Below are 72,089 nucleotides of genomic sequence, written 5' to 3'. Positions count from 1 at the left end.
GCAAATTTGCAGAGATGAAGATGAGATACATCACAGCTCGCCTGCATGTGAACTCTTGTGATGCCTGGAATGGTTTTATATTTGAAGTTAGGGCACCCTCTAGTGAAGTGAAGGCGTATTAGCACATCTGTGCAGCTGCAAGATGAATCTACATATCATCCACCCGTCTGTTTCAGTGGGTCAAATTTGACCTTGTGGATATAGTACATGCCTCTCAATTCAGCTATGCCTCAGAAAGGAAGTAAACCAAAGATACTGTATGCTGGGAGTACAAAAAGGACAGGATCCACTATCCCTATTGTTTGTGCAACACTTTAGTTGGAATGGTGACATTTTGTTATCACTTCACGTTAATTGCCAGTGTGCTGACACACTGTTGATAATCTGCTGCTAACATGTCAATTGATCCTCGTTAGCATTGTGTCAAGTGTTTAACAGCAGATGTTCTCTGTAGTGTCTCTTAGCTGCCAGCTGTATCTCAATAATTTACACATAACACAACCTTCCCATGCAGCTGTACAGCTGAACATAACTGTTGGTTTCTGACCAACATCCTTTGTATAAACTTCACGAGTAATATATCACCGCCTCAAGCTAACAAAGATGTAATTCTAAACAATGTTGCCTCTACTGTTCAATTAGACTGTTGTTTCTCAAATTATCTGTGACAACACATAAGTTTACTTAAGTGCTTGTTGAGTAAAATGAAGCCGGTTGAGCACAGTTGACTGTCAACAGCCTATAATTAAAGCTGTTATGTGTAGCTAGCTAGCCAGTCCTGTCATTGTAGTTGACGAGGTGGGAACGTCATGAGGAGACGGCTGAAGAGCGGAAAACGTCTGGAAGTAGGTTCAATTCCCCATTTATTTTTCCATGGGGAATTTAAATTATTAGCCATAACGTTTAAACGGTGTAAAGAAGACTTACCGTGAGCTATCAACTTGTGAAACGACTGTATATGTTCCCGTAGATGCCCTCGGTCAATCTGATGTCAAGGTTGTTGTTACGAAATCGTGTGAAATACCTTGTGAATTACTGCACTACATACAACCTCTTGCAAATTCTCGTCAGTCGCTGTTACCATAGAAACGTTACGGGCTCCAAAATTGCGCGTGGGTTAGTAGCTAGTTTATCCACGGTTAGTAGCAGCCACAGCTAAGAGTAACAGCTAACAACCTGTATCGGTGATTAACGCTGCTTTACCATGGTTTTGCTGTCAGACATGATGGCTTTGATGCGGAGAGTGTGCAGCTGCAAACTCATTTTGTATCACTGTTGAAAATGACTCGCAATGCAGTATGGGATGAGTAGATCTAGCTAGTTCATTCCCTCTTAAAAAAATGTCATGTACACAGTCTTTTACCCATGCCTTTCTTTTTGTTTGTTTTTCATACACACATAGGGTTATTCTCTCTCTCTCACACACACACACACACGCACGCACGCACACTCTCTCTCTCACACACACACACACACACACACACACACATACTCACACACACACTGGTGGCTCAGTTGGCTAAAAAGCGCCCACTATGCAAATGCAACATTTTGGGTTTGAAATCGGCCTTTATTGCTTAAATTCCCTCTCCCCCATCTTTACTGTCTATTTTCACTGTAAACTGCAATAAAAAAAAGAAATGCTATGAAAATATTTAAAAGGGTAGGTACTTCCTCAGAAAGGGGTCCGGGACATGATGCTCCCCCAGGGAGGAATTTTCGAAAGTCTGCTTTTAAAAACTAATTTCTGCTGAGTTTTGCACAGTGACAGCTACAAACCCCTTCAAGAGAGAAAATGCAATATACTTGTATTTCTGACCTCTCACTGAGATTAATATGTAATCCAGTCTAAAAAATTCAGGTAGGCTATAAAATGTATAATTAATATGAAATTGAACAACTTTGAAATATCCAACCCTAGCAAAATAGTTGTCTTTCAACAGCTCTTATATCGGGATTTTCTGAAATGTCTATAGAGAAATGAATGGGAAAAAAGGGACAGGCACGTGTCTGTTCTATATTGTCACCCTGTCATCCATAGGTCATTTGTGCATACTCTAAATACCCAGATCCTTGGCAAATTGATTTTAATATTGTGGAATATTGTTGTAAACAGTCAGGACCATTGCTTCAATAATCCATGGTACATGCAGCTTTCAGTTCACTCAGCACAGCAGAGAGAATGACAGGAGGGTAAAATTGTAATAGTTGTGCTGTTGTATGGGTGGCAAGAAAGTGACAGAGAAGTAACAGGTCAGAGGAGTTGCAGGAGATTACCAAAGAGGAGGCAGAAAGACAAGAGTTTGTACTCTGTCAATCAAAGTATCCTAAAGGTTAGAGGTGAGCTTGTGAGCAGAAGGTCTCTAAATCTGAATCTGGACCCCTAAGATCAAGCTGTCACTGAGCCAGGCACTTCATCCACCCAGTGCTCAGTGGCAAACAAGGGTGTGGACTGGGAACCTCCTGGGTATGAATGTGTGTGACTGGATGGATTTGAAGCAGCACATTTCTGAAAGGGCATGCATGCTTAATCAACTTTGTCTGAAAAAAAAAAAGCAAAAAAAAAAAAAAATGATACTAGAATAAAACATTTAAAAATAGTAATAAAACATGTTTGTAACAAATAATTTGGTTTAGGATACTGAAGAAGCCCATGGGGTTGACATGATGATGCCATTGATTGCATACCAATATGAAGCATTTGCAGGTTCTTGTCTTTGTACAAAAGCCCACTGGTGCCATGTCATAGCCACTGGCAGGCTTCTATATCTGTTTGCTGTTAGGAAGCTGATGGTCAGGGTCCTGTGGCATACTGCTGATTGTTGTTGTTTCATAACCATTACTGGATGCTGTGTTTGCACTTAGGGAAACTAGTTAGCTTATAGACATCAGAGATTGAAAATACTATGACTAAACCTTTCAGCCCATGTCAATTTAAGTTGACTAACATGAGTGCTAGCGCACAAATAAGCCTCTAAATTTAAACAAAATCACAGATTGCATTACACATAAACTGTACATATATTCCACTCAGACTTCAGTACCAAAGTGCACAGCTTGATGTTTTTCTTGAACATCTGGCTTTTGACCAACAACAAGAAGAGTCTCCCTCTCCACCGCAAGAAATAAACAAGATGACTTTTATTCTCTGTTTGTGGTGCTCAAGGAATGACACTTGTAAAAGCTTAATGCAAGCATCTCAGGAGATTTCAGATGATAGATTAATGTAGTTTATTTTTTATGTTGAGGGTAGTTTTAAATTTTACTGTTCAAAGCCCTTTTTCTAGCCCTTCTTGTTATGACATACAGGCAAAATGGGAATAAATAAATAAATAATATTCATGCAAAAAGTGAAAAGTCAAACATGGCTATAGGCTATATATTTTTTCAGTGTGTAGCCTTGTGAAATTAACAGTAGCATACATTTTCTGTAAAGCCTACCCTATTTTTGATGGCTTTTATCCACCAATGAGAATAAACGCAAAACGTGAACTAATTGTTCAGATTGTGTTGTTATTGTCCATCAGTGGCTCAGACTGGCAGGTTGTCCTCCTCAGTCACGTGGTCATCCTGAGCATCCTTTGCAGATCAAGCAAGCTGCGTTTGTGGCGTGTCTTCTCCAGGATATAGATATGGACCATCGCGACTCTACTGCTTTATTCAGTCGCAGCATCTCTCGCATCTAGTTTTTCTACCGCTGGACTGCTCTCCGAAACCGCAGGTAAGTCGGCGAATACATAGAATAAAACATGAATACAAATTGCTGCAACCTGGAGTCCGATTTGAGCCGAAGTACGCATTAATTGGCATTGAAATGATGCTGAGTCGCTGTGTGTGGGAGCGTATTTACTATGCAACAAAGAAACGCGCCTGAGTAAAGTAAATGAGTCTGTTAAATGAAGGTTTCGGCTGACTCAAACCAACCTACATGAATGTGAAAGGGTTAGCTGGTCTTTAAGCAGGTAGAGTGTGTGTGTTCATGCCTTCAGGCGCGAGGCTGCGCTGTGCAGCGGAGATGTCTTCATTGTGTGCAGGTAGAGCAGCGATACGGAGGCGGTGGCTTTGGACTGCTGTTACACTGTAGTGTGATTGTAATACACTGATAGTCGTTGTTCTGCTGCGGTGTTTTGTCTGCTGCACAGCAACAGAAAGCATGCTTCCATCTGCACTCAAAACAAACACGAGCAGAAGCCTGTAAATTCATCCTGGACAAGTGCGGGATAGTCGGACATGCAAGTTGAAGGAGAAGCTGGAGGTGGATAAGGTCACACCGCAATGACACAGCAACAATCAAGAATAGGCTGATGTTGATTTACAGCATTTTCAAAAACTGAGCAACAAGGCCTACAGAGGAAAACTGGTCACTAGGCAGTTGGCTGTTTCCTTCTAAAAGCAGATGGCAGTAATCTGAGACCTTTCAGCTTCAGTGTTTTCTAAATAAGGAATATCAGAGTAACTCGATAGGTAGGCTATTGATCATTATTGCACTACTAAATAGGAGCAGTGATGTAGTGCTCCGATGTAGAAACACCAATATTTTTATTTGAAGTATATTTTGGGAAAGCATTAATTTGTTGGTTTACCATTAAAGGACCCTATCTTCATATAACTTATATCAGTTTGATACTTTGAATGATTTATGCTATGAATATGTGTCAAAGATTTATACCAACATAAAAGATGGGTAAACTATACAGCATAATCTAGCATTCCTACCCTATAGTTTAGCAGTGCACTAATGTTACTAAGATTAGGGATTGGATCACAGTTCAGTAAGTTTAAACATGATTTGTATATAAAAACATGTACAGTACTGTTATTACATCCAATAAAACTTATAAACAATTACTAAAGAAATGACTATTCATCAGATTCAGATTCAGATATTTGGGCTTCTAGGGTTTTGTTTAAGAAAGTGTGACAGAAGTATGCACCTCTCTACTATACTGCATGGCTTGAATGTACATTCAGCAATAAGTGATTCTGATCTTCTATCATGTGACCATTCTAGCAGTACAGTGATATTTGTTAAATTTATTGTCTGGGCGTTCTGGCTTTGACCAGTGCACTTCTTACTCTTCAAGCTTATTTTACTTTTGCACTCATTCAAAGTTGCTTTGGATAGAAAGAGCACAAGTGTTATGCATCACACTGTTTGTAGGGCTGTTTTGAGGCCTTTGTAGAAGTATGAGCCACCATTTCTTTGAGTTTGCTGCGTACTTGTCTCTCTAAATATAGATCTATACATGAACAGAAAGCCCTCTGCTGCTGGATGTGGCTTGAAGTGAGGGGAGTGGTCTCTGCTGGTGGCCTTCCTCCTAACCTCAGACTGTCTGGCCACCAGCAGAATATCTTGTCCTGTGCCTCCAGAAGACAGTAATGCCCTGCACAAATTATGTTTCGGCAGCGCTGCCTATAGCTGATAAACCTCCAAGCAGTGCGAATGTGTTTGGGCTACATTAGTGTTATTAATATTTTGACACATAAACAGAGCAGCGATTAGAGGGTGCAACAAACTCTTTCTTTTCTGGCTCTGGGGCAAAGTTGTGAATTTTCACAAATACACACCAAGCTTTTCTAAGGCATAGAAATTACATATTTCTGAAATCCTGTGGTATTGGATTGGTAGGTTGACTGTAGTTTGCAGTAACTGGTTGAATATCTTGCACTCTCCCTTTGCACTGTATGTGAGGTCTTGTTGTCCTTGTTTATCAGTATGCACTGTGAAACTCTGCAAGATGTCCCTGCACCACTGCCAAGACAAAATCCTGTTCAGTTATTGTTTGACCAAAGTTAATCTGATTCTGATACCTCCATTAACTGCAATAATAATTCCCCGACAATAGGTTTACTATTAACAATTTACTATTATGAAGAACCTGAAAAGTGCTTCTAGAGGATTAATTGTCTTTTACCAACTGCATTTCCCTGAGTTGAGTAGAGTTGAGTTGAGTAGACTTGTGCAGTGTTACTGGCCAAATGAGGAAGATCAAGCCATTGTCACATAATGGATTACAGTTAACAAGTGCATAGACCGGCTATAACTCCTACTGTAACAGATCCATGTATTGTTAAATAAAACAAACAAACAAACAAACAAACAATTAAACATATAGTTTTTTAATAATTTCTGATGATAGACATTGTCCTAAGACAGTTGATTATATTTAGAAGCTGTTTCTAAATATAATCTCTTTCATTTATATTGTGGACTTTTTTTTTTTCCATGTCTGTTGTCATTCCTCAGCTGCCACTGTAAACTCATTGCGGACTGACCCTTACTCACGCATACACACTCACAGCCAAACACCCCCCCCCCCTCCCTCCCCCCTCCCTGCACACTATCAATGTCTGTCACTCACTTATATATGTCAGCGTCCCCTTCACACATTCAAAGAGCCCCAGCCTTCCAGCTCTCTCATTACCCAGCTGGTATGAAGTGGGTGGGACATTTGCCATTAGCAGTGGGTTAGTGGTGCGCGGGCCGGGCAGGAGCTCCTGTCCTTCCGGAGGTCAGATTTGGCTAAGGTGACTACACACTCCGCTGCCGGCCAATCAGGAAGACACATTGGTTCATCAGAGAGAAAGGAAGGTAGGAAGGAGTGTGTGTATGGGGTTTCAGCAAGGTGCTGTAAATGGGGGGAAAACATCTGGTCCCTCAGCGCATTTAATTTGCATACAGTAAGTGCTACTAGTTGAGAAAAGTATGTGGGAGAGAGGAGGTGTTTGACATGGATTAGCTTATGGCTAAGCAGGGCTAGCTGTGAAGGCAGTTGTTTGTTTTTTTTCGAGCTGTCAACACATAGGCCATCATATATTTCATAATTAGTATAGTCTCTAAACCAAGTATTCTAGTCTAATCTAGTCATGTTTATTTATATAGCCCTTTATCACAAGTATAATGGTACTTTTAAGGTTATTTCTGAATCTTAAGGGCATCTCAGGGTTGGGAATGGGTCGGGAACCTTTGCTCACTGCCAACTATGGAGTGTGCAGTTATAACTGATGAAGGGCATTATTCAACACAGAAAAATATGGTTAATTTTAAACTACAAACGAGGTGTGAGTCACCTTGAAAATTCACAAGGCACACTATTTTAAGAGATGGTGATTTAGCAAATGTTTCTGAAGGCATGTTGTAACTGAAGTGTTCATTGATTGCGAGGAATGTGTTTTGATCATTAATTCATTGGTCAAGGTTAAAGTGCTGCTTTCTGATCAGCCGCATTTCCTACAGTTACGCCTCAATATAAAAAAAATTAAACACTGAACTGACTTACAAAGTTCTTCCATCATTTAATCTCGCCAAAACACAGAAGCCCCAGTGGTGCATGACCAATGATCTGGCAAAAAGAGTTAATTCTGGACTCATGTGCTAAAGGTGGAGGCAAAATGTCACTTATTCTAAACTCGTTTATTGCACTGCAACTGGCCTGAGGTTCCCTGGATTTGAGATAAGATGAAGAGAGAGCAAAATGGTTTGAAAGGTTTTTCGGTGAAACCCTTGAAAAAAGAAATTTCAAGATATTCTCAGTGGGGTTAAGGCTTTAGGAACACCCCCCCATCCCCAAGTAGGTTGTTCCTGGAGATGCAGCACAGTGTAATAATGCCATTTTTCACAGAACAATGGCGCAAGTGCTCAACAGATAACCTGTAACTGTTCTTCATACTCATCTCAACGGCATAGTTGTATCTGTGCAGGGCCATGTGCATAATGTGAGCTACCAGCCAGCTGTAAATGTCTCAAAGGGAACAAGTGAGTCAGCGGAATAAAACAGAGACAGATGTAACGTGTCTCATGGTGACAGTGGGAAAACAGCAGGTCCAAATGGAGCTGGTTGGTTGAGCTGTATCAGTGACGCTAGTTGCTATTCATATAGTGTATGCTTAATTCAATCTGATAATCTTTTTGTCTTGTTGGGGCTCCTCAGAGCACATATTAGCTGTACTTTTATTAGCAATACTTTTGCAAAAAGATATGTAAAAACCCTCAAGAATGTCCCCTACCTGAAGTAGCCTAGTCAGTTATCAATAAGCCACTAGCGAAGGAATTAACTGAAGAATACAAGAGTAAGACATTTAGCTTGGCTGGACAGAGTGGTGTCTGCACTTTAGAGAGGGGTTTTAAGTGCAGCCATACATTGAACACGCCCAAATCACTGGTGTTTCCCATTCACTCTTCCCTGGAGAGTGGAGCTCAGCACTTGAAGAAGTGAATGCATGCAGTGCATATGAACAGAGGCTGCAGACACTGTAACTGTTAGTGTGCTTGTTGTTAGAACTGACCAGACTCTAATCATACTGCATGAAGAAGGTCAGAAAACCAACCGTGCTTGAATTTTGAACTGAAGAAAGGCTTGTATGTTTAGTTACATAAAAGCAGATTCCCAGACTCTTATGTTTAAAAAATGGTGAGGGGCAGGCAAGTGGAGGAGCGATGGGGTTTGGACACGGGGCTAATGACAGTTTGAAGGTGCAGGGGTTGATTTCTTCAGAGTGACTATAGGTCTTTGTGGGGTGAATGGAAATTGTTTTCGCTGCCTTGCCCTCTAGCCCACTGCCCAGAGTAATTACAGACCAACAATCCTTGGCATGTTTCCATGGATGAGAGGCACCTGTTGTCCTCCATGTCCAAGCCGAAATAATCAGCTGCGTCTATTTTGGCAACGTCAGAATAATTAAGCAATCCCAAGGTGCCTTCTATTGTTTGTCTATACCCGCACGTTACAGCAGTTTTCAATTTGGACTAATTAGTGAGGGTGAAGAAAACCTAATAAAAGTGACGCCCAACAAATTAGTATTAATTTCGTATCAGGTGAAAAAAAACTCTGGCAGTATATTTCTGGCCAATAATACTCTATTGCTTAGTATTTATTGTTTGTTTTTTTCAATACCTACTGCTTTCATTCTGTGTCAGAATAAGTTCAGGCTTGTTTACGGTTCCTTACCAATGTCCTTCAAACAGTTGCTGGAGTCACTCAGCTGTCGAAAGTTGTTTACATGATGATCCATAGAGATCTTGAGACGCAAATGTGTTGAGTACATCAAGGAAAGATGGGAGTCATAGGGTTTGGGCAAGGATGCAGCCAGTGAGGAGGGAAAGGGAAGAGTACTTTCTAGGGTTCAGGGGCCCCCGACACACAGAGGGGGCCCTTCAGAGAGGTGAGGTGATACTGTACTGAATTAGATGCACTGGGGTTTGGGGCCAAGTGTCACATCTTGTCAGAGGACCCAGAATTCCAAGCAGCACCTCTTGGGATGTTAAGTGCCAAAGGTCATGAGTTAGATTCAAATCTATGAGTACATGGTATTCACCTTTATCCCATTGAGACAGCAGGAGGTTCCAATGGGTCATTTTTTTTAATGCTGCGCTATCCGACACTATGTGATATTTATAGCCCAGTAGATTCTGTAAGCACTGTGTTTGATTTGTTGTTAAAAATACATACATTTTCCATGATTTAGTGCACTTCACGGTCACCAGTATGCAGAAGCAGAATGAGGCTGACCTTTCTACTATCTCCTCTCACATTGTCTCCGCATGTGTTTGCACATGACACTTAAAACTTATTTAAAACTATGTGTGTGTGTATGGGATGGAACTATGTGTGTGTCCCTCTCAGCATATGGTGATCATTCATGTATGTGTGCTTGGCCGCCGTCCAACAGTTGCCCATGACCATATTCTCTTTTTTATCAGTATCACACCTCTGTCTCTCCTGTCCTCTCTCCTGCAGGTTATGCCACCCCAAAGGCTTCCTGGATCCCCAGCCGTGAAAGAGAAGGGCTGATCCCCGTCCTCCCCCCCTCAAGTTCCTGCTGCTCTGCACCCCATCTTTCCCTCCTTCCCTCTCCTGCTTATTCCCCTCTCCCAGTCGCACAAGCCCCCATCTCCCTCCTCCATCTCCCTCCCCGACCACTCCTGTCCCCTCTCCCTGCCACACCAAGCCCTATCCTCCCCCTCCAGGACTTCCATATCCCCCCCCCCCCCTCCCCCCCAGTCACACCCACCCATATCCCCCATATACCCACAGACCCTTCCCCACATCCAGTCCAACCTCCTTATCCACACCTAGTTTTATTCCCCCTCTTCCAGCCACTCTAGCCCTTTTCCCCCTGTCACAGATCAGTCCCCGCCCCCTGGCTGCACCCCAGGCCCCATGGCTACAGGAGGTCATGCCCCTGAGATAGATGTGTTGATCAACCTGCATCAGGTAAGAATTCCTTTGAGCTGTTTTGGAGTTATCAGATTAACCCACTATGAGGAATAAATGATAGGTGAAACATTATTAAAACATTATTAAAGCTGTACTAGGAAAGATTTTAATGTAAAAATACACCCGTGTTATGGGACAAATACACGGTATGTGAAAAAGCGTGCGAAAAAGCAGAGGAGGGAAGTTTGCTTTCAATGAGTGGTGGTTACCTAGATACTCCCGCTGTCACTGTGTGTTGCGTGTGCCAGGTGTCCCGCTGTCATAACTACACACATGGATTGGCTGGACCATGTGCGACAACACCGCGAAGAGCACTCAAAAGTTGAGGTGATCTCAACTCTGGCGAAATTCACCGCTGGCCTGCGTGTGCATGCCTCGTGCACCAGCACGCCAGTTTCATGAGATCGAGCTTCACTCGCCGCTCCGCCTAGACAAAGCGGGAAATTCCACTCACCGCCCTCCTCTCATTGAAAATGAATGGCACACTTGCGAAGTCGCGTACCGTGTATTCGTCACATTATTAGCCTAAATCAGAAAGTGGGGCTGCAATAGAAAAGTGCGACCCATCGCCCTAATTGAGACCCCGTATATTCATCTTGTTTGCCCAGATTAAATTCTGGTGTCGGGTATGGACACTTTTCTGCCCACAGGAAGTGACAAATCAAAACTATAGGACAAAATACAAGCTGTCTGCTAAACAGCAGCAATCAAGTGCTCTGTCCAGAGAAAGGCGGACTCACCAACATCCCTTTGGTTTCCTTTGGTATAAAGCATCACAGACTAGCCTGGTTGGTAAACATGAGTGTGCTGTGTGCAGTTTACTGACGTCACGTCACATGATTTCTGGGTGTTGAAGTTCAAATTTTTCAAGCAGCTCTCGCTGCCACCAACATGCAAAGTTGCCTAACAGCTTTAATGTGAAACATTATTCACATATTCACAGAAACCTTGACTTTTAAAGAAAGGAAATGTGTTGTTGACCTCTCTTTTTTTGTTGACTGCACAAATGACATCAATACACTGTAAGTGATCGTACACACACACACCACAAACACAAGCTCCTCTTCTGTTTAACCCAGCACTTGTTTGTTATGTATTGGGGGGGATCCCATTGCCTTTTGGCCACTAGCCCTCTCAGGAGGCTTTCTGCCCGGCCCGGTGCTTTGAATGGCATGACCTTGTGACAAAGGCAACAGCTTTCAGCTTGACTTGAATAGCCCTAATCAGACCTGATTGCTGCAGCGTTTCCCAAGCAACTGACTGATTAAGAACCAGTGGCAGAGTTCCTAGGGCAAGTAAGGTAATGCACACTCCTAAAGTTGTGCTCTGTGTGTGTCTGTGTGTCTGTTTGGGTTGTGATTCTGCTGTTTATTCCAATCAGGGATTTGCTATCGAGGCTAAGCAGAGGCAGTGTCGTCCCTGTTTAGTTGTCTATTCCTCCTGTATCCACAAAGTCAGTGAACTTGTGCATATTTGAGGGAAAATGGCAAATATGAGAAAAGAATATTGTTATGCTCTCTTGGTTATAATAGCAGACACAGTATACTGTAGGGGAAATTAAGACCGGATTTATACCGACTGCAAAGTCATTCATTGCAGGAAAAATAACATAGCTTGCCCTCTTCAACTGGCAGCGCTGGTTTTCATTGTGGGATTTGAAAGTACGGGGGGTGAAGGGTAAGAGAGAGTTTACTTGGCAAAGAATTGCAACTGCGGTCTCAAGGATGGAAAGATGTAACTGCCAAAAGAGGATGGACATGTGGAGACTGGAGAAGGAAAGACACGTCTGCCCAAAGAGAAGTGGAGGAAACACATTGGACTCAGACAGAGATTCAGGCAGAATTGTACGTCGAATGAGTGGAATACAATTTGACTTTGCAGAGGAAAACTACTCTTAGAAGTGAGAGAGGAAGGGATGGGAGAAATGTGGGTAATGTGTGTGTAGCAGATGCTACTGTGACAGCTGGTACATTGAAGCCACGCTCAGAGAGACAATAAAAGAGCCCTTTGGAGATATGTGGTGTTGTTAGAGAGATAAATGCTGGCAGTGCGGCTGGAAGCTGAAGTTGAAGAGCAGAGCGAGACAAAAGGCTTTAAATGCTTGCTTACCTGGTAGCTATGAGAAAATGGTGCGGAAGAGGAATCTACACACAGCCATTTTGTGTGTTAGGTTTATTACAAACATGTCATATGTACCCAGTGATATCAAGTGTTACTCAAAAAGGGGCCATAAGTTATTCCAGTTGGCCAGGACAGTCCAGTCAATGAACATGAGCAACACTGTCCCAAATTAGACTCAAACCTACTGTTCAAGTTGTAGAATTTCACAAACTAGTGCAGTGCCTGTTCGCCCCGCTGCTGCACAGAGTGCTGTTCGCTTGTTTATTCAAAGTTTATTAATATTGAACGTGTCGCGTGTCCAAATTGCACCAAATCCGACACTGCACGTCCTTGGGTTCCCAGCAATACACCCGCCAAGTGTGAAGTAGATCGGACAAACGGTTCTTGAGATATGCAAAGGACACACACACTCACTCACTCACTCACAGACAGAGATTCCTTGCTTTATAGTATGATGGTTGGTTTTCAGTTGTAAAATAAGAAAGCTCCTGTGAAAATCTGGCTTTCTGGAGATACAAGCCATTAGCTGTAAGCATAAGTACCTCAGCTAGAGGCTCCAGCACAGCAGTGCTGTAACCTCTGACCCCTAAACCAGTGCTAATAGCTGGCAGATTATCCTGCTAACAGGTTTCACCAGTCCCAGAAATGCAGTGGATACTTACTGGAGAGAGAGAGAGTTTTAAGCTGTTTACATTGGATAGAGTATGATATTCACCAGGAAAGCCAGTATTAACACATTTCTTAACTGCTTTTTTTTTTTTTTAACTTTCATTTAAACACACAGCCAGAACACACCTTCTCTTTTTCAACAACATCCTGATTAACGCTCACTCACTTTCTTTTCTCACTTTCACACCTAGCAGCTGCCCAATGGCTCTTTCATTGTTGGCCAATGAGCAACGCCAGCGGAACAGTGAAAGGTTGCTATGCTGAAACACATAATAATATTTGTTGGTTGTGTGGTCTTCTATTCCTAACCTTGGATTTTCCCAGCTGGATCTGGTATTCGAAAAGAGAACATTCAGCTTTTTCTCTAACCCTCAGGCTGCTGCTGCCCTTTAAAACAGCCTGTGTATCATGAATGTCAAAAAAGAAAAGGGTCTGTTTCAATTTCCTCTAATGCCATTGAGTTGGCTTTTTTGCACAGTTAACATTGTTGCATTGCTGTGAAGAAAAGACAGTATGTAAGCAAGGCTACTCTCCCTACAGCTACACCATTGGCTTGACATTGACATTTATTGACAATGCACAATCCAGTTTTATTCTTACAGTGAACTGCAAACTGGGGAAGCTGAAAGAAGCCTAACACGCTATTTAACTATTAGTTGTTTCATTCCTCTGAAGATCATCCCTTCTCACAGCAGGAAGATGGTTGTCTGGAATGAAAGCGGCATTGAAATGCCTTCATGACTGAGTCGTTCCCTCCGACGGCTTAGCGCTGGGATGAGTCACAGGGTCTGTGGAAAATGCTCATGTCCTGCATGGCAGAATGCTTTAGAGCTGCTATTCCAGTGAAACAGATTAGCCTATGTGCAGTCAGGTGTCTGAGTGGGTTCTCAGGGAGAATGAGCTCTGCCAATTAAGTCGGTAATGTGTCATTATGCCAGGTGGAGACGTTGTCATCCTCTGTATGCAAAGGAGAAAGCAGGCTGAATACTTGGCTACATTAGTCGACCCTTCAATTCCCTACCCTCAATCACTTGCTTGGTGTTTACTGCATTAGATACTTTGACACACACACACACACACACACACACACACACACACACAGATAGAGAGAGAACACAGTCTCTTTGCCCGTTATCTCTTCTAGCTTATCGTGGCCCCTCTGAAGTCACAAGACTGACTTGGTGTGTGTGTGTGTGTGTGCGTGTGTGTGTGTGTGTGTGTGTGTGTGTGTGTGTGTGTGTGTGTGGAGGATATGAACATGTATTTAAACCCGATCCTCAAGGGTCCAGCTGAGACTGGGTTGCCACAGCAACATCACCAGCCAGCTGCCACCTTACGTCAGCCGCAAAGTCGAGGAGATCCCATTATGGGTTGTGTGCGTGTGTGTGTGTGTGTGTGTGTGTGTGTGTGTGTGTGTGATTGGGGGGAGCATATCACTTTCATATGCTATACACATTAGACCTTTAATCAAGGATTGAGATAGATTTCTGATTGAAAATGCTTTTCTGATGATGCGTTCCAGGTTTTATCAGAGTGCAAGGCTTCATTGAAGGCTTTTATGTTAACTCCTAAAAACTTCTGACTTGGATATTTCTTATTTAATTCCAAAGAACTGTTTAACCTTGATCCTTTGAGTGGTGCAGGATTCACTTTGAGGAATCATGCATTAAATCACATCCAGATCTAATGTGGCCAACAATATATTTTCTATCCATTTATCCAGGAAGAGTTTTTCTGTCCATGCTTGGTTTGAGCGCCGCCCTGCTTCACATTCAGTCCGTTACACACTTTCACACCTGGGAACTGCCCAGTGCAAACACAGATAGATTAGCAGTCCCACTGAAACAGCAGTTAGAGGGCGCCTCAGTGGTAGTTGTTGAGGGAGGGGAAAGTGTTACTCATTCAGTTTTTTTGTCCAGGTTTTCCCAGGATTTTGTCCTGGGATTTGAACTGCTGCCCTCCCCGTCACAACCGTTCCCTCCGGTTCACACCTGAAGCAAAACAGACACATAGCCAAAAAAATAGGAGTCGCGGTATAGGGCTGTTTATCTCTGCATGGTCCAGCAGCCTTCATGCACTACACAGAGCGGGAATGCTCTGTCAAAATACCTGCAGGCTGTACTCACATTGTACTGCAACAGCTGAATCAACAACATCCAAGCCTTATCTTTTTAATGTTAAATATGTATATTCCCTGTATTTTTCCACCTTGGTGATATGTCATCCATGTTCTTCATTCCTCACTTTCTCCTGCATCACAGCAGTCACATGTTGCCTCGTTCAGGATTTTTTTCAGCCAGTGTTACTTGTGACTTGTGATTGGGCAAAATTTGTACAAGCCTATATGTCTCTCTCTCTCTCTCGCTCTCTCTCTCTCTCTCTCTCTCTCTCCTTGACAGCTTTGGTATATCTATCTATATCAGATCAGCTATCTAAAGGATAATGCTCTGTTTAAGTAGATCAGATATTTACGTAACATCTAATCTTATTTATTTTAGTGATAATTCATGTAGCAGACCATGATGTTCACTTGGCAAGTGATGTCAAAAGCTGATAAGATGTTGATCATCCAACAGTGATGACTGTTGCTTTTAAAAATTACATCAGTGCAATAAAGACACTGGTAGGTTCAAAAAAGTGTTTCACCAAGAGTATCCAACCAACATGGGGGAATTTTAGCTGTAGGAAGTAAGGCCAGAAAGTTGTAAATAAACATAGGATGTGCACGAGACAGTGATTGGTCCATCTTACGGCTCACAGACTGACCACACTTGGCCAGCGCTGTTTCAGCCACCACCATCCTGCAGTTGGTCTAATCATTTGATAATCGTCTGTTAGGGAAGGCTAGTAAAACGAGACCTGCAGGCCTTTGGTAAATTTCCCAGCCTTTTTTGTTTACTGTTGTTGTAAATGTAATGCAATCATAGCGTTCACTGCATGTGTTTATGCCAGATGGAAAATGAGGCAATTACCATTTGTTCAATGGACAGATCAAATGGAAAACCCAGAACGGTGTTAAAATAAGGTTTATTCTCACAGCCTGCTTAATTCAATTAAATTGTTATACTAAAAAGCTGTAGCTTCAGGCGTCTGCAAAACCTGTGAGCTCCTTGGCAGCACTGCTGCTGTTTCATATCAGTGGATTATAAGAGAAGAGGTGGAAGTAATAAATGTGTATGAGTGACATATTTGAGTATATTTAATGATTGACCCAAGTTTAACCTGCTTACCTGTAAGTTATAGTTTAACTTTGGGCCAAACAAGAAAATGCACATTCATTCATGAGGCATACATTTTTAAATAAGTGCTCATAAACATCAGTTGCACAGTGAAAAGAAAATGACACAAATGATGCTGATATTTATGGTTGTTGTGATTTGTTTGTCTGGGAAGTGTGCCAGCTCCTTAAATCAAAGAGGGTGGGATGGAGAGAGGCAGAGGGAGGTGGGGGACGCTGTTTCAAACACTCATGAAAAAGACACGAAGTAGCAGGAAGCAGGGCAATCTGCGGGGCAAAACAAACTGACTGCACGTTCCTGTAAAATCGGCATTTTAATGAGTGAGAGGATCAATGACAGAAACAAACGTGTTCCAAATTACAAATCGACTCCCCTGGGCCATCAGCACAACTGGCAGATCCCCTTTCCCTGGCACTGGATCATAGAAAGTACAGTAGCTGCCTGGAGGACCAACATGCTGCAGCCTGAAGGCATCAGCGGTGAAATCTGGCACAGCACAAAGACAGTGACAACTCTATTACAATAGAGGCATCGCTGGTTCCAAGACACTGCACATCATACATTCTCTGTCATTCAGCCTGGCAGCGCTGCATTCAGCTGTCCCAATATCAAACGATGCTAGCCCACACACACTGTAAATATGTCAAAGAAATGTCCCAATTCTTCACTGCATCGTTCGGCACTCATAGGCTCCTAATGCAGCCGGAGTGATTGTATGGTTTGAAGGTTGAAAGGCAGGGAGACTGTTTGATGATTACTGACATTCATCACCAGCTATATACAATCCAACAGAGACATGAGAATGCATCCAACTTAGGTTAGACTGATATATTGGACCAATATTGGGCTTTTATTAAATATTGGATATCGGTTGCGCTCTACCGCCGTACATTTGCCTTCAACTCCAACAACCCAAGTTCAATTCCCAACACATGCAAAGAAGTTCTCCACTGTGAGTGAAGTTTTCATTTTCAGTGGAAGTTTTTCGTATTTATCCATGACCAAAACCTTAACCCTAACCTTAGCTGAAGTTGTTTTACTTGCCTAACCTTAACTGTTAGCTAACCTTTTATTTGTATTCTATATGTTGCCTATTTCTACACAGCAATAATACTTACCTTCCTCCGGGAGGGTCGGTTCTGTGATTTTGATCCTATGGATCCAAGCATGATCTCCTATTTGAGTGTGAATTGTATATATTATTGTTGCATGTAGTAGCACTTTTTGACCAGGAGGGGGGTCCTGTAGAAACTCCCCACAGCACTTAAGGAGGCCTCGGCCTCAGATATTTGAATTGCTGTCTTAGAAAGGACCAACATTAGGGTGAATAAGATTGTTTATTGATCATATTTTAGAGGTAACAGTAGGTATAAAAGTACACATGTATATAGGAGAAAAAGAAACCACATCATTAGCAGAACAGTCTTCCAGGCATCCGTGGATGAGGAGTCAGCAACATTTTGCACAACCCCAGGCCAGTGCACCAAAACCAAACTATGGGAAATCAGCCTGAATTATTTTCTAACCTAACCTTAACTGAAGTTGTTTTACTTGCCTAACCTGCACCGTTAGCTAACCTTTTAACATGACGAACACCTGAAAATTGTGTATCAAATACCTGCTGATGTCACATAATCCTTTCATGGTAGAGAAACATAATCTTCACATAATTTGTGTCCATAACACAATCTGCGTTTCAGAGACTGTACCAAACTACATTACATGTATTCCCTAAAATATTGGGTTTCCTGCACACACATACACACACACAGACACACGCGCAGACACACCCTACTCCATATTAGTCAGCAGCTGATAAATATTTTAATGCATCTCCCTGGCTCAGCATTCCACTAAATATGAAATATTGATGCAGCAGTGAAAGTTGGGCAGTTTGTAGGACAGACTCTATCTAGCTATCTTGACCACTGAGAGAGAAGGGGACCAAGGTTAGTGGCTGAACTGCTATGATTGTTATAATACTGTAAACTGCACAGGTTAGTTGTGACAAGCACATACTGTAAATGCATGTCTGCTTGATATTGGATTCAATAAATCAACTCTTATATAATGCAGAGTTATTTTTGGGCGAGCTTTAAATGAATTTTAAATGAATTTGAAATCGTTGTACTTCCATTGTCTGTTGCCCTGCTCCTGATCACGTTGTGTCTCCACCAGCTGGGTGGGGTCGCCCTCCTCCTGTGTCCCTCCACCCCTCCTGACTTCAAAGCTGACATGAAAGTCTTTGGAGTCACTTGCACCAAAGGGGCTTGGCCAAAGCAAAAACCAGGATTAGAAGGAATCCATGCACTAAAATACCTGCCTCAGCTCAGACAATATTACTCCCTTCATGTTGCAATAATACATCAATACACATTACATCAGTAAGATTCATCTCAGGGACTTTGTTTCCGCAGCAGTGCTTACAGGGCAAAGGCCCAGTCCTGATAGGAGTAATCATTTCCTTGTAAATATCAAATGAGGCAGGTTGGAAAGGAAGGTAGGGGGGAGAGGAGGGGGGTGAAATGAGAATTGGTTTGGTTTGTAGGGAAACAGAACAGCATGAATAACGAACAGGACCGGCTCTCCAATGGAAACAAGGCTCTTTTACTCTCCAATCAATTTAAAACTCTCCCTTTTAAATTCCGTCTGGCTGCGTCTGCCTAAGCCTTGCGCAGATAGGTAGCTCAGATCATTAAACGCATCCTGTCCCTTCATCCCACTGGTAATTATGAAGTAATGGAGCCCTGAAAAAAGGGAAATCTGAGACCGCAGAGTAGTAGCCGGAGCGCGTACCGTGCCAGCACCAGTCTGAGGCAGAGGGAGCGGCTCGTCCCGGCGCTCTGACCTATCAGACGCAGTGAACGCCTCTGGCAGGTCACTCCCTCCTGCTCCGGTCGTCTCCAGAGGCCGTCTGGTGCATTAGGGCTCTGCTGCTTAGCACTTTATTGTATTGATTTGATGCGCCGGGTTATGCTGCTTAATGACTGTCCCCCCTACATAAAGTGCACAATATTGATACTGTCTGCTTATTGTACCAGTACAAAATTATTCTATACTGACATGTATTTTTAACACCTGCACATATTAGTCAATACATCAAATTGATAAATATTTGAAGGAATTTGAACATGTTTCACTTGTAACAATTTATTAGAACACAATTACATCAAAAGTCCAAAGGGAGATTTAAACTATTATATCAAGCAATTAGCAAAGTCAAGATTTGAACAGAATTAATGTTAATCTTTCACTATAGTAGAGACAGAATTGGCACAGGAACTCCCATGTGTATTTTGTCTGATGTTCATCCTGGATATGCATTTTACTTGACATCATCATTTAGCATGAACCTGCTCCCTATGGGGCTGCTTTCCTGGTGTCAGAACCAAGTTGCGTTATGCGAAAGGAATTTATCAGTGATTGGATTGCCCACTTGGCTAATGGTATTTCAATCCTCAACCTAGGTTGTCTGTAACTAATCAAAGTAGCACATTTTATGTATTCAGTAAGTGCCAATTTCATGGAAACACTGATCTATTTCAATATGAACAGACGCTCACATCATACAGTGGGTGTGAGATTGTAACTTGTAAACTATATATACCATAGGATTCCTCATAGATTTCTTAACAAAATAAAGACTGCTACTTTTGTTTGAGACATTATTGCCTGGAGGTGAGGAGCTTAACTTTTTGTATCATCATTTTCTTTTTTCTTGTATTATTCCTCTTGTGCACTCTTCCTCTTGTATTTCTCTGCCTCTGTTTTCCTCCCCAATCCTCACTGTCACCCTCACCTTTCGACTGTCTGTCCCCGTTCTCTTTCAAATGGAAAGTGAGCTCAGAGCTGTCGGAGTTACCACACTGGTAATTGTCATCCTTTCCATCTTTCTCCAGGTGAAGGTGGAGGAGGAAGATGAGGAGGGATCCGTGGACGAGCAGGAGGAAGAGGAGGAGGATGAGGAGGAGGAGGAGGAGGAGAGCTGGGAGAAGGCGCTGTCTGTGGAGCGCTTCGGGGACATCATCAGCGACTCTGCTTCCACCAGTGGAGAGAGGATGGGCCGACACTACAGCGAGAAGGACTTTGAGTGTAAGCCAAGCAAAAATAACATTAGTTTATACCTACAATTATACAAGTGTAGCTCAAAATGCTTATTTATAGGCAAGGATGGGAAGGTTACAGTACATGCAAAATCAAAAATCATGTTTTGTAATCCAATACAGATTATTAACGCTTTAACATTGTTATCAGGTAACACTAGTATGGATTGTAACTTAATGCATTGGAATACTCAAAGTAAGTATGCATTACTTTCAGTTACTTTTAGGTCAATGTGGCTGTGAAAAAAATGAGAGTAGCGTTACTGCTTGTACCACTACTTAAAAGGGATGCTAGTGTGGCAGATTGGCACTGGAAAAGCTTCAAAAAAAGATGTCTGTGTACTGAAGAAGGGAGTCATGAGGCGAGATATAATGCAAAAGAGGTTGTGGTTTTATTAACCAAAAAATTATAATATGCAAAAATCAAGAAACATAAAAATGCAGCCCCGGGATGCTACAAATATCAACTTAAATCATAAACACTTCCACAGCCTCACAGCAAGCTGTTACTCTCTCTCTACCAAGGTCAGAATGACCAGCTTATACCTTCCTCAGCCCTACCTTGATTGGACTGAACTATTATCACAGGTAAACAGGGTAGGCTATACAAGAGGAGGTATTATAAATGTTCTTAAGATGTAAATGAAAAATAAGTTTTCAAACATTATATAGGTTGACTATCTAAATAAAGCAATAAACAGTCACCATTCTATTTAGACAATTTAACTTCCACATTACACTTTAGCCAGGGTAACAGTGGCTCAAAAAAAAAAGTGCAAATTTAGGTTTGTGTCTCCATTCTCACAATGGGAAATGCCTTCTTCTCTTCAAAACTGTTTCTGAGTAATCCAATGAGTAACCAACCACATTGACTACTGTATTTATTAGTGTTTGTTGCAGTAATAGTAGTTGGTTTTTTTTTATTGGCATACTTTAATCCCCATTAAATGCAATCTGTCACTCTCCAACTTTGTCTATAAATTGACACTAATTTGTTTCTGTGTTCATTTCTGTCATCACATGGGATCTAATCACATTTGCTTCCATGTTGACTTTGCATTATAGTTGTAGGGTAAAGTCATCCTGTACTGTATGTACTGTATGCACCTATGCACAAAATATGGTCCTGACCTTTAATTTCAGTAATGTCCATCACAGTTTGAGTTGAGTTGGCCATTAAAAGGGCAGATTTAGGGCAGGGCAGTGGATTCCATATGTGCAGAATGTATTGGTGGATTAGTATTAGAGGGATCAGCAGAGGGGCACCACATGCACTGGTGGGAGAGAAGGGCGTCTAAGATTAGAGCTGGATTCTTTTGATGTTTATTAAACAGTGCATTTCCCTATTATAGCAAGTTAATTGAAATCTAATGCTTTTGTTTATTTTGCCTGTTCGAGTGCTTAATAGGAGATTAGCACAGTGCCCCGTGAAGAGCACCACCTCTGTGAATAGCGCCAGTTGATGACACTCTTATTTTGTCCGCTGTTTTATTTAATGCAATCGAAACTCTGTGGTTGAGAAAATAGCATTTGTTCATATTAGGCAATTATCATGTGTGGAAAACTCAAACGTGAATGAATTTATAGATTTATACAGAGGTTACGGTTACTCTTGGTTGGTATGCATAATGACACAACTGCTTTTGCGTTGCGGCTCAGATTGCAGAGATGGAATTCCAGATTGAGCTGAAATTTTCAGAGGATCCTAGATTTGCTTTTTTTAGGTATTTGGGACTGCAATTTTGACATGATGGCAGGGGAAAATTGGTAATATGGCCAGGAACATCCCAGACAGCCTGAAATTCATGAAGGAGTTCAGGCAATAATTACTATCCCCTCTCCTGATGATGCTGATGTCGTCCTGAGAGGACCTTATGACGTATAGTACACCATTTACAGCATCAATTTTCATATCAGAATCACTGGTGCCATTGGTGCAGAGAAATATTGTAACTTAAAGTATCACGGTATGCACAGATATATAAGTAAGACAGCAAGACCTGAAATACAGTGCAAAGGGACAGAGCAAGACATGTGACAGACAGCGGACTATTTGATATCATGAACCATCTTTGACGCACTTCCTCGTTCTTTGCCGCAGATCACAGACATACATTTCACCACACGCACCATCCCCTGTCCACCCACCTGCCCCCGCCCCAGCGTTTACGCAAGAGGGTGCACAGCATGGACCGCAGGCGCAAGAAGAAACGGAAGAAAAAAAAGACCTCTGTCCCGCCCTCCGAGGTCACACCCACCATCCACGAGGTAGACGAGGAGGCGGAGTCTGAGACGGACGTGCAGGGTGTGGCTGCCACGCCCACAGAGCTACCTGATAACCAACCACAGGTAACATAAGAGTGATGAGCCAGGGTCTGTGGAGGCTTTGCAGTTGTGTCACAAATCTCCTAGCAACCACATCTGGTGCCATGGAGGTAAATTCAGAATTGGCTGTGTGCAAATAATGGCTTAATAACAACCGGGCTGGAAAAAGAGAGATACCTGAAAAAGATAGTAGTGGTATGGGTGTAGATCCATTTAATAGCGTTCTACTAAAATGAATTTTCTGATATGGTAATTTTATTTCCAAATTTAGGTTACTGTGTCACAGTAAATGGTCTTGTCTTAAACACTAGCCTCTACTCCAAAGCAGGGATGGACGATTCCACATTCTTTGGAGTTGATTCCGAGTCCCACTCTTTGTAATGGAATTGATTCTAAATCAATTCCGATTCCAAATGAAAATCAACACAAAAATTGAACTTTTACGCCAGTTGGCATTCAACCAATGAGCCTTGAATTTCTCCCTCCTCCCTCCCCACTTGTTGTGAAATGGATCAGACCAAGGCAGTCGAACACAGATTAGTATAGATAGGCCTAAATCAGAATGAATTCATTACAAATTCATTTAAATGAAACAGTTGCTACGATTCCAGAGTTTGGAATCGAGATTGCAACAGAAGTCGACTCCAATTCCGTTTATTAGTAGAATCGATTCTCAGAATCTACATGATGGAATCGAGAATCTACTCTTTTTAAGTCGACTCTCCATCCCTACAAAGCATTATGAGTTGTAGTTTGAGAAGAGTCAGTGCAGTTTACTTAAACATTTGATTTTTGGCTTCATCAGCTAGCTAACTTGTGAGCAGGCTAAATTAGAAAAGTAGCCAACGTTAACATTAAGCTGCAACTACTAGCCGCTGCTAATGCAAGCTTCTACTAGATACGTTAAGTGTGCAAATCAAAAGATAGCTGACCAGATACTATGGTTAGCTAGCTGACAATCTGACATTAAAAAAATCTGACAAAAACAGCACAGAAATTGACCATATCTATTTAATAATGACTTGTAAGTTTAGAAAGGCGATCAGCATTACAGTCAATTTTGCCCAGGAGCTGAGGACCTCCAATATGGCCGCCAGAGTGTGTGTAACACAGAACCAAGAAACACATTATTTTAAATTTGTTTTGCAACATGGAAATTTCAACACGATAACTTTAGTAGGCCAACATGGTTTGTGTTTTGCATACACATGCACCATTTGGTTCCACAGTACTACAGGCACAACATTTTGCTGTGTGGCCTATTGGCTTGGAATTACCTTGGCTGTAAGGTGACACTTCTGATAAGAAAAAAGCTGACCTAAGAAAGATGCTAAGCACTAGTTTAACAGGTATGTTCGCGCGTGTGTGTACGTTAGTGTGCATAAGTGTTCATGTGTGTATGTAAACATGCAGCCTAACGAAAGACAGAGAAAAGTACATGGAAAGAGGCAAACTTAAGCTCCAGTTCATCGTAAATTTGTATTTAACACCAAAGATGGATATGCTTAATAACAGTTTTGTGATTCTGAGGAAGGAAGACTGATAACCATCTCAACTGCATCTATAGTGTGAATCCACTCCCAGTGAAAGTGCCTATGATTAGGTTCATCATAGTTGGCAAAAATACCCTTACAGTGTTGCCTGTGCATCATGGCCTTATTGCTTGATCAGACCCAGCTGACAGGACTTGACATGTTAAGTTTTGGCCATAACCCTATCATGTGTGTGAATTAATTAGCAGCAGCTGTTAATAAGGTTTAGGTTGGTAACTACTGGGTCCTTCGCCATATACCGAGTTATGGTACAGATGAAGATTGTGCAAATGTGTAATTATTGTCATCAAAATGGGAGCGAAATCTGGAAAACAGCACTAGGAGCTCATCTGTGATGAGTCTATCCAAGATATCAACTTCATTCCACAGCACTTTCCAGATACACTTTTCACACTCTTAGTACTTTTTCATCTGTTAATGTCCTCAGTTCATTGAGTTGGTGGGTTGCCTCAGGGAGTTAATGATCAAGGTCATTTTATTTCACCAGAATGTTAACTACTGTCATCGCGAGGTCAAAGAATAGAATTAAAATTGATAGATGCATTTTCTTTGATAACCTTAGCTGCATGATCTGCTCTCCTCCCAGGGTCAAGTCCAACAGTTTTTTTTTAAAGAAACTTGAAAGTAAATCCAAAATGCTGAACTGAATTCATTGCACACAGATTAGAGGATTGTTTTAATGTTTATATCGGTTTCCATGTAATTAGTATTTCAGCAGAAAGAAAAAAAAAAATACCGTCAAAATGCCCTATAGTTTACAATGTTCTTGTTTTCATTACCGTGTATTCACCATGTTTGCTGTAGAATAAAACTGAATTGAGACCCCACTCTGTGCCTAACTGCTGTTCTTTCACTTACAGCATAGAGTGCTCTATTAAGTGAATGGTTTGTATCACAGCAAATAGTTCACATTCAAGTTATTATCTCTCTGGCAGGATGCAGCTATTGCTTTGATCCTCCTGATGTACAGTACTGAAGTCTAAAATAGTCGCATCTTTCTTACAGGTATAGCCTATTACTGGTGAATTGCCAGCTTAAAACAAAATGTGACCATGTGACTGTAGAAATCATGTTGGTCATGTCCTTTTTAAGTATGTTTTATGTTTAACAAATGATCACATTTCCGCTGTTTACTGTCTTATACTATATATATATATATACAGTATGTGTGTGTGTTTTCAAGGTTGTGTGTGAAATTGTGTGTTAGTTGCAGCCCAAACACTCAAGTGAACTCAAATACATACAGTGGTTCAGCATTCAAAATATACAAGTTTGGCACTGCTGCTGAAGCACATAAAATTAAAGTCAGCGGTATTGGTAAAGGTAATCAAAGGTATATTCCAAAAATAAAGAGTGCCCATTTTAGTGACTTTGAAGCATTGTGCTTACTCAGTGCTGCATTAATGCAAGAACACACCCAGAACAGAAGTCACATATTCATATGATCATGGACAATTCAGTCAAGTCTCTCATAAAGAAAGAAACCAACACTGACATGTCATCACATCAAGTGACTTTATTTTACACCTGCCAATGGATGGCTTATATCCATACTATGGTGTTGGACATGAACTGTAAGTAAACAGGTTATAGCTAATCACTATCCTAAGATTTGTTAAAGGGGTGATGGGCTGAGAGGTGAAACACACACACACACACACACACACACACACACACACACAGGGAAACCGTAAATACAGTGCCTTTTCATCTGGACAAGATGACCTGTCCATCTATGCCTGTGTAAGTGTGACCTTTTTTTTTTTTTACAGTCTATGGTGTGTTCACAAAGGGGAAAATAACCTTCATCACATATTGCTTTAGGGAACCTATCAACTTTCTTTTATATTGGACTAAGATACATTCAATCTTCATCTGTGCCATACATGGGTATAAGGTGACCCAGCAGTTACCAAAATACACCTTAACAGCTGCTGCTAATTAATTCACACACCTAATGAGAGGGTTATGGCCAAAACAAAAACATGTCAAGCCCAGTCTGCCGCGTCTGATGAAGCATTAAGGCCATGATGCAACACTGTAAGGGTATTTTTGCCAACTGTGATGAAATTCATTTTTCATGATACACAGATGATAAATAGGCACTTAATGGACACGCACGCACGCACGCACGCACGCACGCACGCACACACACACACAGCTAGTTAGCTAGCCAACGTTAGCTTGATGAGTTGATCCTGGCTGTCAATTAATGGCATCTAACGATAGCTAGCATGCTAACTAGCTAATTAGCCAACATAACATCACAGTAGTGTAATTGAAACCAACCAGTCAGAGGACTGCAGACATGGAAACTTCATGCACACACATCTCTAATATAGGCTATATTTGAAACTGAGTAGAAGAAAGGAAAAAGAATAATAATAACAGCTCTTATATTTTAAACTGAGGTGGACTTTACTAAGTTACTGTCTCTGCTTTTAACACCTGCATCTCTCTCAGCCCCTCCTCTCTCCTCTCCGCTCCGTCAGTCTGTTGACAGTTAAAAACGGAAACGAGCGGTTGAGTCAGTCTTCCTTCTTTAGAAGAAAAGTAATATCAGCAAAGCATACCTCTCTGTCTTTGGTGTGACACGTCAGGAGCCTATACAATGAACAGTAGATGGACCCAGACCAAGCTACACAGTGTAGGCTACACTAAACTCTACAGTTTGATAGACTGGGATCTGGAAACAGACAACAGGTGACTTGACTGGTTAAAATTTGCCATCCAGCAATTTTATATCCAACCTGAGATACGTGGGGCTGAACCTCGATTTTAAGGTTTGTATTAAAAAAACTGTATGCCTTATGATAGGCTAATAATGGAATTGTATAACAGTGAGGCAGAACTCCAATTTTAACTTTTCTGTAAGTAGGCTTTTTTATTTTCATTATCTCATTTACTAATAAAGAAAATGCTATGCTTATAAATAAAGTAGATTGTTAAAAAAAATATATAGCCTATAATTGAATGCAGAATGTTTCTTTTTATGGATTTCATTCATCAACTCAGAGAAATGAGAGGAATTCCATGCAACAATTAACCTCTAGTCTAGTAGGGCCTATAAACTGCATATTTATTGATAAGTTTATTGATAAGCTTTTTGTCATTAGACTAGTTAGCATGTTTGATGAGGTGGTCTAATAAAGTTAAACTAAAGGTTTTTTTTTGTTTTGTTTTGTTTTTTTGGAAGCTGAGGCCAGTATTTTCCCACAGCAGGGAGGATCAGGTTAGGTAACCAGGCTGGGGTCTGGTGGTCAGCTAAAGGTCAGAGAAACAGGCTTGTGACTGGAGGGTCAGCGGTTCAAACCCTGGGAAAATCTGGACAGGGAAACAAGTTCTTCCCTGCCATACCAGCTACTGTGGAGGAGCCCTTGAGCAAGGCACTTAATGCCAACATAACAACTCAGCAACTCCTGTGAAGCTGCTCAGTGGCTCACAGTGCAGGACCTTGGTTATTGTGGGCCGTCTGAGTCTGAAGAATAGGAACAAATTGAGCAATATTGTAAAGATGTGTTAACTAGACTGTAAGTTAACAAGCTAACAATTGCGTTGGATAAGATCACACATTGGCTTGATCAATCATGTCTGAGTCTAAATGTAAACAAGACAAAAGGTATGTTTTTCTCTAAAACCATGGTACAACCTCCTAACGCGGATATTCTCATCAAAGGTGAAAGGATTGACATAGTCACTGATTTTAAATATCTTGGCGTGATACTGGATCCAAATTTGAACTTTAAGAAACATGTTAAAAAAAATGGTTAAAACCATAAAGTACAACTTAGAAAATTTTAGACATATTAGAAACTGTCTCTCTCTGGACGCAGCCAAGATATTTATGCATGCTATGATTCTTTCCCATATGTCTTATTGCATTACATGTTGGGGGCAGGCTGGTGAAACAGCCATAAGACCTCTTGAGTCAAACAAACTCTAAAAACTCTGGACAAAAAGCTAATGCATTTCCATCACTGTAGGGTACTGGAGAAATACAATTTACTGAGCTTTGAGAATTTTAGATTATTTTCAAATTTGTGCCTGGTTTATACAATTTTAAATGGTTTGGCCCCTCCTCCACTACATGACTTTGTGTATACTCGCTCAGTGGATTCTATTAGATCCTCCAGAATATCCTCTATACGAGATTGCACCATACCATTTCGCCGCACTGTGTTTGGGCGATCAGCTTTCTCTGTAAAAGCCACAAATCAGTGGAACACCTTGCCTGACGATGTGAGGAGCTGCAGCTCTATCAGCACTTTCAAAACCAACTTAAAAAGTCTGTTCAAAGCTGCTCAGCTCTGTACTCACTGACTTTGATATTCTATCTTATGGTCTTCATGACTTTTTTTTTGACAAGCATACATTTGTGATGTGCTTTTGTGTGTAGTTTTGTATTTCGTGTCTTGTGTGTTCTTTTTTGTATAACTTTGTATGTTGTTTTTACTCTGTACTGTTTGTTATTGTGCTGTTTCTTTGCTTTGACCTGCCAAGGGACAGATGCGAATTAGCTTGCAGCTATAATCTGGTACGGTGCATCAAATGGTGACATTTATGTTTGAACTGTACATTGTCCCTTTTAAATAAATAAATAAATAAATAACAGGCACTAAAACAACCTCCACCAAATGTACCAAGCTAAATCTATCAAGCTATTGTGTCAGATGCTTAGCATCCACTACACAATGAATTTGATCAGCTGCCATCTGAACATTTAGGATGCCCATGTGCAAAAATAAGAGGTCAAGGAACTCTTTTATTCCAGTTGTAGTTGATTCTATTAACAAATATGGCCTTTGACTCCAAGAGGTGTTTGTAGTTATTGTTGTACACCAGTTTGTTGATTGTTGATTTTTGACTTAAGTTATTAACTGCTGATGTATCTGATGTATTTTTAGATGCTTTGCTATGTACTGTTTGTCTGTCTGTCTGTCTGTCTGTCTTGTCTATGTACTGTCTCAGTGTCCTCTGTTGAACACTGCTAGGTGCAAAACAAATTGCCCCTCAGGGATAATAAAGCTTTATTCTACTCTACTCATTCTTGGCAGTGTTCAGGCATGAGTGTGTATAACTGTGATGTAGGACGTTGCTAAAAACGAGCAAGAATGCTCACTCACCCTTTCCTATATAAATAACGGTTAACAAAAAAAACTGACCTACAACTATATATGTTCGGTTGATTTGTTTGGAGAGCTGTTGCAGCTTTGTCCCTAGCTTTCGACAACCTAGGTGTAACCAATGTTACCAACTTCCTCTCCTCTTCCTGATCTTCCTCTTCCTCTCAGTTTAGTTTGGGGAGCCAAGAGGACTTGAGGGAAGCCCTTCCTCCCGCCACCTTCCATATGGAAAACGAGGAGCGTCTGGTGTCGGGGAAAGCCACGCCCGCTCCGACAGAGGGGGAGGAGCCTGACGGGGGAGATGCTGCCGCTGGACACAATGAGGAGGAGGAGGAGGGAGAGGAAGAGGCATGCAACAGGTAGGTGCTCACAGCATCCCACAACTACCTGTTTGCACTGAGGACTGCTATCGTTTGCATGGATTTAAAATCACAGGATTGGTGCATTTAAGCATTGTTCTATGCTTTTAAATCTGTTATCCTCAGGAACAGGAGAAAGGAATTGAGACTATGATTCAATATTGGGCAAATTCCTCATAAAAATGCATAGGAAAATTAGATGAATGAGGATAATACAGCATAGCCATCTTTGTAGGCTGCAGTTTATTGATCTGCAGGCTTTTTTTGTGTGTAAAAAAGGTTGTTGTTACATTGCAATTTTTTTTTTTTCTATTTGTTTTTTTATTCCGAACGTAATCTAAATATGACTTACAAATCAGAAAAGGTCAAAAGGTAATGGGAGAATATATTGCATTGTGGTCTCTGTGTATTTAGTTAATCTTATTGGAAATAAATAACACAGATGCCAAAGCTAGATTAATATCTGGACATCTGGATAAATATTCAAAGACATATTTTGGTTTCTAAATGTGGAACTGACCCGCTGCTTCTCGCCGATGAGCTGTAAAAAATATGGTACAAATAACACAATGAACTCCAGAGACTATAGAGACACGTTTCATCTTGTTCCTCCGGATAATTACAGCAAGTCGAGACAAATTTATCTATAAAGCACTTTCAGCAAAGCAAGTGCAGCGCTTTTCTGGGCAACAAAGGACACAACCAGTGCAATTTAAAAACAGGAGAAAGTGCTGTTATCGTTTTTATTGCACACATCTGTCCTTCTGAAATATGAATGTGACCTTAAAACAGGCATAGCAACTGTCCTACACTTTTTTTTCATGTAACACTGACACTGCTGTTCTGTATTTCAAATGTTTTTTCACCTTGGGAATATGAACAACATTAAACATACATCAAAAATAACCCATAAACATATAGTTCTTAAGGCTATTATTGTAGTATTATTGATGGCTACAGCTGAATCTCAGATATTATATGACCCATCTGGCTCGCAAACATGCACAACCATCAGAATATGAATTATTCGGTAATGCTTTGAATAATGTATGGAGCTTGCTGCTGGGAGGTCAGGGACCGCATGGTGGTCCAGGTCTTCGTCACTCCTAATGCCTGGTTGGGAAACAGCACTCTTGACTCGGTGATTTAATCTGAAGCATTTGATAGCGTTTGCAGGGTTGAAGCAGCATTATGCCTGTGTCATGCAATGTCATGTTGCTGTGTTTGAGTGAACGCAGCCAGAGGATGACTCAGAGGCTCGGTGAGCAGAGCCAAGCCTGGCGCTGTGTTGTGGAGCCCTCTGTTGGTGGAGAGGCAGCAATGCAACCGACAGCCACAATTCAGACCATGTTGTCATAGCAGCATAGTCATGCTCTCTGTTTAGTAGGACAGATTTAACACTGGTGGATTATTCAACAATAACTACACAACATGCAATATACAATACAATATTGTAAGGTTTGTCCATAGGAAACAGTCCAAAGCAATAGGTGATATACTTTATGTCCCACTCAATGTAGGCTACACTGTTTTGTTTTGTTTTTTTACCATGAAATATTGGCTCTTTGGCACAAATGAACACTATGGAGAAAACAATGAAAAGTCAGAATGAAAAGTGAAGATTACATAATGTCATGCAAATAATGTGGAGCTCCTAAAAACATGCTTTTATCAAAAAGCTTCCCTTTATCCTGGTCTGATTTTAGCCAAGTTGCCTCATATTGAATTTAATTTCCTATAAAATTTGTGTTATTTATTGTCTTTTGTTTGTCTTTTTATCTCTTTGCTATGCTTATTTTAACAGTACCTTCAGTTTTTTTGTTTTTTTGCACTACATGTATTATTTCTTACACTTGTTCCTTGTTGTGAAGTGCTTTGTAACTTTGGTTTTGAAAAGTGCTCTATAAATAAATAAAGTTGATTATTATTGTTCATTATTGTAACATTTCAAAATCTGTAAATTCTGCGTATTGATCTTTCTCTCTCCCCCTGGTCAGTGTTCCCCAGGAGTCGGACCCCTCAGGCGTGACCACGACCCGCGGCTGGTTCCGGAGGAAGCCCGTCCACCACCGGCTGGCGGGGGCCCAGCGGAGCAGCTACGACCTGCGGGAGCGGATCTGCATCGGCAGCATGACGGCTCTGGAGACCGCCGTCTACCAGCAGGTGCCCACCGACGAGGCCGAGGCCCAGATGTTGGCCAGCGCCGACCTGGATGACATGAAAAGTAAGGGACATGTAGGTGATGTAACACACCCTCTAGCGGCCATATTGGAGGTCCACAGTTCTTGGCCGACAGCGGCTGTGAACAGCTGATTGTGTTTTGGATAGACATGATTGATTTCTGTGCTTTTTTTTGACTGGGAACGGATCATTTCCCCACTGATACATCTGATCTATTTTGTGTTTAGATAATGTCAACTTATCTGGTCAGCTAACCATCACTATCCAAACACATGTGATTTGCGCACTAGCTAACATATCTAGTACAAGCTAGCATTAGTAGTAACTATTAGTCACACATTAACATTGGTTGCTTTGCTAAATGCTTTGCTGCTGGCTAACAAATAGCTAACAAAACCAAAAAGCTACAATTCATAGTCAGTGTTGCCAGCTTTCCTTCAAGAAAAGTATCTCTTGGCTGCTCAAAAAATTGCCAGAAGTCACAGATGACGTCATATGCTAATTTGCATCTATTTGCTACAGCCCCTTCCTTAAGCGAAGGGAGGTAATATGCTGTATATGGGAAGCACTGTGATTATGAGACCTCTTTAGATTAGACAAGCAGCGCAAATCAGCATCAATACTGATTTGTCGCCAAATGCATTAGGAGTCAACACATTAACATTGTTCCCCGGGATCTGAAGAAAAAGCTAGATTTGTTGCTAGTTGCTTTTGCGGAATAAAGTTGCCAAAGGTGTCTGAAAAGTCACTAAGTCTAGTGACAAAATCATCAAGTTGGCAATGTGCTTGTAGTGTTTTGGAGGGGAAAGGGCTATAATGACAAGATGGTTTCCTCTGTCACAGTACTCTAAATTTAGAAACAAAATCAGGCTACTTAGTTTTACTTAAAACTTTACAGAATTGACCTACACCCATGCCACAACAATCTTTTTCATCTCTCTTTTTCTAGCTCAGCTGTTATATATTTAGACATTAATTACGCACTGCCAATTCTCCAGTGGACCTCCATGATCCACCGGACGTGGCTGCTGGGAGATTTGTGACGCAACTGCGAAGCCTCTATAGTAATGCAGGGAATTATGCATAAAAACGTTCACCTGTTCGAATGAAGGGAGGGTCCACTTGATTGCTGCAGTAATGTTCTCCCTGCACATTTAGGCTGGTGATTCATTTTCACGTTAATTTCACAAGGCTCTTGTATGGTAAACTTTTTGGTTAATGTATGTGTGGTCACGATTGGGCAGACTGTTGCTGTCTGTGATGGTTTCATGGCTAAAAAGTAGTAGTTGATTAACTACCAAGAATTTGAATGGTACTTTTCAATGAATGCTCAGAAAATGCTACCAAAGTTTCTTTACCAGGAGAAGCTATTTTGAGATTTACAATCAGAGGTTCTTGGAGATTAGGATTGCTCTAATCTTTCACAGTTTAGATGAGAATGGAATCTCTCTAAAAGATAGCAAAGCAATTTAAAGCTGCAAGCCCCTTGTTGCTCTCACATCCATATTCTGAGTCCTTCTCTTTACATCATGGCAGCAGTGAGAGAAGCAGTCATCGGTATTGGAGTATGGAAGTTGGGACTGTGTGTGTTTGAGTGGGTAAACGAGTGAGTGAGTGGGTGAGAGAGAGAGAAGATAGGAGCAGGAGAGAGATTACTGTGGGTATTGCGTGAAATAAATTTTATGCAACCCAAAAATCATCTCATAGGCCTTCAGTCACTTCAGCACTCTGCTCTGAGCCGATCTCACTTCTTAATAGACAGTAAAAGGAAAGGCATCGTCAGCATCCTTTCTGCCTGACGTTCAGAGTTTGCCTAAATTGGATGCCGTTCTCTAGATGCCTTCCTGGCTGTTGTGCTGCGGGAGACAGAAAGTACCCACTGATATGAATACATATATAGTCATAGGCCAGTTAGACTGTAGTAGTAATAAATATCTAAACAAATCTCAGTCAGAATATCAATTTTAAGTGCCTCAGTATGTACTTAAATGTTAAATGTTGGGGTATTTGCACATAATTCTTAGCCTTTTGGTTTAAGATTTGTTTGGTAATTTGTCCAGATGGAATTCAATAAAATAGATATATTTTCTGCAATGGGGGTGAACGATAGGGTTCAGCACCCTCTGTTGGCAGTGAGAAGTACTACACAGTTGTCTTCCCATTATCTCCCTGTGCAGGGTTTCTGCATATCCCTTGTTAATACTACAAAGGCCCAGCACCTGGCAGTTGATGGCGGTTTTGAATTTTAGAATTGAAATATCTCAGCTTTTCCTGAGTGTTCCTGCAGGACTTTTCCCAGACACCCTTTCTGTACAAGCCAGACTTCCAAATTTTCGCCGAACTGTAGTAGTTCTAATTATATTCATCCCCCCTTCACAGCTTGTTGGCCGTCTCTTAGACCCTCAAAATCCACTGGCCTTTCAAATCCTTTCTAAAACATATTGCAATGTTACTAGTCTCCTCAATGCTGAGTGGTTTGTAGTACTTTGAAATCAGGCTTGTGATTTGTATGTAATTCTAGTGTTGGAACCATGTATTTTATTGTCATATTATTTTGCTGTATAACTGTGAAAGACACATTTTCTTTATGAAAACTTAAAAATCTTTAAAAAAATATTAAAAACAGCAAGACTTCCAGCAAGGCCTCAGTTTGCCATTTTAGACCAGAGACATACCAGAAGTAACGTAAGAAGTAACATACCAGTAAAGTCCCCATTAAACTTGATTATTAGCTGCATGATAAGGTCATGTTAGGAAAACTGCTATAAGTGTGTCGCTCAACATAATGTATTATGGTAGTCAAGGCAGCAGTATGTCTCTGTGAGCTGTTTTTAATGTATTTTTGAAAACAGTGGGAGCCTATGACTTCAGTAGTACAGTAGTAGCTTCTGACTGTGGCAAATACAAGCAGAGGGTTTAGACTTTTCATGGGAATTGATGGTGATAGGAAAAGAAAACTAAAATTACACCGGTATTATCCTTTAATGAATAGCTGTATTAAGTATTATCAGGTGCTTGAGAGCACCTTGTAAGAGCTGGGCTCTGTGTGTTGGTTGGTTGGTTGGTTTGTTCATTCATGCATAACGCTTTTTGCAATGCGCAGTGCTTAGGGGAATTACGGCATGCGATCTTTAGGCCGTGCTAACTCAAGAGCTGTGCATGAGGGAAATCCAGTGTGTGCTCGTACACCAGGCAGTACGGTAGAAATCACACAAGCATGAGCCAGATCTAGGTTGGTGCGCTGTACATCTACATTTTCTCACTGTAGTGGCTAAATCAATGCATTAATTGAACATTTTGTTCAACGATTCTCATTACAACAACACTGTGCTAACAGGATTTCCACCATTTTGTTTGTGTCAAGGGTTTTAGCTCGAGTGTAATTGGGTTGGCCTTCTACTAGACTGTTGTCTGCCTCAATTGTATAGAGTTAAGATTAAAATGGCAATAAATATCAATAGTTAATATTAACAATAAAAAATAAGATGGGAGAGAGAGAGAGAGAGAAACAGTGGGGAACAAGGTGAAAAATGGGGAAGGTGTTTGCAAAGAAATTAGTCACAAATACAGAGTTAACCAAAGTGAATATATTGAGTGAATAAAAGAGAGAGAGCAAGTGAGAGAGAGAGAGAGAGAGGGAGAGGGAGAGAGGGCGAGAAAAAGGGTCATGTTTGGCAAAGCAAAACTATCCACTATCCTGGCATCCGGGGGCATTAATTAACACGGAGGCTGCAGTCGATTCTCCTTCATCAGCGACCCTGCCCCCGGCCTTTCCTGCTTTTACAGAGCAGAGCAATCATCGACTGCTCAGGAACCATCTGGAAACAGAAACAGGGCAGCCACCCTCGCTCACAACAACCTATCGGATTTGTAGGGACTGATGCTCGACTTTGACAGGCCATGTACATCACACATCCTGTCTCTCTTCCACTCTGGTGAATCTGCTCTCTATCCGTTCACAATGTGTTTGGGTGCAGGACATAATGTGGATCGTGGTTTTACTCCAACTACTGTTTGCAAAATAGCTATATTGATTTTTTTTTGTCACTTTGTTTTCATCATAGACAATTTGGACTTTTTGATCTGTCCATAATACTGCCCATAATACATACATCATGATTTTATAATTTCATTATCTTTTCATGTTTCATGTTTCATAAGCTGTTTTGAAGCATTTTTTTACAGGATAATTGTCAAACTGGTTGATTTGGTTTACAGATATTGTGTAATATTCACCCAAATATAGATTTGAAATACATATTAGTATGTTAAAAGAGTCGATGTTGGGAAGTCACTAGTGACCAAGCCCATTATAGAAATGCTACCTGATTTGCGACCGTTATTTATTTGAGAATACCAATAATTGAAAGACTTCCTGCCTGGAGAAAACACATTCATATCTTATATTTAACACATTGCATTATACATCTCAAGAAACATACTTTACTACGCATTTCATAAAGAACTGAAAAACATTACAAGCCAGCAAAAATGTCAATACTCCCTGTTGTCACACGCGTGCTTGCATGCTCAAAACAACACACGCACATGCACATGCACATTCACACACACACACACACACACACACACACACACACACGCAGTGAATATTCAGGCATGTTTCAGGGAGGGTCCTGTTTAGCTCAAATTAGCACACCTGTTGTAGGCAAGTCAGACCACAGCACCACAGGGGAAATCTGGTTTCCATGGCGACCTGGGGATGGGAACAGTGGAGCTCGCTCTGATATTCAGCACCATCGTATCGGACTGAGCAGAGTGTCGCAGCTGATCTTGGATGCTACTCCATTACTTTCATCAGTTCAGTTTTCACGTTGGCAGTGTTACGTGTGCACCGTAGGTTCTGAGTATATGTGTGTTTGTGTGTGTGTGTGTGTGTGCCTCTCGGTGTGTGTGTGTGTGTGCATGTATGAGTGTATGTGCTCATACATTTCTGCATGTGCCCCTGTATATGTTGGCATTTTTAAATTCAGAAGAAAACCCTTCATCTTCTGTTGAGGTTTCAACCTTTGGAACTTGACCTTTACCCTTCTGCACATCACCAGGTTGGAAAGTGATGGTGGCGCCATGGAAACCAAAGGCACCAAGCCTTCCGCACTGATCCACCATATCTTCCTTTTCCAGAAGCCACAAGATCAATGGGCTGTGGGCATCATGGAAAAGGGTGGAGCCACCATCCAGCTGGCAGGCGGGTCTCAAAAAGTAGACCGCCCCATGTCGATATTTGCTTTTGGAGTGACAGCTAAAGCGACTGTTGCTACTGTTTCACTAACTCTCTCTAACTGATCGTGGATCCGGTAGGGGGGCTTCTGCCTGAGGGTGCAGCTCCATCTTTGCATTTTGTTTGGATTTCAGGGACAAAATCTTTCTTTGTGTGCTTGAGGATCTTGTGTCATACCTATGATTTTTATTAGCGAACTGGAAGGTGAATTTTTGGGCTGACGATTTTCTTGACGGTTTCCTTGATTTTTCTTTAAGGGCTTGTTTTTTCTTCCATACAATTTCTTATTAATAGATTTGAACCCCTGACCACAATCTTAGGCTTATCAGTGGGTGAACATCTTTGGCCATCAAAGACATATTGGGCTTCAGTTAGGAGCTTTGGTTTCCAACGACAACACCGTTTCAGGTTACTCATTGGTTCTGCTGCACAACAAGACCAACACAATCGAGGTAGGCCCTTGGTCTCTGTGAAGACCCAGGCCCTGTAGAACAGTGACCCAGGGTGAGCAACGGCGCTCAAGAGTTGGGAGCCCTGGATGAGCAGTGTGTCCACTTGGAGAGGGGAGGAGAGGAGGAGGTGCCGACGGAGGAGATGACAGACGCAGGGGGACAGGAGAACCAGGGGCCCGGGAGTCCTGAGAGGGACGGTTGCGCTGACCACCATGGACCAGAACGTCAGCCCAGCGTACAAAAAGGTCTGGGCACCCCAAAGCAGCGGCAAAATGACCCTGTGCTCCGCGGCTCATCGTTCAACATGGAGGGGTTTGAGGACTTTGAAGAGTTTGTTTTGGATTTCGATGACTATGACTTGCTCGAGTCAATCCACACTCACCTGGAGTCGCCGCTGGAGCCTATCCGTAAGTAGCCACGCTCTTTCCATGGAGAGGAGCGATAATTGAATACTAGCGAGCTGGAGAGCTTTGATGTGGCCTCATTTGATGTGGCGTTGAAATGCAGTACAGGTTATTCACTGGTAGTCTAACGCTCGTAGTTGTCCTGTCATAAGAGCTGTTAAATAGAAATCAACACATTACAGAATGTTTTAGGAAACTAACATTAATCAACAATTGATATATAGCTGTAACAATTATTATTTTGTGGATGCTTTTATCCAAAATACCAAATGGTACCATGAGTGCAGATATTTTGAGCAAGGATGCCCAAAGTGGGAATCCTAACCATGGCAGTGTTAGTGCCATGCTTTGCCCATTCAGCTGCACAGGAGCACAATGGCTACAGGTTTATTGTAGGTACATTAGCTCAAATTAATTGTGATTGGAGTCCTTGTATGTGTTACTCTATCCTTCAGCCTAAATTTGAGGCCTAGTCAGGATGGTTTAAGATCAACATTTGCCATTAATCTTGCTGGTCAACTTAATTTTATTTGTGGCCATTCATTGTAGAGTTTTAAATCATCCACAACAATTTATAATAGTTTATTTCCTAAGATATACAGCGTATATTTCAAGTTGACATCAAGCTTCCCATGTCCTAATGCAGTCATTGAAACTCAATTGGAAATCCACATTGAAAGCTTTTTCCATTGATATAGGCCTCATGTAGCATAACGTGGAAGAGCGCTATACACTATTTTTGGATGGACAATCAATAACCGGGAGTTCACTTGTTTCCATTGATTGTGTGGCCCACTGCTAGCTTAATTAATGGCAATCTGAGGCTTATTCATGGCTGCATGCAGAACAAAGTTGTGTACAGTATTGAGTGAATTGACACAGCACTCTACTGCTGCTGTTGCCTGCTTTCCCATTGATCCAGTGGCCCCCATTTGGCTTTGGGCCCAGCCACAGCTAGAGCGGAAAGACATCTCATTGACAAACAATGGCTGTTTTTGCTATTTTTATCTCTATTTGGCTTTGGAAACACTGCACATTAGTCCTGTGATGAAGATGACTTCAAGATGGTTCTGGGATCTGGCACCAGCAACCAGTTGGGAATGAGACAGATCGGCCTCTACCTCAATATGAGATACCTTTTTTTATTTTATGAGAATGGATGGACACTTGGTTTATGTCTCCAAGTGCCATGTGGAGTCCCATTGTGCTGCAACTCAACACAGAGCAACAACTAGGTTAAGTTTAGTACATTGGGTGCATAAAGTAGGTCTCATATTTTTAAGGAGTGTCGCCTCCCTTATTTCTTTTATTGAAACAGAGGCTGACTGGGACACAGAGCTTGTAAGGCACAGGAGAGAGGGCTCTGATGGGATTTGATTTTAGGCCAGCATGGGTATACAGGCTCCAATCATGGTTTATGAGGTGGGGGCCCTAACCACTGCAATGCATCTGGACACCATTGATTTTATATATGGTGTATGGGACCATTTGCAGTGCACAGTACATTAGGAGCATCTACATAACCCTAACCCTGGGTGTGTTCAGTTCCAAATTCAGGGGTGTTTACAGGGGTTTTCATTGCATTAACAGACTATAGAGGTAAATGACAGAGTTCATAGAGTTTTACTATATCAAGCCAGATACTATTCTATATCAAGCCAGAAAATGTGACACTCAGAGCGATTGAAAACACTCACAAGAGAGTTCAAAGGTAGTGGCAAAGCCTTTGAATAGTGCTGATGTTTTCTCACACAGGAAGAAGCGGTTTAGATTCACATGAGACAATGCAAATTGTCGATTGTAGACATTTACATCGGTCAGCCCATATAAAGGTTTGAGGAAATTCTTGAATGGGGCCACTTTCCTACATTGTAGATGACATTAATATATCTATGAATATTAGCTATTTTATTCAACATTTATGCCATAAATGTTTTCTATGTCTTAAAATATCCATTTCATCTGTGCTTATTATACAGTAACATACCTTACAAACATTTACTCCTTAAAGTCAATGGTGCATGACATATAATTTCCAAATAATGTGGTTAACCTTTTCCCCTGGTTTCTCAATCTGTTTTTCCTTATAAAGCCAGATCCCATGCACTCCACTGTCTGTTTTACACAAGAAATCATAGCCAGGTCCTTCCCAATAGCAAGACCTATTCATTACACCAAATCACATAAATTATGGTTTGTGGGCGTAGGATCTTGCAATAAGACAATTTGCTACAACACAATACAGCAGAAGAGATGTCACTATAGGTCAAAAAGGTTGGGAAGGATCCCCTCGTTTTGGACTAAATGGCATCTAGATTACAGATTTTTGGGTTACAAATATGTTGTGAATCAGAGTTGCACAGCCCTAGTGTCTCACCCAGGCCAAAGAATGTGCACTGAGCGATAGAAATTCAGATACGTGGACAGCACTCTACGTGGCATTCAAGTCGATGACAATGGATATGGAAGGGATTATTTTGGACCATTCTTGGCATTTATTTCATGTCTACAATGCACATGGATCAGCATTATCAAACCGAGATGTTAGCTTACACTGGAATAGCCTTGCTAATTTGTTCTTTTTAGAATAGATATAATCTAGAACACATGTGTCTTATCACTGACCCAAGAGAACAATCAAGAGCACTCACTGAGGCAGCTTATGTTGCTCTTGCAAAGCCCCATCAGAGTACAGCCAAAGGCTTTCTCTTCCAGTTCACCACAAAAGAGATAATGGAGAGAACTCAGAGGTCTGTGAATGTGCAGCAGTGAAAAGCTACTGCTTTTACTCAAGTGCTGTAGTTAGTGCTTTACTGTTGTTAAGTAATTTATTGACAACAGTTATAAAACAAATGTGCCCGTATTCTTGTAAAATCACTCTGGGCACTGTCACTGTCCGCACAGTTGATCTCCCATTCACTGTCAATGGAGTAGTTCCAGGATTTGTCTCCTGATGGCATCATCAAGAGAGACTTAGCTCTGTTGTTTACAGCATCGAGGAGGCTTGTTCAGCAAGGCTATCTAGACTGAAATGTCCAGTATCAAAGAAAAAGTGTGTTCGAATCTTGGTTAGACTTGATTCTGCAAGTAAGGAATGCTGAGCATTGTCTGTCCCCTAAACACAACAGAACAGCAAGATCGAAGGCCAGAGACAAGGTCAAACACAAGTCCCAGAAGAGAGGAGGAACAAAATTAAGTCCTTTACCCCACAGACGTTGCCCTGTCAACCCTGCGGTAAGAAAGACCAGCTCATCCAAATCAACTGGAGCAGTGCATACAAGGACAGCCTTTTGAGCTTTTCCCCTGGGAGGCTCCGCAAGCTGAAATACAGCCTCCCTAACTCATCCTGCTCTCCACTTCTCTCTGTTCCCCTGGGCTCGGCATGACGCAGCAGAATGTTAAAATATTTATAGCAGGTTATGCTGGTTTAAACTTAGAACTACCTAAACTAATGCACCGAGCCCCCAAACAAAGGTATCCACAATGACAAGCTCACACATAGCCACACATACACAACATCTCTCTCTCTCTCTCTCTCTCTCTCTCTCTCTCTCTCTCTCTCTCTCACACACACACACACTTTCACACTTGCTCTCCCTCTCCTCAGTCGGTTTTAGAGGTTTTAGAAAATTATTGAATGTGTCTGCTTTCCAGCCCTGTCTTGATGAGTTTTGCCACTGAGAGCAAGGAGGAATCTTTAGGCATAAATCAATCCAGACTAAGATGTACATTATAATGGCGTCCTTCATATTTTGATGACCATAACAACATCCGTTTTGGATGCAATGTTTGCATAATGCAATGGCTTCAGTAATCGAATTTGACCTGTTGGTGAGTGGAGCATGGAAGAACATTTTGATGTTCGTCACTCGCGCTGACTCTCAGGTGAAGAGGACTCTCTCTCCCACAGCAAGTCTTATGTCTTGTAAACTTTTTTCACAGTTCAGCGCAAGAAAGGTTCTGTGAGCGCTTCAACCGTTGAGTTCAATGGAGACAGGTTTTTCATGCACAGTCCCATGCTGTGAGCAGCGTGCATCGTGCTGCGCTCAAAGTTTGAACCCCCCCAGTTACTGACCTTTCAACATGCAGCCGACGGCTTTACATTAGGCAGTTGCAGTACACCCACCATCTTTGTAGTCTTGTCACGATGCTTCCCAAAATGGAGGAAAAGCTCATACTATATGTTTCAAAACTTCCCGAAATGTACAACTAACAAAGAAGACTTATGCATGGCGAAATGTTGCTCATGTTCTTCACTTACCGTTCCTTGAGATGTACTGAGCAGGTAATTGCGTGGAAGCCATTGCTGGAAGTTAATTCTTCACTGGTTTTCAATAAGCACCAATCAGTGTGCTGGAGAGGCTACAACATTGCACTTTTCAATGCGGTGAGTGCAGCTGAGAAGTTTGCATATTGCCACAATGTATCAAATTTTCCATATTTATTATAAAACCCAAAGTGGGTTCACACTTGTGATTTATAGGTGATTGGTGCGTCATCCGTCCATCGAGATTATTTTTTTTTAAAGGTTATTTTTGGGGTATTTTCGCCTTTATTTGACAGTTGAAAGTAGAGACAGACAGGAAAGATTGGGAGAAAGAGGGGGATGACATGCGACAAACGTCCTGGGTTGGATTTGAACCCCTGTCCATCAAGATTCTTGACAAATGAATGGGCAGAAGAGCATGGAAGGGAAAGGGAAAGTTTGTTCTTTGAGCGAGGGGCGGGGGACACGTGACGGGAACCCACACTGGGCTGACAACACTGGCAGAGACAAGCATTTGGACTCACAAGAGAAACACACAAGGAGTAAAGGACATTATTAGGTGCTAAAACAAGAACGATATGCCTGTCATATTGGGCTTTTCCAATAGAGAGAAGCCTGCATCGATTTAGCTGCGATTCCCTCCCAACTTTTAACCCTGTAAAACCAGCAATGCATGACTTACAATTTACCAAATTATAATGATTACTTCCAAATAATGTATTACAAGAAAACCCTCGGGCATTCTAAAAAAAAACTTTTCCACATGGGTGGTGAGCATTTTCCTTTGGGTTTCCCAGTCCTTTTGTCCATATAAAGTCAGCACCACCCCACTCCTTCACACAGCAAATCATAGCCAGGTCCATCCTATAATGACAAGACCTCTTCATTTTGCTAAATTAAATAAAATATGGTTTGTGGGCTTCGGAGCTTGCAAATTGAATTACTCCTTTGAACTTACAAATGTCTGGGGGCAAAACCACCTCCCTCAAATAATGACCTTTGTTTGTTTCCCATGGCGGACACAGATTCTCCCTCACCCGTGGAGCTTTTGCCTGCTATTATGGGATGTTCTTTTTCTGTCAGCTGGAAACCTAAACAGACATTTAAATCTGATTTATGATTTTCCAATGTGGAGCACATCTCCTGTCTCAGAAATGATCTTTTAATCGTTCACTTCACAATCCTCAAAACAACATTTCGGGCTATTATTTACAAAATGCATCCAGTTAACATTAGTGTTGTGCATGTTTGTGGTTAAAGTAAAAAAAAATAAAAAACAGCTTTGTATTTGTGAATCCAAGTAATGAGAGAGACTATTGCGTGCAGATTCGGTCCTTAATGATTTGTGCATTGGTTCCAGAATTACTCATCGGATCGGTCTGTGTGAAATCTAGAGAACAGAGCTGAGTAATGTTGCCCTTTGGCTTTTGGGCTTCTAATGCTTGTGTGTGTTTGGTTCAGGTCACAGATTTGAGGACAACCCCGGTGTGAGGCGCCACCTGGTGAAGAAGTCGTCGCGATGCCAGCTGTCCCGGACCAGCAACAGTTCCACACCGCTGTCCAGCCTGAAGAAGAAGAAGAGAGCGTCAGAAAAGAAAACTCATGAGGTGAGCAGCACACAAGCCACAGTAGTAAACACATTTGCCACAATAAAGCATTCACTGCTGTGAATGTGTGTCTCAAAAAAGATTCAAATTAACTGATTGAAAATGGACATGATGACTACATCTACATTTACACAAATACATTTTTTTTAAGTTGATCAATTATGTTTTTTTATGCAATTGTAAATATTCAGTATTGGGTGAAGACGTCCCTTTTCAAGCAACATTTTCCACAATAATATTCCCTCCTATCATGCAAATTACAGTAACATTACTGTGATTCATCAGGCCTTTTTTTTTTTTAAGAATTTCATATTTTTTTAGACTAACTTTTATGCTTTTCTCTGTTTTATGTGTTCATAGTCACATCTGTGAGATTGGATTTCTCTGATTTGTATAGTCTTACAATCTTCAGCCATTTTTTCTGTAGTTAGGTAAGCAGCATTAATTCATCAAGCCTCTCCAAGTAGTAATCAGTATTGGGAGTGAGTGCTAAAGCTCTTGGAGTGGAGTGTCACCTCAAACACTTTCCTCTTCATTGACTTCAAGGTGAGTCACCAAAAAAGACTAAAGAGCATGATTGCTACTTGCGTTTTTATTCCAGTTTAAACAGCAATAGTGTCACTAAGCCTCAAAAAAGTGCCAAGGTCAGTTTATAGCTCTGAGAGAGCTTCATGGAAAATGATTTTAATGAAATATGTCTGTTGAAATGTGACAAAAGTCCGCTCCAAACCACTCAGTTATCCTCTTAGCTGCATCCAAACCACTGAGTTATCCTTCAGTTGGCCCCTATAAACATCTATGTAGACTGTGTCATTGAATTAGCTATCTTCGTCATTTGTGTATTTTTTTTCTATCAGTATAATGTCATGTTTTAGTAAAATATCCCTCCCATCCAAGATATGCCCTGCAAAACCTTTATGTTGGATGTGTTCTCTGTAGCAAAATCATATTCTTTGGGTAGATTATTATGGGTTCCAAGAATGTTCCTTGCCTCATCGGTACAAGTTACATACTGGTGAAGGTTGGAGTGAGGAGAGAAAAATGTGGGGGAAGTTGACAGTTTTTAATATGCTTGTAACTGATCCCAGTTCCTAGAAACTTCATACAGTTTCTGAGAACTGGGAGCATGCAGATACAGATCATACTAATCATACAGCATCAACAATTTCATTTTGATGGATGCTTGTTTTTTCCAAACCACCCAAGAAGACTACAGTTTGTTCACAAAACTTTTCAGCATATCCAAGGGGGTAATCACTGACACTGGCCTTACCTTCACAACCACAGCATTTAAAACCATGTGTTATATTTGAGCACTAAAGGTGACTGCCTCATCCTCAGGTGTTTGTGGAGCTGAATGAGCTGATTGTGGAGAAGGACCATGAAATGCGATGGAAAGAGCGCGCTCGCTGGATCAAGTTTGAGGAGGATGTGGAGGAGGAGACGGACCGCTGGGGCAAACCTCACGTGGCTTCGCTCTCCTTCCGCAGCTTGCTGGAGCTTCGCCGCACCATCACACACGGTAAAAAGCCCCTGCCTGCAGCAGTGCAGCCGCACACTGTACAGGTCCTGGTTTGGTTTATTTATCAAAATTGATAGAAAGAGGACAGAAAATTAACAGATGCAGATGCAGATTAAATAAAATCCAGAAGGGGCTTATGAAACCATCTCACTTCAAAAAGAAACACAAAAAAATCAAGCCCTCAAGTCTTTATCATCTTTTGTTGGAAAAACCAGCCTGATGAAGATCCATTTTCAATCAAAATATTTTCTGTTGAAAAGACAGCTAATAATGTGTGGGTTTGAATGATTTTGTTTTGATTCACATTCATGGAACAAACATTGAGTCTTACACAAAAAACAGAATTCTATTGTTTATTTTTGGTGGGCCGGCTAATATGGACAATCTTGAAATAAACAAAGATAGCCACATTTTCTTCTTTAAAGAAACAGAATACAGGTTATCTTTGTTTAAGAAGAAACAGAGTGCGGGCTATCTTTGTTTATTTCAAGATTCACATTCAGCCAAGCACCTTGACTGGATGTACATAATGTATCTCTGGTTTTTGGAAAATCCAATCTCACCAACTTTTCTTTCCTGCCCTAGGTGCCATCCTGCTGGACCTGGAGCAAAACTCACTGCCTGGCATCGCCCATCTGGTGGTGGAGACCATGATCATCTCTGACCAGATCAGAGCCGAGGACCGGCCCAGTGTTCTCCGGGCTTTGCTCCTCAAACACAGGTCAGTGAGCATGGTAACACTCACTGACTTGATATACTCATCCTCTGGTTGGGGCATCGGGTCGGCCAGCTAGTGTGGTATCCTTGGAACAGATAGGGGGGTTAAGTATCTTGTTCAAGGATGTTTCTGAAGGTATGACCGCACAAGGATCCAATCCCGGCCCTCCTGCTGGGGGAGAACCTCATTAACCGCTAGGCCATTCTGCTGTGGTGGTTGTTGAAAGGCTTAACTGTTGGAAACTGAACAGGCAATTTCCAAAATGTGACATTCAACAACACTTGGCTCAGTGTTTGGTGTACTTCCCCATGGTGGATTAAATTGCAAATGTCAAGACTTCAACATGGACCATCAAATTAACCCCTTGCATCCTGAGTTTCCTCTTAAATTTCCGAGACGCCACTTTTTTTATAGCTGCACATTTCACATCAGATGGAAAAAACCTAGATGTCTCATACACATTTCCCTGTAATTCAGCGTGACATATTTGGTATCTTTGGAAAGCTTGGGATCTTGACTAGAATTTAAAATGAAGTTCTGTGGGTTTGAATAATGCTTGGCCGTGAAACATGCGTTTGTAATGATGGTGTCGCCAGCAGGACCGAGAACTCAGAGGGAGCAAACTGTGCACTTTGATTTGAGAACAAACAGACTAACATGCTATTGATAAAGGCAATGGCGCAAGAGTTGAGTTGAAAGGAGATTGACTATTGAAGCATCAAGCTATTGGAGTGTCTTCATGCCAGAGATTTACTTTCTGAACCGCTGAGTGGACCAGCAAACAGGACCAGCAGTCCCTTTAGCCTATGATGTTTTTGGTGCATTTTGGTTTCAGTACAGCTGAGCAGGTTGTGTCAAGCCGGCCCAGTCAACCGCCCCATTAGCCCACTGCAGCTGAGGTCGATAGTGTGGTCGGAAATTATTGGGTGTGAAGCTGTCGATTCAGTGTAAGCCTAAGTGATGGTTATGGGACACAAGAACTTACACTTACTTTTGACCCCTCTGGAGGTGTCATGATCCGAATTCAAAGGAGCATCTGTGATAGGAATCGCCCACTTGATAACCTCATAGACATCCACACTTCCAGCCACCTGCCTTCCTAACATCAAGGCTTCTACACAGGCGCTCACATTAATTAGCTCAAAGCATAGTGACATTAAATGCGTATTGGTAAATGTGTGATCAAATAAATACATGCACGTTTATGTAATTATGTGACATGTTCTCACCTCGCTCCATCCAGCTCCCTCAAATCACCACCGCTTATTGATTGGCATTGGCACTGGCTAACTAAACTAACCTAACACATCTGGCCGAAGGCACAGTGTGCTACCCGGGGTGCATGATAGATTTTTCACAGTTACATAATGAAAAAGCGAGCTAACTTAATGTCAGCTGTCAAACCGAATTACCGAATGGGATTTCCCGGGTTCGATCAGTCACAGTAATCTTGCATGGACATTGCTGTTGTGTGGTGGCACTTCAGCGGTTTGGATAGATCATAACACATAATAGGACATTATTAACATTATTATTTATTATTATTTATGTTCTATTTGGCTTTTAAATGCTGTGGTAGTGCGTTGAGTGATACTTGTACACAGCGACTTTTTGGCAAATAAGCTCTATCTCTCTCACACACACACACAAACCAACACACACAAAAACACACACACAAACACATAATTAGACAGTCAGCCAACACTCTCAGCACCAGGCCCTCATGTGCTCATCCCATCGTTCGCAGCCTTTCCACATCATTTCCCAGCATGTCACTGGCTGCTTCCACGGGGAAAAAAAAACCTCTGTCATTAGAGCCATCGGCGGTCCGAGATACGAGATTTACGACGTGGAGAGAAATACATCGAGTTGCTGTTAGAATTTAGCTCATCGCTTACTCAGTCCACTTTAAAGATCCTCTGGACACGTCACGAGCACAATTCGCTTCAGTGTCACACCTCGTTCCTTTGTTTCGGGGTGCCGCCGGGTCCAACTTGGGCGCCGTCTTATTGGACCGTGCGGACCTAATGAGTGAGGTGATGTCACCGTTGGACCGAGCGGCGGTGTGATGAAGCGGTGTTGAGGGGCTTGGTCGCTGACGCACAGAATACTGCTGCTTCCCTTTTAAGAGGCAGAGAAAAACATGCACATGTGCACACAAGCACAGATAATAAGGCCACACAGCTTTGTCTCTATTGATGCTCTAATGTAAAATTAACAATAAAAAAGTTACGATGCAGATGTCGTTGTCATTACCATTTGATTAACTTTGCTATAAAACTGGAAAGATTTATTAATTCAGTCATTCATTTTACATACTCGCTGATTCCTATTCATAATTGCAGATTGCTGGAGCCTATCCCAGCATGCATTGGGCAGAAGGGCAGGGGAACGCCCCGGACAGGTTGCCAGTCCATCACAGGGCGACCACACAGACAGACAAGCACACCCACACTCGCACCTACGGGCAATTTAGAGCCTCCAATTCACCTGACCTGCATGTCTTTGAACTGTGGGAGGAAACTGGAGAAAACACACGGGAACATTCAAACTGCACTCAGAAAGGACCGGGGCAGGGAATCAAACCCAGGATCTTCTTGCTGTGAGGCCACAGTGCTAAGAAAGATTTAGCTAATGAGTATTCTGAATCTATGGGCTGGGTTGCCACTGCAATGTAGTGACACTATTAAATATTTTGAATGAACAGAAGATAGATTGGGTGAACACGAATCCTGGCCTCTTTTCCTGAATCCCAAGTCCCACAGCTCTTTTGACTGACATCCTCTTACTTATTTATTATAAATAAGCGATAAACTGCACTGTAAGAGAAGCAGAAAGCAGACTTATTTCTTTGTTTACTTTCCTTGTTCAGGCTGGAGAGATGTCACATGGTTACACAAGCTCCTGTTGAGCTCCCGATAGTTAGGAGAAAAACATATTGAGCATGTATGGTTGTATCTATGAAGGAAAACAAAGTAATGTTCTGATGTTGCTTGGGAACATGTCTCAGAACCACCTGTCAGTCTTCCCGCCTTGCCTTTAGGCTGGTTTGTGTTTTCATTTGGTCGATTGTGAGCCGAATTTCTGCAGTAAGAGAGTCTGATTAGTTAAAGCTGAACTGAAGTCTGCGAGGTTGAATTCGAGAGACAATTATCTCCTGGATGAACTGAGACTGAAACCTGGAATTCTGTGGATTTCAGCGTGATCGTAAGTTTCTAACCCCTTTCTCCGCTTTCATTTCTCCCAGCCACCCGAGTGACATGAAACACCGCTTTCACCGCCACCACTCGTCCGCCAGTCTCCACGGCAGCTTCAACCACAACCACGTCCAGGACACCAACCTGCCGCTGGTGGCCGAGGAGCACGAGGAGCACCACGACGGCAAAGGGCCGGTATACGACCCCAAACAAGACGTGTTTGTGAGCCTGTTTGTGAGTTCGCTTGGCTATTTTTCTTTTGCACTTGTCTGTCTCTAGTTGTCCAGCTCTCTTTACTCCGCATGCTTCCAAACCATTTGCGTCAATTTTCAGAGGTTGGCGATTTATCCAAGATATGCGATCCATCCAGCGATAGCCTGAGGGCGTAGTTTGAACAGTGGAGCTCAGTAAATATGATTTAACGAGGCCAAAGTAACTGATTAAATACTTTTGACAGGAATCCACCAGGATAATTAAACTCAGCTATCTAAATGGATGGAGATAAAAGCAATGTTGAGCTGTCTTTTTCTAGTTTGTGGTTTGCATTAACTTCTGAGAATCACCAGTAAGCATAGATTTAGCCATGATTAGAGTAAATTCCTGATGTGAGGCCTGTGGCTCTTGTATCGGTCTTTGAAACACTCCTCCATGAGGTCAGAAGTCGTGTAGGTAGTGCTTGAAGTCAGAGAAAGCAAGTCTCCCTCTACCACATGTGTCAGATTATGTTCTTAGTCAGCTTACAGGTGCTCCTAGTTAAAACTTCTTGATGCATTAACTGTGAAAAGTTAATGTTCCCCATGGCTTGAAATGTTGGCAAATTTAAAACAGCCCATTAAAAAAAAAAAATACAATTCAGGAACAAGTCATCCATCTTCGCAATTTTAGAATGAGCCACACAGGGGCATAAGAATAATATCGCAGAATTCATACATACATGTAGGTTGCTATTTCCACTTTAAAGTTTATGGTTTATTTATGGTCCCGTGCTGTATTATACTGTTAAATTATGCATGCCAAGACTATGTTGTCGCTAATCTTTACGCTGTTCCCCCTCCAAGAAATCCCTCCACCCCCTGCCTCCTGACAGCCATCCAGCTGCAGCCAGATCCATGAAACTCCTGGCCAAGATTCCCAAAGATGCTGAAGCTGTTATTGTGTTAGTTGGTAAGCACATGGAACTGGCTAATAATGAGTAGATTGGTGGGATTCATTTGCTTTTTCTCTTTCTCTCTTTTTTTAATATTTTTAATTAATCCTAACGAGCAACCATAGCAAAGCACTTTCCAAAGATTTTCACATATGGGACCAGTAATATGTCCGTTATTGTTAGGGATTCTCTCTAGGATGATGGACATAAGGCCGTGTAATATTGAGTGTGATGTAATTTCCATCAATTGGTATTGTTCCACACCAATGGCCATCACAACTTCTCTTAAAATAACCATACAGCTCTTGGTTTTAGGTTGCTTCAAATCTTGAGCATTCACATTTGGTTTTAAACCTTGGAAGTTCTGGTGTAAGACACAGAATTACACCGTTTTCACCTCTACATAGCATGATACTTGCTAATAAAAGCTTGCTTCACACCTCATGTAAGGTGTAATAAACAGATGACGAATGCCCTGTTAGCCAAAGTACCGTCTAACAGATTCTGTTACCAAACATGTCACTCTAAACGTGGTGAAGTGCAAAATCGTGCCCCAGTGTAATTCACTAAACAATCTGCCGTCTGTTCTCCTCCACCCAAGGCTGTGTTGAGTTTCTGGAGCAGCCAGCCATGGCCTTCGTCCGGCTGAATGAGGCGGTGCTGCTGGAGTCGGTGCTGGAGGTCCCCGTCCCGGTGCGCTTCCTCTTCGTCCTGCTGGGGCCCAGTCAGTCCAACGTGGACTATCATGAGATCGGACGCTCCTTCTCCACTCTCATGTCTGACAAGGTATGCTTGGATGAAGCATTGCACATTTCATTCATATGATTGAAGGGTTTCCAAAACACAATATATCAGAAGAAAATGTACATTCATTTATTGCTCAATATTACCAAAAATCACCAGAAATAATACCATTTTGTACACAAATAAGTCATGACTTAGTGAGTTTGGCTTGGTGGATATGTCATTGCGTAATGAAATTTATTAAAATAATTACTTTCCAGTAATTTTTGATGAGCCCTCTTTGCTATATGGTTTTCTTCAGAATAATAAAACCTGAGAAGTAAAAACAACTGAAGAATTCTCTTTTTTCTGAACACATAAGACATAATGGAAATTCACGTTACCTCTCACCAGTATCAGATACTATAAATATACAATTACAGTTAGAAATATCCCATTGGCTTGAATGGACTTCCATGAGTGCCAATACTGATATCTTTTTGCCCTAGAACTTCCATGAGGTGGCCTACTTTGCGGATGACAGACAGGACCTCCTGAATGGCATCAACGAGTTCCTGGACTGCAGCATCGTCATCCCGCCCTCGGATGTGGAGGGCAAGGACCTGCTGAAGACGGTGGCCGACTTCCAGAAGCAGATGCTGCGCAAGAGGAAGGAGAGGGAACTCAAGAGGCACCAGTCCTTCGCACCTGGACTGGAGCAGGACAACAAAGGTACTCAATGAAGTATTTTCAAGCCCAGATCCTCAACTCTTAGTCCAGGTTTGAAAGAAGTTTTTTCCATTCTGGAAGCCGAAGTTGTTAGACTAGCAATGCAAGTACAAAACAATGCCAAAAACAATATTTCTGGAAAATCATCTGCAGCCCAGTTTCCTTTTTGACAACATAGTTCATTTTATAATGGGGCTTAAAGGGGCGTCAAGTAATCTATGATTTTAATCAACCTCTATTGGTGACCAAGAAATTTCAACATCGACATATCTCTGGCACAGCTTGCAGTGGCCTGTAATCGACACAAATAATGACTCACATTTACACAAGTAAGCAAGTAAGCTAGCTAATTAGAGCAAAGATCCAACAGAAACGTAATGTGTCATCAGAGGTGATTTATCACGACGCAAAAGTTTTTGTTCCACAACAGAATACAGGCCAGAAAGTTTTTAAATCCAGAAATCTCAGCACCTGGTGAAGTAATCGTTAAGTCATCGGTACTGATTAACAGCCTGTCAAGCCCTTGAAGATATAGTATGCTCTGTTTGTGCTATGGGACAGTAAAAGCATCAGTTTTAGAAATTTGACAATACATTTCAAGATGTTTTGTTTCCATCACTTCACTAAACAAAAGATCCTTGCAACTAGGGATTTTTGGTTGGCCTGAAAGTATTTCCAGTTGATAGTTCAGGCGATGAGGACGTCTCTCACTTTAACGGCTGGTGTTTCCAGTCCAAAAGTAGGTTTGAAATCCCATTCATAACTTTAATGTTACAAGTTACACATTAAAAGACGTAGCATTACACTTTTGCTGCTTTTTTCATAGTATATGATGATAAAAGCTGATGATGATAAAAGATAAAAGCTTTATGGCACTTACTCTCGTTGTTCTCTCCTGACTAGATCCTTGCTTGTGTTGTATTAAAATCTCATATGTACGTTGCTTTGGATAAAAGCGTCTGCCAAATGGGAAATTGTAAATTGTAAAAGCTTACATCACCATTTCTAAAAGTGTAATAAACATCTATCTATGTAAGGAAATAGTAAGAAAACCTTGCTTTTCCCAACTTCCTGTTTTATGCCTGTTTTTGACTTTTTTGATTGTTTATTTCATGGGTTAATTATTATTGTCATTAATAGTAGTAGTAGTAGTTTGAGTAGTATTTTTAACCGACCCTGTAACAAACCCGTAGAGGTGAGTCCAGAGGAGGAGGAGGAGGGGGACCAGGAGGTGGACCCCCTGAAGCGCTCGGGGATCCCCTTCGGAGGCCTGATCCACGACATCCGCCGCCGCTACCCGCGCTACGTCAGCGACATCAAGGACGCCCTGGACATGCAGTGCATCGCTGCCGTCATCTTCATCTATTTTGCCGCACTGTCGCCCACCATAACCTTCGGAGGCCTGCTGGGTAGGTTTGGTTTGGCTTTTATGGATGTGTGATGGATGGATGTGTGATTATTTTCTAAGTGAATGATACAAAGATAGGCAAAACAGCATGAACCATTTTGGATTTCATGTCATTTTGATACGTGTGTTCTAAAAGTATTTTTGTATGTTTTTGTGGCTGTTTTGACACACAGGGGAGAAAACAGAAGGCATGATGGGAGTGTCTGAGCTTATCGTCTCCACTGCGACTCTTGGAATTATATTCTCGCTGCTAGCTGGTCAGCCCCTTCTCATTATTGGCTTCTCAGGACCCTTACTGGTGTTTGAAGAAGCCTTCTACAAGGTGCCTGAACAGAATACAGAGAAATCCTAACAGTATACTTTACACAGCTGTCACACAAAACCTCATTAACTCTAATTTTGATGATTTTCATGTTTTTATTTGATTTGAAGCTTTACCATAATCCTTTGAATTATTATCCTTTGACTATTTTATCGACATTAACATGTAACTGCTGGAATTTAGTTACTATCTCAGTTGATTATATTGCAAAAGAGTTTCCCATTTGGTCCTCCATAAACATGTTATTATTTTGTCTCTGTGCCTTTATCTCAGTTCTGTCAAGCCCAGGGGTTTGAGTACCTCACCGGCCGGGTGTGGATTGGCTTTTGGCTCATCTTCATCGTCCTGGTGATTGTGGCAGCAGAGGGCAGCTTCCTCGTTCGCTACATCTCGCCCTTCACCCAGGAGATCTTTGCCTTCCTCATCTCCCTCATCTTCATCTATGAGACTTTCTCCAAGCTCATCAAGGTAGCTACTCCAGATAAAATACAGTACAATTAACTCTATCAGTAGTTGAACAGTAAAACACTTTACGATACCTGAAAGTATTTGGATAAATTACGTTGTTCAATAAATACTTTTTGGCACCCTGAAATGGCAGACCATGAACAATTATTACCATTAGTAGTAGTCGTAGTGGTAATAGTGGTAGTAGTAGTAATAGTAGTTGTAGTAGTAGTATTGATGCACATGTTAATGATGTTAATGAAGTCCAACTGTTTGATTTAATCCTCCTTCGTTTCATCTGCAAAAAGCCACAATAGCCAACCATTTGAAGATAAACTGAGAGTCTCTTTTTACTTCCAGGTATTTCAGGAGCATCCACTGATGGCAAGCTACCCCTCTGCCCCCTCCCACACAGTGACCCCACAGTCCAGCAGCCAGATGGACGCTGGTGGGCCCCCAGTTGACGACTCTGCCATCCTTAACCAGCCCAACACCGCTCTGCTGTCTCTGGTCCTCATGATGGGAACTTTCTTCGTGGCCTTCTTCCTCAGGAAGTTCAGGAACAGCCGATTCCTAGGCGGAAAGGTATTTTGCCCTACTGCACGTCCCAACAAACTTTTACTCACAGTGGATGTCAGGCTTCTCATGGGCATCGATCACAGGAAAGATCCACCGTAAAAACAGCTAAAAGCAGCTATTGTCGATGCACCTTGCATTTCAGGTTCCCTTTTGTGGTTTGATGGTGTTTTTCTTATTCCTGCGGATTACTGGCCAAACGTAGATGGCATGAATTCATAAGATATTTCCAACAGCTACAATGGAGTTTGATAGCAAAAAATGTTTCAACAATGTAAAACATCAAGGGTAAACATCAGGTTTTGGTCAGTCTGGTATCAATTTCTCCACCAACAGCAGCCTCAAAAGACCAGAATGCAATGCAGCCACTAAACGTGTTGTGTTTTAAGTAAGGGGCTGCGAGCATTAACACAGTGTTCAACTAGTTGGCTAGTTAGCTATATTTATATGCCCACACACCAACCTTTGATTGAAAGCAACAAGTTCACAACCGTTCTCTGGGGGTTGTCGAAGGCATTCTGGGAGACGTAGAACTAGACGAGGCAGGTTGAGGGAAAGTGGGTACACCAGAGAAGTAAATTGCAGCGCTTCATCACAGAAGAACTCCTGGAATGCAGTGAACACCACAGAATGATCATATCTAGGTATCCAAGCGTGGATTTTTCCTTTAAATTGAATTAGAGGGTGTCATGCTTCATAACTCTCAAAGGCTCAGCTGGTTGAGTGGAAAACGTGTCGGTTTTGATAGCAGAAATTCTTAGGCTCCTGGTTCATCTCTGGTTCGTGATGGGATGAGCTTTCTGACAGGTAATGACTCTTAGAAATGAATAGTTTTGTTAGTTTAGTGTTTTCTTTTAAACTAAACCATTTGCCTGAGTTGTAATCAAACCTGGGCCAAGGTGATGGGTACGGCGAATTCTCACCACTACACCACCAGAAAAACAGAGAAAAGGCTAATTGTATTTTCTTTGGAAAAACCTCTATTATTATGTTATTGTGCGGTTATGCAAAACTTTGATCTGAGTGTTATGTTTTGTCTTTGAATCTCCCTCAGGCCAGAAGAATCATTGGTGACTTTGGCATCCCCATCTCAATCTTATTCTCAGTGTTGTTGGATTACTCAATTCCTGACACTTACACACAGGTAACTGCAGCAACAGTCCATTCATGCTAATAGACACACACTCACACACACGTGCAAATACAAAATGAATGCAAAATTGTCATTCTCTCACCTTACATTAGAACTGCTGCTAGATGCCTGATAGACTGCTACCTTTGAAGTAGAATTTTTTAGCAGTACTTTTTTAGGAAATCCTAAAAAAATCCTCCGCATATCAATATTTAAACATGCAGAGTACCATGATTTTTGTGTTGAAGCCCTGTCTTTCGGACTTTTAGAAACTCAACGTGCCTTCGGGCTTTTCGGTCACGTCTCCTGAGAAGAGAGGCTGGTTCATCAGTCCCTTTGGTGACAAGCATCCCTTTCCTCCCTGGATGATGGGGGCATCTATTATACCCGCCCTCCTCGTCTTCATCCTCATCTTCATGGAAACCCAGATCACCTCGTACGTATGATTATCTGGTAATGCTCTGGGTGTGGAATGTGTGTGTGTGTGTGTGTGGTAGAAGTAGCAGTAGGAGCAGTTTATGCTATGAAAGTGTATGAGGTATTAGAATCTCTTACTAGGCTCGTAACATGTTAGGCTTCTTTCAAATTAGACTGTGGTTGCAAAAATCGTATTCCTGCTTCATAAGTGCATCTTATGCTTCTCCCTCCGCCTTTTCCCGATTTTTTCCTGACATTTTCCCCCCATTCCTCCGACTCCCAGGCTGATAGTCAGTAAGAAGGAGCGCCGCCTGGTCAAAGGCTCGGGCTTCCACCTGGACCTGCTGCTCATCGTCACCCTGGGCGCCTTCTGCCCGCTCTTCGGCCTGCCGTGGCTCACCGCCGCCACCGTGCGCTCCGTCACTCACGTCAACGCCCTCACCGTCATGAGCAAGGCCACGGCGCCCGGCGAGAAGCCCATGATCCAGGAGGTGAAGGAGCAGAGGGTGACCGGGCTGATCGTGGCGGTGCTAGTCGGTAAGGAGAAACGGAGGGAAAGATTGGCTGGGAGCGGAGATATAGTTCCACTCAATTAAAGGGGAATTCCACTGAACTCAACTTTAAGGATTTAGCATTTTCCTTAATCTTGAGAACTTGAAACTCAACACATAAACCCTAAAAATCTTGGGAAAGACAAAGATGATGTCTACATTTCCAGAATAACAACTTCAAAGCCAGTTTTCGGTGGAATTCTCCTTCAAATTAGCATGAGAAATCTTCTTGTTTTATCCGTGAGCTTGACTCTGTGGAGTCAGATATGCAAAATTAATCGTTGTATCGTGGCCTAGCTGAATGCTCAATTCAGCTAACTGAAGGGTTGTGCATTACATTGTAAAAATGGCTTTAAGGTAGTTCCAGCATTCAAATTCTTAATCAAGTCCAGTTTGATACTTTTACTACATTTACTTCTTGTGGTATCGCTTTAATTTGATAGTCCACTCTCAACAATGTATCAGTAGATTTCCAACATTATATCAGCCGACTGTCAACAAGAATTGTTTCAACAAACTCTCTGTAATTAAACAAACTATCTGTTGGAAGACAGTTTAGTCGCATAAAAGACGTTGGTTAGGGTTAGGCACATAAAGAACTTGCTAAATGTTAGGGTTAAGGTTAGGATCGTAGTTAAGGTTAGGGCTACATTTAAATTTAGGCACATATAAAACATGGTTAAAGTTAGGGTAATGGGAAACTGACTCATGAAACAATTCAATATATAGGAATGTGTTTCTAGACTAGGCGATAGTCAACACATACTCAGTTGATGAAATCTGTTGATTAACACTTGAGATTCCCCTTAAAGTCTACTAGTGGTTGGTTAAGGACACGTTACTTGTCTGTTGAGACAAATCTTGTTGACAGTCAACAGTGGACTATGGAAATTAAGTATTACCATGCGTTCTCATTGTCCTCTCTGAAGAAAATGCAACCTCTGACATCGAAACATTGTTCTCATCAGCCGGCCAATGATACTATTTTGCCAGCAAAATATCTTGTTTATATTAAGTGTCAGCAAAGTAGTTTTAAGTATAGTTTGATTCAGCTTGGGTCTGCCAAAGTTTTTTGCTCAATATTAGACAGCCAAGTAATAATCTTGAGCTGTTATGAACCACATGTTCAGCTCTGCTTTTGTTGAAATGCTATTTGGGCTTGGAATAAGCTGTTCTGGATAAGCATGAATAGCATTTCAACCAAAGCAGAGCTGAACAGTCAAGATTTTCTTTTTTTAAATATTTGGTATGTGAGTTTGATAAAAGGGTTTTTGTTGAAAGACTGATACTTATCACAGTGGCAAATCCTCGTGCACGTGTGTGATGTGTCAAGAACGATTTGGGACCCCCCCCCCCTTCAACCTTTCACCTTTGACCCCTGCCCTCCCAGGCATGTCCATCGTGATGACAAACGTGCTGCGCCTCATCCCGCTGGCCGTGCTCTTCGGCATCTTCCTCTACATGGGCGTCACCTCTCTGACCGGCATCCAGCTGTACGAGCGCATCACGCTCATGGTCACGCCCGCCAAGCACCACCCCGACCACATCTACGTCACCAAGGTAACGAGTCAAACAGTGATGCAGTGAGAGGGAAAAGGAGTTATCACCACTGTTGATGGAGTCATTTCCATCATTTTTTTATTATAATTTTGACCGTAGCTCAAAAGAATTTTACATATTTTGATTTAAGATGTTAAGTTTCTCACAGGTTTCTCACTGTTGATGGAGTCATTTCCACATTTCTTTTTGGGTTTTTTTTCATAATTTTTACCAAAATGGATTGAATTGACTTCTCACAAGGATCAAAAGAATTGTATATATTTTGATTTAAGATATTAAGTTTCTCACAAGTTTCTCACTGTTGATTTCCACCGTTTGTTTTTTTCAGCATTTTTACCGTAATGGATTGAAAAGGCTCAAAAGAATTTTACTTTTATTTTTTCATTTAAGATATTCAGTTTCTCACATAAAATAGAGTTTACAGATACTTCAATCTTTCTTGCACACTGTCAACAAATGATTAGATGTGGCCGCTTCCACTAGATGGAGCCCAAAACATACAAATATTCTTCTTTCTAGGCAGGGGGAACAACTTTGCATTACGTGTGTCTAATGAGTTTTTTGTGTGTGTGTGTGTGTGTGTGTGTGTGTGCGTGTGTACTGTGTGCGCTCCCTTTGGTTTTCCACTCGTCAACGCCCACACGTGTCTTCCCGCCTGCAGGTGAAGACATGGCGTATGAACATGTTCACCATCATCCAGCTGCTGTGCATCGTGGCTCTGTGGGTAGTGAAGTCTACCGTGGCCTCGCTGGCGTTCCCCTTCATCCTCATCATGACCGTGCCGCTGCGCCGCCTCATCCTCTCCAGGATTTTCGAGGAACGTGAGCTCCAGGCGGTAGGTTGGGTAGCAGGGACATTCCAGAAATTCTTGAAATCCTGCCACAATCATCTGATCCCACACAGCCTCAGGATACATATTTTACAGCAAATTAAACACTGGATAGATATTGACATGTTTTTTTTTTTTCCCTGTACAATACTAACATCTGTAAAAAAGAGCGTAATATAAATGCATTTCACCTCTGATGAGATGATTCCTTCCTCCTATGATCATGGAAAGCTTTCTCATCCAAATATTTTGAAATGACATGCAAATATTTTTTTTGCTATGTGGCGTAACCAGAAAAGATTCACAACGCTTGCTACAGCTGGGCCTGATGTTTTCTTAAGACACACTATCTCACGTTCCACATGTCACATCCATCTCTCCCCTATCTTCCTTCTCTTTTTGCACCAGATCACGTAGAAACCTTCTTACTAAGGCTGGGCAATATATCGTATAACATCAATATTGTGATATGAGACTAGATATCATCTGGGATTTTGGTTACTTCTTCCTGGTCTTAAAGGTGTTACAGTAAAGTGATACAATTTTCTGAACTTATTAGCCTGTTCTGGCTGAGTAAAATGAACAATGATTGGCTTTACCTGCTCATCATATTCACATTACTTATTACTGATTACACATTAGTGATTACTAATGCTCATTACTAATTTTCTAAATTTTCTTGTGTGTAAAATCTTATGAAAACACGAATTCACATCCCCAAAATATCGTCACATTATCGAGGTATTGGGACTAAAATATTGTGATATGTGATTTTGTCAATATCGCTTCTTCTTACCCTCTTTTATTCTTTACCTAGCAATTCTCTATCAAACATAGTCATTCTAGGCACACAGGAATATTTGTTACCTGTGTTGCCTGCATTTGACCCTTAAAAAATGTAAACAACATGAACTGAAAAGAAAAAAACCCTCCAGAACCTGAAAATGAACGAAGATGATTTTAAGATGATTTCTCTATTCACAGCTGGATTGCGACGAGGACTCCCCCAACTTCGACGAAGACGGTCGAGACGAGTACAACGAGATTCACATGCTCGTCTAACAATCGGACGTAGAGCCAGTAAGACTTTCTCCATCCTCCAGCGCTAACCGGTCAGAGTGAGAGCCTCTTCGGGAAATCCTCAGTGTGTGAAAAAGTGAGAGGAGCTAACGGAATCGTCTTTGTCAAATATAAAAAAAAAGAAAACGATACCTGGATAATCAGTCCTCACCTTTCTCCGAATCCTTAAAAGGAGCAAACCTAATGTTATATCTCTGTGGTTGTTGTGTTAACCTCCCTGCAGAGCAGATAGCTCCCAGCACCGTACCTGAAGTGTGCGGCATGGACAGAGAACGTCTAGCGGAAAAAAACCCAGAGCTCACATGAACACTTTATCCAACTTTTTGTCCTCTTTCCCTTTAAACTTTCTACAGGCTCTGGGCATAAGTGCAATGATGATGATGATGGTGACCTCTAGTACTGCAGTAGGTTGGTTGAGTTTGATATGTTTGGGGTGACTGCAAGTGGGAACTACGGTTAGGGTCGATTAATTTTCAATTCAGTCAAGGTTTTCATCAAAATTCATACAATAGAAAAGGTGGGAAACCGTATAATGCACAAAACAAGTAGTTTATTTGCTTTAAATAGTGCTATTTTGCTTTGAAGTGCTTGTATTTGTTAGCACTATTTATAGCAAATAAACTACTTGTTTTGTGCATTATACAGTTTCTCAACTTTTCAATTTTATGTTCTCTGACCCATTGGGAACTGACTTTTCCACTGCCTTTTTATGTGGATTCCTTTACATCAAAATTCAAAATCTTTGGTCATTAAAACTTCTCAGATCGTACATCTCTATATCCAACCTATAGAGAAACGATTAAGAGTGAAGTTTCACGTCATGTTCATATGAATTACAGTTTCGATGTTTTATAAACTTAAGTGAATTGACCCTAAACCTGATGGGAAGTCTAGTGGTGCCTGGTAGCCAAACCCAAATGAAGTCCACTGCCTATGTAGATTAGCTGCCTTGTTCCTTTATACTACTGCCATTGCCTATAGGTTGCAATGATGTGCAAGCAAGGAGTTAAGTAGTCCTCTTGCTCTCTGTACAGACTCTTTAGTAATGAGCACTTTGACTGGGCAGAAGCTGCCAACCTGGCTCGCTGGCAGAAAGCCTCCACTCTAAATGTAGTCTCCCCTTGAAGCCAAAACTCAGCAGAGACTGCGCGAGCTTCTTCAAGGGGCGCTACTCTACTTTGTTAGGTGTTTCATGCCCGACACACTAGTCCACTGACCCCATTGTTGTGACCGTGGATATACAAGTAAATTAGCCTAAATGGTCTCAACCTTATTTTTCTACTTTGTTTTATCTATTTATTTTATGGACTTAATTGTACCATGTCTGATTCTCAGTGATTTTTAGACACCAAATAGCTTTTGTGAAAGAAAGCGCGGCTAAAACAACTTAGTATAGAATGACAAAAGGTCTTTATGTAGGCTTCAATACACTAAATAGAAAATCTGTCACTTTTCATACATTCTTTCATCTTCTGTGCAGGCTCTCCGTAGCGTCGCGCATTTTTCACAGATGTCATGAATTATATTTTTAACACGCTTCACTGGAAAAGCATAGAAACTAAGCAAACACATAAGCACTGAAAATGTTCCCATAGAACCACGGGGAACGGTTGAGTGTTGGCGAGATTTATGAATGATGCATTGTACATTAAGTCTGTGCGCTTGGAATTATAATGTACCATCTGTGTTCAGCGTCGTTTTGAGATAATGAGAGCTTTAGCTTTCACCTCCCATATTGCGAACCCAGTCTAGCCATTTTAATTAGGTTTTCTTCACACTTGAACATTTTCAGAAACCTGACTTCAGCCACATGGAAAGACCTGTTGTTAGAGCTACAATATAGGAATAACTCATAATAACCTTTTTATTTTAAAGTCACAATTTGTTTCCAGATTTGTGTGAACGCTCCTGGGACGCTCCTAGTTAGGTGGTTAGGTGCAAAACAAGCCAATGAGATTTCACCATGGCCAGTATGTTGGACATTCCCAACACTCACTCATAGTTCATTTTGTGAATGTCAGATTTAAGTTTGAAGTGGAGAAAAAACATTCTCCTGAAGTTTCTGGGATGTTCTGTAATGGTCAGCTTTCTCAAACACGATGATAATGAAGTTTCGAATAGTGGTGAGCAAAGTTTTGATCAGCAGATGCATTTGGACTTGGTCACATTGCGAATCACAAGCATCTGATGGTCGACTGTTCCTCTGACTGTTCCTCTGACTGCCTTTCTGCCGTGCAAACAGGCCTACTGAGCTCTCACTGTCCATATTTAAGGGGCGTTAGGAGCGATGTCAAAGGAAGCCAAGCAGAAAGGTAGATTAACCTTTTAAAAATAACAATGCTAATAGCGAAGTGGAACTACCACATACTTTTGATTACTTGGAAAGGTGCTGTAGGCGAGAGATAAAGTAGTTCCAAATGGAAGAAATTTATTGACATTACAATAAATGTGAAATTTGCAATGGAGATAGTGTGCGGAAGCCTTCTTCCTTATGAAAATTAACAAATGGGTTTGTTTTTTTTCCCATTTTGCCATTCTTTCCAGAAGTTGATAAGAATGTTGCAGCTAGATTAATTCATAAAACCAACATTTTTTTTGTTTTTTTTAATTTGTGTGTGTGTGTGTGTATGTGCGGGTGTGTGGGGGTGTGTGTGTGTGTTGGAACATATACCATAAAGCTGCAAGTCTATCTGCAATGAGCCTCACAAAGCAGACACTGTTACACTGAGTCACTGTAAAACAAGTCCGAGGTTTACAACACGCTGTCAAAAACTGCACCAACCTTTTTTTCAAGATACGTTTGAATGAATTCATGTTAGAATCAGCGAGGAGACAATTGTGTGTCAGCTGAAGAGGTTTTTGTGCATAGAAAAAACTACAGTGAGTGCTCATTAGGCGTATACAGTAACTAAATAGAACCAAAATCCATCATGTCTTCTTCTATTGCATTCACCAGATTATTCTATTGCAGACATACAATCAACTGAAAAAAAAAAACCCTCTAAAGTGCTTAAAAGTGAAGCACAGGTTCAGTGATAAAAGTACATTAACAACCCATACTTGCCCTTGAATGGTGAGCAGGCCAAATGTACTATGTTTTTTGTATGTATAACCCAGGAATTACAGTATGTCTCATTTCAGATAACCATGTCCTACATTATGAGACATGCAAGACTTCTGTCTCAGGGGAAACTGACCTTTGATCTGTAAATATTGCTCCCCCAGCCTTTAGTTTGCTGTCTCTTCTGTGTACATAAAGCTGCCATGGGAATCCAACCACTTGCCCTTACAGGAAGCGGCGTAAAAAATATGCGTGGCCTACAATCCAGGCTCACATCCCGTACTGTGGAGAGAAGGAGGTCAAGTGATAAGACTGAATTTGTTTATTTAAAGAGAGAGAGAAAAAGGACAAACTGTACTTCTGGTTCTCTAAATCAGATCCAGAGAAGTGACAAATATTTGGGGTTTTGGGAATTTGTCCTTTTTTTTTTTTCGTTGTGTGTGCGCAGCCATACTATAGGGCGACACGTGTCATTTGCATGTTCAAATTACACTCTGATGTAAAGCATACACCTGATTCTGCTACTACAAAGGTAGTGTGTCACTGTTATGTGCTTTACATCAGCATTATATTGCAGTTTCCTTTTATCGATGCGGTAAAAACCAACGCCGCACGCCTTCATCAGGGTTTTTGCCGAAACGCGTTGATCGATACAAGTTTTTCTGAAGATCATCCATCTGCCTCCAAGGAGTAGCTGAATGTTTTTTTTTTTCCTTTCTAGTTACTTCCGAAGTTGCGACACTTATTTTTCTCTTGGATTGCAGTTTCCTTTGAAATGGAACTCGCTGTTAATGGAGGCGATAGAAGGACCTTGTCTTGTAAACCTAGTCGGGATATTTCTGGGTTTTTACAGAAGGATTGGAATGACAAACTTTTGGGTGAAGACATTGATAATCTTTCCCCTGGCCCCACCGCGTTCACGACACTATTGAATGTAAACGGTTGGCAGTCTGTGTTTTCAGGTCTTGTTATGTCTTTAGCTGCAGAGTTCGCTTTGCAGCTGCTGTAGGCTGATGATAATTTGGTCCCTGAACTTCTGACATGAGCCAATTCAATTTTGGGCCACAATAGTTGTATTTATGAGCGGTTGGCTTCCGCAATAGGTGTCCATGTGCATCGACTTGCTCTATGTATAACAGAGTTTCACAGGCAGGTTGAGCTGACCCGCAGTGGTGAAAGCAGGAAAGACACAATCAAAGGGTCAAAGGTCTTTGTTGTCTGAGAATACAAGTGTGCGAGAGCGTGTTGAAGCCCAACAGATCCACGTGCGCTTGTTATGACAAGGATTGGTGTGGGAGTGTGTGCGGAGAGCTGCGTAGGCCCGAGTCAAGGGAGAGCCGGCAAAACATCCTTTCAGTATTTAAAAGAAGAAAAAAAAAACTGGAAGTGCGGTTATTATTTAAGATAATAAAAAGGTATAGTGCAGCCACTCTGTCTGTCCTGTCTGGGCGCTAGACGTTGGAACACGCAAGATGAAAAGAAAAATAGTTTTTTTGAACCTTGAAACGCTCTCCCATGTCAACGGTCTGAGTTCGTTTCGTCGCCTAATACCACCATGCTAGCGGGGCAGACCACCCACCCAAATCTACGACTTGGCTCTGTTATTTTTGAACCTCTTTTACCTCGACATTACTGCTTTGAGTAAAGGCGTCTGGGGATCTTGGATGTCTAGGATATGGAACAGTGTATTATGTTCGATTATAAAACCGTAAATCAGATAGGTATGCAACTAGATCACTTATTATAACCCCGTCCCAGGTTTATTTATCCACTATACCAAGTTTGCTACTGCAGCACTGATATTCTCGACAGGCAAAAGCAGCAAAATCGTAGTGGATAGTATCTTTTTGGATACTATAGGAATGCCATTCATTTCTCTTTAACTGTACTACATAACAAAGGTTCAGTTCCTTTCATTTTGCTCTTCATGGCCACATCTTGTTAGTGATCTCCCTTGTTGTAAATGAAATACTGTCTAGTGGGATGTTGGATTTTTAGTGACAGATTCGTGATGCCATCTGTACAGTCCACTTTTCATTCAATAACACTATCTCTCTAAACACAAAAAAAGGTTTGGGAATGATATTTTTCACAGGAACACCTAGTATTTCCACACGTGTACTACTCAAATCTCAGTTTAAATCCAAGGTTTCCATAAATCTTCCTTATTTATCTCAAAGCACTGTTAAGCTGTTTTGATGATACACAACAGGTCTTCATGAGGTCTGAAAACAAAAAGTCCTTTTATGTATATTACTTTGATGATAAATTCTGAGATAATTTAGCATTAGCAATACAGACTGATACTTCGGCCATGTGGATAGTTGAATAGCAGGTCCATCCTGCTATTGCTGTAAAGAGGTTTTCAAAGAACTGTAAAACAAATTGTTATTTTTTTGTCTGAAATAAATATTTATTATGTGTTTCAAATACATACAGAATCGTCTTTTTATTTCAGTCAGAATACAAACAATCACAGTATACAATGTAGATTATTCAAGTGTTGTCTCATGTAAACCGTCGGCATAAAGTTGGTGCAGGAGAGTTAAATATGTACAGTAGATCATTTTTACGGTTTGTTTTAGTCTGCACACTGTAGGTGCCAGATGGGTGGGGTTTGCCATATAGGACAAAATAATAATGAGTGCCAGAAAGTATTTAACAGTTACATATTAAGTGTACTTTTCTATGACTGACTATTGACCAGACACTATCTGGATTGTCTTGATGGTGATGGAGTGTCCTGATGCTGGAAACCCCACCCACCTGGTGCACTAAGCAGGTTAAAACACAAATGCAAAACATTATTTACATCTTAGCCACGCTCACTATAAGACTGTATGACATTTTTGACACGTGCTAATTTACAGAACCTCATGTCACATACTTTCATTTGAAGAAAATTTAGAGAAGAAAGAAAATTACGGAGGAAACTAGGGTTAGACCTACATGCTGATTTGTCGATATTGGCCTTTGATTAAATATCAGATATTAGCCATGACATGACATGATATGACATGTCATCCACCTCCAATGTCATGGACACAGTTCCTCCCTCTACGTAAAAACAGTTAATAAAACCTGCAATGCACATTTTATTTATTCATTTAATTGTTCAATAATGTGGTCCTGTTTCAGAGGACCCTGACAAGAATAAAACTCTAGGGGGAAACACTGTATATTTTTCTTTTGGTATGAAAATGGAAAGATTTGAAGATGCTGAATATCGGCACAAAATATCAGTTATGGACAGTTAAAATACAGAAATACCAGTATCGGACTTCAGCGATCCATATTTGTCGAAGCCTAGTGGAAACACCTCTTCAATGTATTTTATTAATTTAAAGTCTTCAATCTGTGTGTGTTTGTACGCGTGTTTCTTCAGTAATGATCTCAGCACATCAGAGTCCCAGAGTGCTGGGCATCTCTGTGTCCCAGGTGGTGAGGGGAACACACAGCAGGGGCAGGAAGAGCGTGGCGATGATGCCGGGCGCGATGAGCATGATGAGCGAGGTGAGCGGCGGGTCTTGGAGCCGGCCGTTGCAGTGCGAGAAGTAAGACTGATGGATGTCCAGGAAGATCTCGTCCACCAGAAAGCCCCGGCCTTTACACCACGACTGGTTGGCCCAGTGATCCACGCAAAACTTCAACGTGTTATAGACGCTGGAGGAGGAGGAAGAGAGCAAGGCAGAGGACAAAGACCAGTGGACAAAGGTTCCAGCAGTCCTGAGTAGTTTGTACAGTAAAGTTCGTACAGGATTCATGGATTGAGAATCTGCATTAGGCAACTTCGCACTTTGGCGGCTCCAAATGGCAGCGAGAGGTAACTGGCTGAAAAATTTGAACTTCAACCCCCAGAAATCAGTAAAATGCACACAAAACTACTCATGTTTACCAACCTGGCTGGTCTGTTTTGCTTTATACCAAAAGAAACCAAAGAGACTAGAGAGGAAAAGATCTAACATGGAGAGTCCAGCTTTCTCTGGTCAGAGCGCTCACTCACTGCTGTTTGGATTTCGCTCTTAAGTTTCGATTTGTCTCTTCCCATGGGCGGAGAAGTGTCCATACCCGAATTAAATTTGAGCAAATAGGGCAAATCTATAGGTAAATTAGAGGGAATTAGACACTCTTCTTCTTGCAGCCCCTTTTGATGATTTAGGCTGATAAGACAGGTGTATTTTTACATGGAAATCTTGCCTAGTGCAGCTTTAAAGCAATATTTATCTTCAACAGAACATAAAGTATTCACACCATCGTAGGAATTCAGGAGCTGCCCTAGGGATCCGCTGTCACCGCCAATATTCGGGCTTTATTTCCCACTGCTTCTTTTTTTAAACTCTTATTTGACCCATAAAGTTGACTGAGGCCACATTCTTATTTATGGCAGTGGCCTTGGAGAGTAGGCTAGTCACACCTGGGACCGACCCAGGACAGATTTTCCAGCTGGTCTGGGGATTCGAGCTGGTGACCTCCAAAACAAATTCTACCAGGGGGAAATACCCTTCCCCATCCTTCTTTTTTGTCGCAGGAGAAAAAAAATACTTAAGGATGATGGACTGCCCAGTCGCCTTCATAAAAAAGCCTAATAAATGTCGTGCACACAAGCAGTGAACTAGAGTTAAGTGAAGCAATCTCTCATATGTCAGGGTGTAACCTGCGCTCCTTGTGATGATGGACACTCCACCCTAACACACCATTCGAGCTCTATGGGATCTCAGCCCCGAAACGTGTCAACAGCAATATATGGATTATTACAGCCATAATTAAAGAGGCACTCCACTGTAGGTAGCACAGCAAGAGCTAAAGTCTGCACAAACAACTGCTGTCTGGAAATATGAGCCCAGGAGCAACAGCGTAGTACTTTTTCATTAAAAGATGACTAATTAGCTGAAACCTTGACTAACGCCAAATGTAGCCAGGAGACAGGAAAGCATCTGACTTTCCCATGACTAAAGGTCGTATATCTTTGCTGAAAAGGCCATAAAAAAAAAGTGCGTAATGTGCCACTATATTCAGCCTTCCACTGTGTTTTCACTCATCGGTCTCTGCAATGTCATGATGAGCTCAGGGACGCCTTCCCGCCGCAGCTGTGAGCCAAGGCTCAGACAGCAGCGGTTAACACGCACTCCTGGGTGCAGCGGGACATACACAGGTGGGGCAGGCAACACCCATGCTTTTTTTTTTTTGTATTAAAACACACACACACACACAAACACGCCGCTTATCATTCAACAGCTGTAAATTCTGTGATTTACATTGTCATGATATGAAGGGTTTCATTCCAACAACAACATACAGTAGCTAATAGCTTCAATCCCAATAGAGCGTTTTACTTTTTTGCCAGCAAGAGTGTTATTTTTCAGATGTGGTTATCCATTCACATGCAAGATGTTGACAAATACCAAAATAAAGCAACGAAGATTCACCGTTTAGTGACGGGCCAGGGGCACCTGACCTGATAGCCACTTGTCTCCATGCTGCTGTTGAAGTCTGGCAGGCAGAGGCCATGAACATTGCTATCAAACATGTGCCGGTTACATGGCGGAACAACAAGTCCCTCACCCAGGCCTGGAGAAAACAGGGAATGTGCGTAAGAAAGAATAACAACCTTGACCAAATTCTTCTCCTTTCATCCAAGATATTATAACCTCTAAAAAAACCCAGCAACTAATATCGCTATAAATCACAGACATGGTCATGGTGGCTCGGTGTCTGTTAGCTGCTTTGCCCATAAACAAATTAATCCTTGAATAAATCAGAGAGCAACTGCCTCACAACTCGCTTCCATTAAGGAGTGTTTCCCGTTTTTGTGGTTATTACATCACAGAAAAGGACATAGTGTTGTGCTGCAGCACTCTGTAATTTAGAAGAGAATGGCTGAACTCTCCGCAGCCCGTTCCAGCCACCAGCCTGTTCCAGCTTTTTTTTTCATGAATATTTCTACTCTTGTACTACAGCTTGGAAACGACTACAAATTGGAGCAGAGTTTTTAGGCAAGCTGTGCCACTATTGAATTTATTCCACACAGATCACTATTTGGTCCATGGGCTTGTTGTGTAACATATTCCCATTACCTGCCACTCCAACTTTGACAAAGGTCTGTATCCTGAGTACACACTAAATAAATTATGTTGCTGATATTGACTTTTTAAAGATTTTGGACATTGGATATTTTACCCAATGTAAATATCTTTGTAATCATTTCAGTTATTAAACTGGGATTACTAATAGTGAGCAAAAATTATTCTAAACATGTGTATAGCCTAGCACATGTGAATGTATTTGACATCACTAAGATGTTTTTTTTCTGTTTTAGCTTGCCCCACCTGACAAACATCTCAATTCAAATTTCAAACCCACATGATGACAATATCCTGTTTTTTCCATGCAATGACTGAGCTTGCGCGCTAACTACCTAAGTCCAGTTTCTTACTTACCTGTCCAGATCAAGATGAGTGCCAGCAAGTATGCAGCCATGGCGACTTGCTTCTCCATCTATTAGACAAAAAAAATCACGGCGTTAATGAATCCATGGTCAGTGCATAGTGATTAAAGTGACGGGCAAATCCTGCGTTTAGACTGTCACACTCTTTGTAAGGGTTTGACATGTTAGATTCATAACAGTGTCCATTCATGAATGTGTCTTATCACAGTTGTTAATGTGTTATGTAAATCCATGACAAATGAAGTGTAAGGATTTTTGACGCAAGATTCCTTTATCGCCTTTATTACCTCAAAATTAATTCCTCAATCTGTTATTTGATGTTTTCTTCTGTTCTTGAGCTGCAGCATATTCATTTGTTTACTAAGGAATGTAAGACTCATAAAGAACCAGCTATTAAAAACAGCAGGTGGCAAATTGCAATCGATTTTTCTCACTTTGCCATCAAAAATGTTTGAAATTGCGCAGTGAAAAAGACTCCCCCATAGTGAATCAAATTGCTGTATCTAAACACAAGATGCAAGTTTTGATCAATAAAGTTTGACGTTCACTTTTAATCAGCCAATGACAGATGAAAAGTACAAAATAACTTCAAACGGTATAAAAAATAGCTTTATTTTCCTGTTATGTGAATCAAGTGTGAATCAACTCTCTCAGCCAGCATGTACAGTAGTGGCTAGCTTCAATGTCTAAACAAACATCTGTGTACAAATTTATGAAGCAAATCAGACAAGAGCCTGTCAGCACCACAGCAGCTCTAGCAGCTGCAGACAAAGCTACAAACATTAACGTTACTATTAGCAATCCTGATATAATAATAATCCACTGGGTTCAGGTGAGTTGAATGTGCCATTAAAGCAGTAGTCTTCTGTATATTTATTTTGTATAGGTTGAATTGAGTTATTATAGGACACTTTTTGCATTTTCATCTTCTATAACCTCTCTTGCTATTGACTGAGTATTTGTCCAACGTCACATGAGACATTTCTGAAATCCTCAAGATGTAATATAACCAAATTCTGTACATTGACCCACAACTGTTTGAAATAAACAAATGAAAATATTTTGATTAACCTTGAATAAGTTGGCTTACAGTAGTATGTAGTAGTTATCTAACCCTCTGCAGACCAATTTAAATTTTCAGCTATCTTATGCTATCTTATGAAAATGTTAGTGTAATAACATACATGTACATGTCTATTATTGGCCAATGGTTTATTGTTGACTCGGGCAAAGTGAGAGAACATTTTTTTTCTGTGTCCTATAAAGTCTTGAACAAAAGTAGTACTGGAACTGCCAGTCCATCAAACTGAAAGTAATTCCAGTCCTTTTGATGATCCACATAGTCATTATTGCACCTCAGACAGGCTTGATATTATCCCCAATACTTCCCAAAACAATAGTAGGCTAATGCTACAATAATGCACAGCTTAGCAGTCAAAACGTGTTGCTGACTTAATCAAAATTTAACTTAATTTAGATTAGGAACCAAGCAGTGTTTGCCACTGTAATAAGTGCAACTCAGATCCAGCCACACATTTTTGACTGGTGCTCAAGAAACAATAAGCTCTGTATGAGAGAGACTCAATGGCCATCTGCTTCCTGGACATTCCCACAAATTAATGAATTTATCTCATGGGAGGCAGTCACTGGAAACAGATGTTAGCAGGGAATGCAGTGAGAGGAAGCAGTGTGAGGTTTCCCTCATAAAGTACAAACATGTAATCTCTCTGCTGGTGCAAATATACAGTAAATGGTATGGAATGGCGTGGAAGTGACTGTACAGGTACGCATGGAAAATTCAACACCTGAGCAAACGGTATGAAACAAACACATGATTTCATCTCATTCATATGTTTTACAGTACAGTAAGTGTGAAAGGTCGACTGAAGCATCAATCATTGACCTCAACAGATTTACCAAATATGTAAAGCAGGTATAAAATCTTAGACACACAGAGAAGCCAAAAGAAAATTCTCAGGCACATACCTTCATTTTTACAAAAATTTGCCTTGTAGAGTCCTGGTAAAAGCCTTGAATAGAACCTGCGGTGAAGAGATGCTTCAAACCGTGAGTTCACCAGCCAACTAACAGACGCACCAGAACAACTTGTCATGAGAAGCCCCTCTGGCGATCTGGTCCAGCTTCTTATCAGCGCAACTTGGAGCTAATTGAGTTGCGCAACGCATCAGCAACGGACAGCCTGCTTCCTTTCCCAGGCTGAGCCTTGCTTTTCCCTTGCTTCCCATGCTGCCCAACATCCCGTTCCCCCACAACTCCCCGGAGACAGATACATGTACCAAGAGGCCTCTAAGTCAAAATGTCTACACAGTGGTGTCTCACAAATGTATTTAAAGTCAGAGTTTTGT

At 41.4% G+C, this 72,089-nt stretch overlaps 2 protein-coding genes across 2 annotated transcripts; one reads left to right on the top strand and one right to left on the bottom strand.

The window, feature by feature from the left end:
* Positions 1–20,289: 20,289 nt before the first annotated feature.
* slc4a3 (solute carrier family 4 member 3) lies at positions 20,290–60,252 on the top strand. Its single transcript, XM_078285891.1, has 21 exons — positions 20,290–20,338; positions 22,451–22,698; positions 29,519–29,709; positions 31,707–31,933; positions 43,714–43,859; positions 45,201–45,381; positions 45,967–46,102; positions 49,347–49,530; positions 50,355–50,460; positions 51,045–51,229; positions 51,676–51,898; positions 53,089–53,304; positions 53,477–53,625; positions 53,899–54,093; positions 54,433–54,657; positions 55,703–55,792; positions 56,050–56,216; positions 56,481–56,734; positions 58,139–58,308; positions 58,970–59,143; positions 60,122–60,252. The coding sequence occupies exons 1-21, from the start codon at positions 20,305–20,307 to the stop codon at positions 60,197–60,199; spliced, it is 3,579 nt and encodes a 1,192-aa protein (XP_078142017.1). The 5' UTR covers positions 20,290–20,304; the 3' UTR covers positions 60,200–60,252.
* A 5,430-nt stretch (positions 60,253–65,682) lies between these two features.
* LOC139912959 (receptor activity-modifying protein 1) lies at positions 65,683–69,769 on the bottom strand. The gene is made up of 3 exons (XM_071900883.2): positions 69,716–69,769; positions 68,705–68,846; positions 65,683–66,941 (listed from the first exon to the last, which is right to left on the bottom strand). The coding sequence occupies exons 1-3, from the start codon at positions 69,753–69,755 to the stop codon at positions 66,680–66,682; spliced, it is 444 nt and encodes a 147-aa protein (XP_071756984.1). The 5' UTR covers positions 69,756–69,769; the 3' UTR covers positions 65,683–66,679.
* Positions 69,770–72,089: the final 2,320 nt, after the last annotated feature.

Source organism: Centroberyx gerrardi, chromosome 10 (assembly GCF_048128805.1).
Source record: "Centroberyx gerrardi isolate f3 chromosome 10, fCenGer3.hap1.cur.20231027, whole genome shotgun sequence".
In the NCBI taxonomy this organism is placed as follows: domain Eukaryota; kingdom Metazoa; phylum Chordata; class Actinopteri; order Beryciformes; family Berycidae; genus Centroberyx; species Centroberyx gerrardi.
This window is presented reverse-complemented; position numbering and strand designations above follow the sequence as displayed.

What these genes read in the sequence shown, in the direction of transcription:
- LOC139912959 (XM_071900883.2), bottom strand. Translation starts at nt 69,755, where the DNA reads ATGGCTGCATACTTGCTGGCACTCATCTTGATCTGGACAG. An exon ending in ACTCATCTTGATCTGGACAG is followed by an intron (nt 68,847 to 69,715) that starts GTAAGTAAGAAA and finishes TGTTTTCTCCAG; the next exon opens with GCCTGGGTGAGGGACTTGTT. An exon ending in CCCTGGCCCGTCACTAAACG is followed by an intron (nt 66,942 to 68,704) that starts GTGAATCTTCGT and finishes CTCCTCCTCCAG; the next exon opens with CGTCTATAACACGTTGAAGT.
- slc4a3 (XM_078285891.1), top strand. Translation starts at nt 20,305, where the DNA reads ATGGGCCGACACTACAGCGAGAAGGACTTTGAGT. An exon ending in AACCTTCGGAGGCCTGCTGG is followed by an intron (nt 53,305 to 53,476) that starts GTAGGTTTGGTT and finishes TTTGACACACAG; the next exon opens with GGGAGAAAACAGAAGGCATG. An exon ending in GATCGTGGCGGTGCTAGTCG is followed by an intron (nt 56,735 to 58,138) that starts GTAAGGAGAAAC and finishes CTGCCCTCCCAG; the next exon opens with GCATGTCCATCGTGATGACA.